Source organism: Chenopodium quinoa, unplaced genomic scaffold (assembly GCF_001683475.1).
Source record: "Chenopodium quinoa cultivar QQ74 unplaced genomic scaffold, ASM168347v1, whole genome shotgun sequence".
NCBI classification, from domain to species: Eukaryota; Viridiplantae; Streptophyta; class Magnoliopsida; order Caryophyllales; family Amaranthaceae; genus Chenopodium; species Chenopodium quinoa.
In genome coordinates, this window is record NW_018743977.1 from 2,100,534 (window position 1) to 2,172,622 (window position 72,089).

At 37.6% G+C, this 72,089-nt stretch overlaps 3 protein-coding genes across 9 annotated transcripts in view; 2 read left to right on the forward strand and 1 right to left on the reverse strand.

Moving 5' to 3' along the window:
* The first annotated feature begins 7,934 nt into the window (after positions 1 to 7,934).
* Positions 7,935 to 9,731, forward strand: LOC110689928 (piriformospora indica-insensitive protein 2-like). Its single transcript, XM_021866753.1, has one exon. The coding sequence runs from the start codon at positions 8,123 to 8,125 to the stop codon at positions 9,545 to 9,547; it is 1,425 nt and encodes a 474-aa protein (XP_021722445.1). The 5' UTR covers positions 7,935 to 8,122; the 3' UTR covers positions 9,548 to 9,731.
* A 1,759-nt stretch (positions 9,732 to 11,490) lies between these two features.
* On the reverse strand, positions 11,491 to 22,226 carry LOC110689753 (vacuolar protein sorting-associated protein 2 homolog 3-like). 2 transcript variants are annotated; one of them, XM_021866547.1, is made up of 12 exons: positions 22,089 to 22,224; positions 21,966 to 22,011; positions 21,728 to 21,772; positions 21,173 to 21,207; positions 21,034 to 21,084; positions 20,677 to 20,781; positions 20,508 to 20,579; positions 20,251 to 20,322; positions 20,073 to 20,153; positions 19,656 to 19,691; positions 19,500 to 19,555; positions 11,491 to 11,888 (listed from the first exon to the last, which is right to left on the reverse strand). In XM_021866547.1, the coding sequence occupies exons 2-12, from the start codon at positions 21,997 to 21,999 to the stop codon at positions 11,837 to 11,839; spliced, it is 639 nt and encodes a 212-aa protein (XP_021722239.1). In that variant the 5' UTR covers positions 22,000 to 22,011; positions 22,089 to 22,224; the 3' UTR covers positions 11,491 to 11,836. The 2 variants fall into 2 exon arrangements, with proteins under 2 accessions (XP_021722239.1, XP_021722237.1); XM_021866545.1 differs by having other exon boundaries at positions 21,966 to 22,226.
* Positions 22,227 to 71,248: 49,022 nt separating this feature from the next.
* The window catches only part of LOC110689754 (TBC1 domain family member 15-like), a 10,026-nt gene continuing 9,185 nt past the window's right edge, over positions 71,249 to 72,089 (forward strand). For 3 of the 6 annotated variants that reach the window (XM_021866548.1, XM_021866552.1, XM_021866553.1), the window contains exon 1: positions 71,249 to 71,558. In XM_021866548.1, the coding sequence (XP_021722240.1) occupies positions 71,544 to 71,558 (15 nt within the window). In that variant the 5' untranslated portion in view covers positions 71,249 to 71,543. Of the gene's footprint in view, positions 71,559 to 71,844; positions 71,922 to 72,089 lie in introns of all 6 variants that reach the window. The other 3 variants (XM_021866549.1, XM_021866550.1, XM_021866551.1) reach the window with 3 other exon arrangements.

Here is a 72,089-nt window from a genome sequence, read left to right on the forward strand (position 1 = left end):
TTGATGTGTTGTAGGAAGGCAAAGTTGCTAAGTGCAAACTCTGAAATAGCTCACATTATTCCAACTCGCTACCATCATATTTAGATTGTGGGACTTGATCCCAATCATTACAAGATGATTGGTTCTTCTTGAGAATTATAATTTATTTAATACATGGATGCTTTGTTGAGTTCAAAGTTATTAAAATCGGGATTCGATTTTGAATTAGAAGGGGCTCTCAGAATCGAATCGTGGAATCATAAGATTCTACCGACATGCATAATCAAGACGTCATTTCTATATTTAATTAAATTTATTTAAATTATGAGTTTGAAACCTAATTATGGATATAAAATAGTTGTTTACCCATTAAGCAACCAATAATTGACAATATATATTTATAAATAACAATATAGGCATGTTTTAAACTTGTAAGGATTTCGCTAGTTAAGAGAATTGTGTAAAATCGGGTAGAATCGTAAATCGAATCGTGTAATATACATGAATCGTAAAATTGTAAGATTCTAAGATTTAAATCGAGAATTTAATAACAATGTGAGTTACTTTGTTTCAAATTGAAATGATGTTTTTTTATAAACGTTTAGCAATAGTAGTTTCTAAAAGAAAAAATACATAGTAAAAAATTTATTAAAAAAAAATACAAAGTAACACAAACTAATACAATGACAGCTATGGAAATCAAAAGTATGATCTTACTCTCTATGCTCAAAGCTATGGAAATCAAAAGTAAGAAACTAAGAATTGAAATTGGATTAGGTTACCTTATCAACACTTTCTACTCCGTATGAGATGACTCTACAAAATACAAAATGGAGTCACTGACTAAAGGGTTTTCGTTAGGTTCGTTTTTAACTGGAATTGATTGGTATATAATCTCATATTTGAAAGGTATTTAAATATCCCATATTAATTAAACTGAAGTTTACTGTTTGATTTTATTGTTATAATTGTTTCTAAATTTTACGGAGTATTAATGAAATTTTTTGTGGATCTTGGGGGTGAAGTGGGTATAAATTTTAGGAGGATAGAGTAGAAATAAAATACTTTCTATACATGGTTTCATAGTTCAAAATAAACAAAAACCTAATTTAATATTAAAATTAACTCTAATTTCATTTCAACCCATTCCATATAAAACGAACCCTAACTACTGACTTAATCACTGATGATGTTGAATTGTCGAAATTATCATTTTTCATCACGCTAACGTCATAATACGTTTGGTCGGATTTGATGTATAACATGTTGCATGAAACCGTCTCATTATTTTAAAAAAGAAGATTAGTAGCTTGCTTAGAGCCCTTAAATAACATTATACCAACCTAAACTCCATAGTTTACCCATACGCAACGAGAACTTTTATTTTATATACATCTGGATGTATGTAAAGGTAAGCGCGTCACAAGGCGTTTATTTGATCATTTGATATAATTTTGCTCATTTTAGATTTTAAAATGAGCAAAAAAATATATAAAATGAGCAAAATACACTTTAATACACCTTACACTCGGGTGTATATTACAATTTTCAAATATGTAACAAGGCACAAGCCAAAAGTAGTGAGCAAAGTAAGATCCATTCTAATTTCCAAAGGATACCTAACTAGCATCATTTATTAAAGTCTCACATCTTCACCACAGAAAAATAGCACCCAAACCATGTAACACTAAACCAAGCTAATTTGCAGAACAACAGCTCTGAGTCCAGTAACTTTTTACAAAAACAAAATACGGAGTAATTAAATTTACTCCATTTAATTAAATATGGTAAAAAATACAAAAATAGAGAAAATAACCAAAAATTACCCGCAGAAGGTAAGACACTGTAAGTCTGTAACCAGTACTCATAACATCCTCATTATTATTCTCTTTTCCACTTTAGTTGATTACTTCCAACATTCACCAAAAAGTTAAAAATAAAATCAGAATTCCCACCAAAATATATACAATAAATAAAATTATAACAGTAAATTATTAAATAAAAATTCCTGAGAATGGGCCCCACTAACCTTGTTTGGTTGGTGAGAATTTTTTTTCAAGTTTTATGTAAAATTGAGAAATTCCAAAGTCACATGCTGTTGAGATTTGGATTAAAAAACAAAAACAGATATCTTTGCCAAAGTGTACGTTGAGATTTTTTTAAACCAGGTGGATAATCAATGAATGAATTACACGTGTTAAAATACATTTTTTTTTCATTGTATTTTCTGTATTTTATTATTTGTGTGTGTGTGTATGTAGTTTGGTCGCTTTCAAGGAGAATAGACAGAGTGACAAACCGGCGGCGATGGAAGTTTTGTGATTGGGGTTAAAGGTGTTGCCTTTTCTTCTATCATAAGGTTGTCTCTCAATATGGTTAATACTTAATATAATAATATAAATATGGTCCTGTTTTTAAATAATTGTACCATTCCTTTTTTTTAACGTATGGTATTACTGTATTAGTAATGTATGGTATTAGTAAGATTTTGTTAAATTATCTCAATATACTTTCTCTATTTTATTTTACGGAGTAGTTGATAAGTTTTGACTTTTAACACTATTTACAATCTCTATTTTGATTAGCTTTTGTAATTTTATAGCGTGGTAAAATATACAAGTCAAGTAAAATCTTATTTAAATTGTTTAGATAACTAACTTTTATTCGGAGTACTTTTTACTTATTAAGGATAATTACAGAGTATTAATAGTTGAACGTGTGTGTTAACAAATGTGATAAAAGGCACGTGTCAACTAAAAATATATGGAGGAAGTATATTTTTTAGAGTCAAATTAATACATTATTGGAACACATCAAATGCAAATCTTTGGTAGACTACGTAAAATGATCTTCTCAACTGATTTAAAACATTTCATAGGTCAACTCGGCCCGAGTTAACCATGGAAATTATACCCCTAAACCTCAAGATTTGAAATTGCGGTTATTTCACCAAATAATCCTGAGTAATTTGCTTATTCACAATATACCCATGAAACTTTCCAAATACACCATATACCTCCGAGTTTAACAAAAATGCCCCATATACCTAAATGACTAACGGACGTCAACTCCATTAGCCATTAAGGGTTAATTGTGCCACGTGGCATCTCTTGATTAGTTATATTTTTAATTTATTTAATTAATTATTTAAAAAATAAAAAAAATCAAAATATTTTTTTTTTTTTAAAAAAAACAGCCCAGCCACCGCCGCCTCCCATGAACCCCACACTGACACCGACGCTAGCACAAATCCCACGTGTTGGCGTTAGCCCGACCCCGACCCCTTGAAACCGGCCCAAACCACCATCCCCACAACACCTAAAACCCCTCCCTCCCCACCTGTCGGCGCTCCAAAACCCCATCCCCCTTACCGGCAAACGCAATTCGCCCCTCCCCCTACCATCTCCGCCCCTTTCCCCAACTTCATCGCCGCCAACTGTCGAAAATCACCACCCCGAAACCCTAATTTTGGTTTTAAGGTCTCGATTTTGGTTTTAATAAGGTTTTAGTTTGCTGGTTTAAGGGGAAAGGGGGCGTTAATGACTTGGGAGTGGCGATTAAGTTCGCCGGCGCAGAAGAGGGGGTTTGGGCGCCGGTGAGTGGTGATGGAGGGTTTTTAGAGGAAGGGAGGTGGTTTTCGGGTAAAGGAAGGATGGTTTAGGCGAAAGGGAGGGGCGTCGACGAGGCAAGAGGTTTTGGGGTGGCGCCGACGCTGTGGTTTAGGGCGGAGCGCCAGCGAGGTGTGGTTAGGGTGAGGGGCAGGTGGCTGGCTAGGGAGTTGTGGGTGGTTGAGTTTATTTTTATTTTTTAATTTTTATAATTATAATTAAATAATTACTTTAATTTTTTATTAATTAAAAGAATATATAGACTAACGGAGTTAACGTCCGTTACTGATTTGGGTATTTAGTGACATTGTTGTTAAACTCAGGTGTACGTGGTGTATTTGAAAAGTTTCATGGGTATATTGTGAATCAACGAATTACTCAGGGGTATTTGGTGAAATAATGGTTGAAATTATATTCCTATTACCAGGCAATATAAGGTCCTTTTTTTGGACTTATTTTTAGCTAGTTCAATTCAGCTCAACTCAACTCAGTCATTATCAATCTACCTGATGAATTCATTCTATTGATTGATCAACCTTTAAAAATTAAACAATGATCATGTAGGCGAAACTATTAGAAATACGGAGTATGTGAGAGCTACTTATTAATCAAACTTTTTTTATTCCCTTCAAGTTTTGTCATTTTTAATTGTCTGATTTGAAAGCAATTTAATTTGTAATAAATCATTATAAAGAAGGTGCTTTAATATGTGAGGATTATGTCATGAAGTCAGTTATGATGTTCTTATAAATTGGAATTGGTGACGTTTAGGAATAAAATTTAGATGTAAAGCCTATAGTATGGGACTTCCATGAGTTCCATCATGTAAAGTGATTACCCCTCACAAATTACAATTTAAATGCACTAGTCACGAAGGAAGGACTTGAAATAGATCAGATCAATTAATGTTTAAAGTAGGTTAAAACACATGGCAACAATTACATGCATGCTCCACTTAATAAACTCATCCACTTCAAAATTTCACTTTATATTAATCGGATATGTAGTTTTTTGTACTAGTAGTTTTTTTTATTTTTTATTTTTTATTTTTTTTAAGTATCTAAACAATTGCTCAAAAAAATAAAAATATGGATCAATCATTACGAGGCAAAGGGGTTGCCAAATAGGTCAAACACGTATGTGTTTATCAACGATTAAAAAAAGTAGTAATGAAACTAAAGTCTTAAATTTTTGAATCAACAGTTACCTAATAATATATCTTCTTTTTTTTGCTTTTAACGAGTACCCAATAATCCTTATTTCTACTACATGCAATATACGTAGTAAATGGTTATAGTTGTACCCTCATTCTCCGTTATAGTTCTTGTATTAGTTTGGTTAAGAGAGCTAAACCCTCTCCTTGTTTTATTTGTAGTATTGAGTCAGTTGGAGCTAGCCTTCTTTTTGTATCGTTGTAAAAAAAAATGGTTAAAGTTTGTATGACTAGACAATTTTCCACAAAGTGGGTAATTCACTATTTGTAAAGAGCTACCAAAAACAAGGACAAGAGAATGGCAACTAATGTATACATCATGCATGCGTGAAATGTGGTAAACAATGCACAAGACATGTAACTACCCTAAGTTTATTACATGATAAATCCAGTAACTAGTTTCTTGGTAACTTGGTAAGAGCTCTAAAAGGAGGAATTGAGGAGACAAGAAGTAACTAGGAGCAATAACTATGCTTGCATCAATGGCCATGCTTAGATTAGCTAGCTTAGGCCTGAATTAGTTTCTCACTTTACCTTGTTTTTCCTCATTGTAACGAGGTAAATGCCTACTTGCATACTGATGATACATTGATGCCCACTTCCTATAAAGTTCTACCGCTTTGTTAAGATGTCAATAAAACGATTGACTCTTTCTGTTTCTTTTTGTTGTTTTGACTTTTGTTGTCTGGCCAACTCGTACAAAGGGGAATGAGGTCGGGAGTTCTAATTAAGAGGAAGTTTGTTTAAGAAAATAAATAGATAAAAAAAAAAAACATATATATATATATATATATATATATATATATATATATATATATATATATATATATATATATATATTAAGAGGGAGTAATTGAATTGGGTAAACCAGATTTAAAATCAACGTAAGAAAGATCGTCCCTTAGAAGAATGAGAGACCATTAAATGTATGTAGGAGGCCTAGTAATTAGGAACAATTTTTTTGTAGAAGTTGAAGTGGTGTGGAAATTAGAAATAAGTTCACTAAATCTAGTCGAAATCCATGTGATAATTATAATTAATTAAACTCCTCTTAGCTAGAAGCTAATTGAGGGAAACAGAGAGATGATTAATTGTAAACATGTCGATACTTGTCAAATTATTATGGGATAATTGAAGAAAAATAAAATACTCAATGGAATATGTTGAAAGAGAATTGAGCCCCACAAGTTCAATAGTAAAGTGGTCATCTATATAAATTAGTTACCCCCCTCCCCCTTATTCTTTAGTATGTAGATCAACCATTTGAACTCACGAAAAACATTGAATTTTGGAGTGCTAGATTATGTAGAATTGAAGAGAGTACCAGAGTAGCAATAAACAAAAGAAACGTATATTAGATTTGATTTCATATCTTGCATTTAACCATTACAAATGGTCTTACCAAACACATTTAGGTTAGATCAAGTAACTTTTTACTCGTAATTTTTACTTTTCACCTCCTCTTTTTACTTATATATGAGTAATTTTAACTCTGAGCATTTAATTTTGACTTTATATTTCGTAATTTTTAAGATGAAATGAAAACATTAATATATACCCATTAATCTATATTTATTACTCACTTTATAAGCAATTAATCATATACTCTGAAAACAGTCTCATTTTTTTTTCTTCCCAAAATTGATGCATATGTCTATTTCTATGATCCTTAAAATTCCTTCCAAAGGTCCCAAACTACACAAACTAGTAAAAAAAAATTTCCTAACCTCATTGATGAGACTAACCAAAAAACCTTCGGACAATCCCCTTCCATCTCATCTTCCTTTCCCTTTTCCCAATAACCTCCAAAACTTAGGTCAAATCATCAACTCAAATCAACATCTCACCCCAACCTTACCTTTTTTTTAAAAAAATTATTTTATTTTTACATCTTATGTAAACTATCAATTGTAACGTACTCCGAATTGAGTTTTTTTTTTTTTTTTTTTTTTTTTTTTTTTTTTTTTTTTTTTGCCGAGACTCCGAATTGATTTTCATATTTGTTAATTTATGTATTTGTTAACTAGTAATTTAAACCCTATGTTAATTTTAATTGTAACGTTTTAATTTCCAAATTTGCTACATACATAATCGAATTTGCTATATACATAAGAAAGTCGGTTCAAAAAAAAATAAAAATAAAAAAGAAGTAAACAAAGAAAGTATAAAAAACAATTACTGTTACGGAAGCATACTCGTATGATCGTATTAATGTTATTCTAAATTCAATCTAAAAATTTGATATTTTAAACATAGACATCCGAGATTAATTCCTTATGCTTCCGTATAAAGTATACTATGTTCAAAATATCAAATTTGAGTAACGTTAAATTCAATCTAAAAATTTGATATTTTAAAAATTCCGTATAAAGTTATACTCACTCTATTCCAGAATAATTGACACGTTTAATTTTTTTTCACTATTTATTTATTAACTTTGACTATATTTTACTAAATTAATAAAAACATATTTGTACAGAGTATCATAAAATATGTTGTTAGAAAGGTATTAATATTAAATTTTATGATATAATTATTTTAATAACTTTTATTAATATTTATTAAAAAAAAGCCTTTATTAATATTTAATTAAATAAAAATAAGGTCAATTAAGTGTATCAACACGTGTAAAGTTAGATTGTCTCAGTTATTTTGGATCAAATAGAGTAAATTGTACTATCTCCGTTCCAGAATAACTAACACGTTGGACTTTTTTTCACTATTCATATATTAACTTTGGCAACGGTTTTTTTTATTAACCTAATAACAAAATATATTACGGAGTATCATAAAATATGTTATTAGATATTCTCTCTGTCCCATAATACACGACACAGTTAAACATTGTACACATGTCAATGCACTAATTTGACTTTATTTTTATATAATTAAATATTAATGAAAATTATTCTAAAAATTATATTATAAAACTTTATATTAATACCTATCTAACAACATATTTTATTATGTTATTAAAAAATTATGGTCAAATTTATTGCATGAATAGTAAAAAAAAGTCTAACGTATCATGTTTATGGGTGGGAGGGAGTAAATATTTTGATATAAAGTTTCATAATACAACTTTTTTTTTAGAAAATTTCATTAAAATTTACTTATGTAAAATTAATATTAAATTAGTGTATCGACATGTGTATAAGGTATAACTGTATCAGTTATTTTGTGATAGCGGGAGTATCTAAATCGAACAAAACCAAAAACCCAACTGTATTACTGTGCACCCTACTCTTCTTCAACAAACCTCCTCTCTTCTTTAAAAACCCTCTCTAAACCCCACTTTCTCTCTCCTTCATTTTCCACAACAATGGCGTTTTCTCTCTCATCTTCTTCTTCAACCCTCTTCTTCACACTCACCCTCTTCTCTCTCCTCCTCCTCTCCCACCACCAACAACAACAATTCCCACCACTCAACTCAGCAGAGCAGGAATCCGTCTACCTCGCTCTCGAATCAATCAACCCAGAAATTCAATGGCGAACTCTCTACCCAGATGACCTCTGTCTCTCCGCCCCACACGGCGTCATTTGCGACTATCTCCCGAACCCCAACTCAAACGACACCGTTTTCACTCCCCACATTGTTGAGCTCAATTTCGGGTATGTTCTAGATTCTTCTGATAATCCTCCTTGTTCTTCCAACTCTTCTTTCCCGCTTTCTCTCTCCTCTTTCTCTCACCTCCGTAAACTCTTCTTCTACCGTTGTTTTACGGGTTCCCCTGTTTTGATTCCTTCTCTCAAAACGGTGTCGTCTGAGCTTGAGGAGCTCGTTTTCATGGAGAATCCCGCGCTTTTTGGGTCACTCAGTGGCATTTTTGGTAATTTTACTTCGTTGAGGAGGTTTATTTTGACTGGTAGTAACGTCTCTGGTGGGGTCCCTGATGAAATTACGAAATTACCCTCGCTTGAACAGCTTACTATTTCTGGTAATAGGAATTTGGGAATGGGAATGATTCCAAATGATTTGGGATGTTTGGAGAAATTAAGGGTACTTGATTTGAGCAGAAATGGGTTAACGGGTACAATCCCAAATTCTTTGGGTAATCTCAAGTTTTTGCTTAAACTTGATTTGAGTTGCAATAATTTTGTGGGTAAAATTCCAGAAGATTTGAAGAATTTGCAAAACCTTGAATTTCTTGATTTAGGGTTCAACAAATTTGGAAATTTTGGGATTCCTTTGTTTTTGGGTAACATGCCCAGATTAAGGGAAGTTTACTTGAGTGGGAATCCACTGGGAGGGGCAATTCCGGAGATATGGAAAAATCTCAGGGGTATTTTAGGAATCGGTCTTTCAGGTGTCGGTCTCGTTGGTAATATACCTTCTTCTATGGGGGTATTTTTGACAAATGTGAGCTACATTGGGCTAGACAATAACAAACTTGAAGGAACAATACCAAAAGAATTGGGGTTGTTGGAACATGTAAATGAGATGAATTTACAAAACAATCAATTAAGTGGTGGAATTCCCTTTTCTGCCCCTTTTGTTGCTAGAATTGGTGGGAAGCTTAAACTTGAGGGTAATTCTGGAATTTGCTTGGATAAGAGTATGAAATGGTCTGTTGATCAAGTTAAGGGTAGTTTGAGGAATTTGAGAATTTGCAGTCCTACAACTGAAAATCCCAATGCTGCCCTTTTCGTCGATGGCAATGGCAATGGCGGTGTCTCTCTCAGTCGCAATTGGTATTTGGTCTTCGTATTAGGGGTATTTTGGTCAATTTATCTTGTGGGAGGTTAGTATACGTGACTGACACATTACTATGTTAGTGCTCACCAAATTTTTGTGAAGAGGGGAAGACTTAGGTCATCTTCTGTTTTAGGCTAACTTTGGGTAGAAATGAAAATGTAGATTTTCAGATTTGCATTTTGCTGTAATTAAAGGGCTAACTAAGCTGCAAATTTTGTAATTATGGATTTTGCAATATTATTAAAGTACTTTTAGTTTGAAAATCATTTGCTACATTTAAATTTCTAATTATTTCAAACGCGATAATAAATTATCGAAAGGTGCTTCATTTTCATATATGCTAGCACTTTGGATGGGTTATGACTTATGAGCTATATAGCCGTACGTACAGATCAATACTACTAGCCGCTAATTGTGGTGTAATTATCGACCATTTATATGATCATAAGAGTTTTTACATGTCTTAATAATTACAAGTACCTAATACTTATGGATATGTCCGAAATTAGTTTATCATAATTAGTATGACTGCACGAGTAGTACTGCATTAACGAATTAACGGTACAAAACTTGTCAATGGAAGGAAATAGGAAATTACATGTCGACAATCTTGTTTGTGCTTGTGCAAATGAAAAAGAAAGGAGATGTAGCATGAATTTCAATTGTCATGAAAATCAGCTAACAGCACTTTAGGTTACCTATGAAGGTATTTAGCCGTAAGAGTAAGTCTGCTATAGGCTGGATTATGTCGATTAAAGTTTGTAAGGCTAGACTAAAGTCCAAAGTTATAAATGTTGGGGGCAAACAGCAAAATGTGTGTTCTTTTCTGCCCGCTTTTTCTTTTTGTTGGGAGTGTGAATAGAGATGACTTTTATTACTACTCTATCCGTTTTTAAATACTTGTTCCATTTTTTATGCACCAGTTCTGTATATGCGGAATTTTAGGAAAAATTGGAGAAAGTAATAAAATATGGAGATAGTGGGGTATGTGGAAGAATAAAAAATTGTAAAAAACAAAAGTAGTAGAGAGAATTGGAGGAGAGAGAATATGAAATTAATAAAATACGAAGTATAATTTATGTTGGGTCTACTAATTGAGAGAAATGGATTAAATATTGTAAAAGCTTTTCAAATAAAAAAATGAAGCAGTATTTAAAAACGGCCGAAAATGAAAAGTGACAAGTATTAAAAACGGAGGGAGTATCAATTTTGCACTTAACATTATTTAATTTTTAGCTTAAATAAAGTGGAAAGGCTACATTTTTATTTTTTTTTTGAAAAAAGAGTGATTATACAACAAATGATTTAGAAAAAGATTTTACCAAATTTTTGGATGATCTACCCTAAAATAAAGGGTTAAAAAAATAAGAATTTCACAAATTTGCATTATCAGACTTATTTTGTCATAAATTAAATTATCTAAACCTACTTTGTCTAAAATTATATTATCTAAACTTGTTTTTATGTAAACATGTTTTCACTAAATACATCAACTTACCTTTGTCTCAACATATTTTATTAGCAGTAATAACTAGGATGGCTAACACGCGCGTCATAGCTAGTAATGTTCGGAAAGCTCTTACGGTTTGACTATACATCACAACTTTAGTTGTTAGTAATATTAATGAGGGAAAATACGTAAACAAATATTTATAGAGGTATAAATGTCTATACACTATTCTTAAAAGTTTAAAAAAATAGCTAATTAGCATTAATGGGGGCAATTAAGTAAATAAACATTTTAAAGAATATACGGAGTAATTGTCCATCACTATTTCTAAGAGTTAACTCATAATTTTTAACAGGTAGGGAAAAGATGAAATGTCAATAAACATAAACCTTGAGCTCTATTGTTGATTCGTCAACTAATACAGCATGGCCTTACAAGTTCTCCCACCTCCGAAGAAGACAGGTTGTTTGACATCTCTAAACCAAATTCAGACAGACTTAACTGTCAATCATAGATGTGGAGTAAAAAAAGTTTAATTAGTCAATTCACGGCACAAACTAATCTCAATTTGAAACTGAATTTTAAAAAGTAAATTCAGCTAGGAACGTAAGCAGTATACACAAAACACTATATACAAAACAATATTACTGGTCCACTGAATACAATTTTTGTTGTTAAATATTAACGAACTCAAATCAGAAAGATGGCTCAGGAAAACAACTGCTTGGTCATTAAAATGCATATGAATTATACAAATGACAACTAACGAGAAGAAAATCAGCTCGCTAAGCTTCCTCCCTCCCTCACCGTAAGGTTTATCTGTAGCACATCGGAGTAAGTACTAGTAAGCATCAATTTGCAATAACCAATGAAGGCTTGCACTGAAAGGTTCATGTACCCCTGAGCGCAGCCAGTCTCTCCTCTAGATCATCAATGCCGGACCTGAAGAAAGAGAGAAGGAAAATGCCACACAATTGATAAATCTAGTTAATCAATCAATGCCGGACCTGAAGAAAGAGAGAAGGAAAATGCCACACAATTGATAAATCTAGTTAATCAATTTCATGTTCCACAGTAAGTTAAATAAGATATAAGAACAGGTCACACAGAACTGGCACCAAAATGCCCCAAATAATAGTGAATCCCCAGCTAGAACTAAAACCATACATTGCTATATAAAATGATGAGAGGGTGATGACTGACAAGAACTAAATATTCAATGCTTGAAATTCACGGGTAATGAAAAGATACTCAGAGACAAATATGGTCTTTTTCTTCCTGGTCATTTCAACATTTCACTATATGTATCAAATATGCATGTCCTACAATAAAACCCTTTTTTCCAGTAATCTCCCACAACATAAATAGTTCAGCCAGCAAATAAAGCAAGCCATAGTTTCGGATCAATTGCTTCCATATACATGAAGATACCCGATTCTTGAACACAGAAGAAATGTCCAAGTAGAGCAAAGTCAGCCATGAAACCCATGACTCATCAGCTACATTAAAAACTAAAAAGCTCAGAGACATGAGGTCATGAGCATACATACACATATAAGAGGAAACTCAAGGGCCAACTTTCAGATGATCAACAATGATTCTACTAAAAAGTTAGGCCCTTAGGCTGACAACCGTCAACATTGCCATCTCATCACTTTCATAATAAAACACTTCAGCTCCTTTGCTACATATATGATTTAGATGACTTTTCTCAATTTCTAAAGTAAAGTACACCAAAGAGAACAGCATTAAAAGGGAAAGGAAAGCCTTGTGAGCAAAGTTGGTATAGCCAATGATCATGGTAGCCCTGTAGCAAGTGGTGATTGTAAAAAGAGCCTAATTGAAAGTGATGAAAATCTTAAGCCAAATGCAGCAAATTATCAAGATGGTCAAGGCTAAAGAGCGGTCGGTCACAAACTCATTGGAGTTGTCCATATATGAGAAGCAATCAAAGACACATAGGATGGCAGTATCAAGTAATATAACAGCATTTGCTTTATACAAGGAGCTAAAAGTTTGTTTGATGCACTACCTAAAGCAGATTTTTCACAAGATATTGTCAAGTCTAACATAACATGCAGGAATTTTTTTGAGGGAGGGGAAAAAAAATGATGTTTTGTATTGCCGGATTGAGGATACAGTTATAAGGGTATTATTACTCTCAATACAGTAATTTTGTTTCCCAGCTCCCCCTCCCCTAAAGAGTAATTTTCCCCTTTAAATAAATTACCCGCTTATCCTTTTTTCCCTATATATCTCACCCCTCCCAACCTTACTCTTCTCCACCCACCACCACCAACACTACCTCTGATTTTGTCTTCCTCTTATTCCATTTATCTCTTGTTCACTCAATTCTTGATAATCTTGCCTCTGCCGTGATTTATGTGGGTTAAATTTTGAGTCTGAGGTGGCATACCCCAAATAAGAAAGATGAATAAAACAAATAGACGTACGCATTTTGAATGATCGAAAGGAACACATTTGCTCTCTATTTTGAAATTTTTTTATCCAGGTAGAGTTATAGTATTATACAATTGACAGAATGTCAGTATATCTAAAAGTTTCATCATGTTAAACCATAATGAAAGCGTGAAATAAAGTCAAGGCAACTCTAGAAATCTAACTGTTGCCCAAAAGTATGAGTCGAAGAGGAATAAATCCAAATGAAAAGCTAAAACATGGGTGAATATTTTGTGAGAATATAATGTACCATAATTTATATACTACCTCCGTTAACAGTTATTTGCAACAAAGGGGGGTAGCACGGACTCCTAGTCAAAACTTTTAAAGCATGATTATTGAAAAATAAGGGCACTTGGTTAAGTATTAATCCTACCTAAATAAAAAAAAAACAATCAAACAAAAACCCATAACCACCGAAACCCCAGAACCACCACCAAAACCACCGACAACGACCAGAACCACCAAACCCACCGACACTCAGAACCCAAAACCACCACCGAAACCCAACCACGAACCCAGCCAAAACCACCGAAACCCAACCACGAACCCAACAAACCACCCACGAACCCAGCAAACCACCACGAACACAACAAACCACCACGAACCAGCCAAAACCACCACGAACCAGCCAAAACCACCACGAACCCAGCAAACCACCACGAAACCCAATTAAATCGGAACCACCACGAATTGAATTACTCCCAATTAAGCCACCACCACGAAACCAGATCTGAAACCCCTAAAACTACCCCATAAAACTCACGCCACCCCCACGAACCAGATCTGAAATCCATCCCCACGAAACTCACGCCACCCCCACGAACCACATCTGAAATCCATCCCCACGAAACTCACGCCACCCCCACAAACCAGATCTGAAACCCCTAAAACCACCCCACGAACTCGAACCCATGAATCAGACGAACCCAAATCCACGAACTCGGACCCACGACGAACTCAAACCCAAATCGCAATAGGAGAGAGAAGGGGGAAGATGAACCAAAATGTAGGATTAGGGTTTAAATTCTGGAGATTTCAATTGAAGAAGGGTTAGGGAGATGAATGATTTTGATGAAGATGAATGCTTTTTGGTGAAAATGATTACAATAATCAGATTCATTAGCTAAAAAGTTAAATTAGGTTAGTGATTTAATTAGATGTCTAAATTGTTTAAGTAAGGGTAATATGGTCATTTTGTTGGCAAAAAGTTACTAAAAGTGAAAAGAAAAAAAATTGTTGCACATAATCAATAGCAACCAAAAATGGCAAATGTTGCAAATAACTTTTAACGGAGGTAGTACATAAAAAAATAGTTGCATTAGGTTGGTGTCCTGCGGTGCAAGAAAAAGTAGGAAGTATATCATGGAGGATGAAATGAGAGAATTTGATTTTAGTACAAGAGTAAGCCCCTAGAGAAAATGGTACATAGTACCAGCCAACTATGGGAGCACACACTTCTATGTCCCATAGTCCCACCAACTTTGCCTAAAGAAGACTATATCTTCCCATCCTCTACAACTACTACGACTCTACGAGACAAGTAGGTTTGACTACTCCACATTACAATTCACGTGATGCTATTCCATCACCACTTTTGGCTTGTTTGTTTGGTAGCTAGTTTTAAATAGCAAAAATGAAATGAATTTAAGAGTAATTTGACAAGCAAAATAACGCCCTAATATCCACAGAAATGCAATCTCATCCCCAAACTTGTGTTTTTCTTCATAAATATCCCTTACTATCCAAACCACCCCCAAATGGTAATGGATGGTAATGCAATTTGGTGAAGAAAAAGTAATATTTTGGGGGTGAAGCATTGGGAATGAGCATTAATTTTCTTACAAATTTATACAAAAAATCCATTTTCTTTACCACTATTATTAACTACGTACCAAACGGACAGTTCTAACTTCTGAAATTTTTAAAGTTTTTAATCTCCCTTTCTGATATCATTATCATTTGCTACCATTAACCACCATCTTACCACAGCCGTCATACAATTCGTATTTGTTGTTTAGCCACGCCGCGACACATGAAACAAACACCCCAGGTCCTCAACTCTTCAGCCAGCCAAAAAATTACACTTCGTACCAATTTTTCGAAAGTAAATAAGGAGCCTATATAAGTAATGTAAGGAAACCCCAGTTTATCATCATGATAAACAACGATCGTTTATCTAGTGACATTTCGGTAAATAAATCAACAAAAAAATCCAAGTTAGCATGGCATTTTCATAAATAAATCAACATTTGAGGCACACATTTAATAAAAAGTTGTTGATTTATTTACAAACATGCCACTAGATAAACGTTTTTTTTGTTTATCATGATGATAAACTTGTATTTTCCCGTAATGTAGTAAGCAGACAAAAGATTCCATATTTCCATCTGAGTGGAAATTGGCAATGTTGATTGCTACATGAAAACCAGTAAAGGGGAAGGATCAAGAGTCTCATAGATAGATTTTTGAAAAGCAGAAAGATAGACACAAGGCTAAAATAGGATAATACTTCTTAGCAATGGCAGTATGTGAAAACAGAAAAAGAGTGACAAGCAAGTTTTGTTTATGTTGCCAGATTGAGCTTGGGTTGCGTGCCGAAAGTTGGGAAACATGACTGAAATTAAATTCAACAATATGAGCACAAAATAAAGAAGTAACCTAAGCAGTTCTTGTAAGGGTGATTGAAAAAGTAAACTGAGTGCGAGTATCTGATCTCAGCTCTATGTAAGGCTAATAGTTAGCAGAAGCTACCCAACTACTAAAATGACTTGTTGAAAGCTAAAGCGAGAAAAGGGAGCACATTTCATCAATCTAACAAAAGTATAGTTGCAATGTGAATTTGATGAACCAGCAGTCATGGTTGATTTACAACTTTTCTAGTTATGTGAAACATGAAGACAGGACTTGTGTTAGAATGTACTAAGGGACGGCAAATTCTTTTCTAAAGATATTATTTTAAATCCTATTCACTTCTAAGTTCTAAGTGGTATTCAATATGTTCAGGCCATTAGTTGATTCTTTATGAGTGCTCTGGACCATTGCTTGCTATTGTTTCAAAGTCTGTAGGGGAGGAGGGTCCAGGGGTGTGTGTGCCAAAATTAGGTTACACAAAAGTACCATCTAAAGTTGGTTGGGTAAAAACCCAATAAGGAAGTTGTTAGGGTATAAATAGTGGGTTTCGATCAAAGAGTTGGACCTGTTAGGCTAGAGGGGAGAATTTTATGGATATGGCAAGCTCAACATAGTTAGTGGGGTGACTGTTGTCAGAAGATACATGGTAGGTTACAAATTCTTTTGCAAAAGAGGTCAAAGAACATAGCAAGTGAAACAAAGAACTGAAGCAAAAGCATTACGAGTACAATCACGGTGCCACAACTGAGACCATAGCCCATGTCCGTGTGTGGAGAAAGCAAGAGGTGATTAAGCAGGTTTTGCTTGTGGAGTAACTTAGTTTCCTTAGCTAGGTTGTTTTAGGATTCTCTAATATTTATGTTCCTATTTCATTATTAGGAAGATAATATTTAGTATCCTAATATCCTTCTAATATTCTAAACGTAGGATAAATTTTTGAATATTGTTTACTTAGTAGAGTAAGAATCTAACTTCTATATAAAGAGGGTTTGGGGTCATTGGATGTATAATAAAGCAGTGAGAGAATTTATAAACACTTTTAGGATACAAAATATAGTCTTGAATGAGGGGTTGTAATGTTTGGGATATGTGTCAAACATTCGAACACGCGTAAGAATCTAGATTAGAGTTCTTGAGATGCGAATGGTTGCAAATTACGGACTTAAGGAGTATTGAGAGGGGGTTACTGATATTCGTTGAAGGATTAGTGACATTGTGTAATGGACTACATAATCTGCTAATTTAACTCACACAAATAATAGGAAAATAGAGAGAAAAAGATTGATTCGTTGAGTGAACTATATAATCTGATTTTTGTAAATTGATTGAATATGAAGAAATAATAAAGATGGAAGCTTGAATATTAATTGACAATGGCAAAAGAGGGTTACAAATGATAGGTTAATAGCTTTAGGATATTACTCTCACAATAGCTTGAGGCTATCACTCTCTAAAAATGGCTTTAGGCCATGACTCTCTAAGGTTTCCCTTCAATACAAATTTCTGCCTATCCTTACCAATATCTCTCTAAAAATATATATTTACATTCTCTATCCCTAGGATGATTCTAGACTAAGTTTTTGTCTCATGCGCACAGGTGGCATCTTTGGGTCATTGCCCATTTTCCCTTATTATGTACTACATTTGATGACTACTAACATACTAAATTACCCGTAATACCCTCCCCTAAGTTAGTTCATTACACATTGGTAGATTTTTCCCTACTAGCCATGGAGGGTTTACCACGTAATGATAGCGTTTTTCATTTTTATCTTTTGCACCTTTGCTTTGCTCATGTTATCTTCTTTACTTATTGTGTTTTGCTTCTATTATGCCTAACAAAGTTTACATTGAAATTATTCTTTGACCATGATTGAAATCAAATTCAAAATCAGGATGGAAAACATATTAAATATTGAGTTAATTAGATACCACGGATCAATCATTGAACCAAAATCAGAAAAGACACTGAGTATTTTTTCAACTATTAGTATTCTATTAGTGATACCTAATACGGAATACTATTAAGACTACTGATATTAATTTTCCTACAACTGTGTACTATGATGATGAACATTAACTTTTAATCTCATCAGGGTAAGACTGGACGTGGGGAACATGTTAGCCTAACCTAGCTTCCAAAAGAATTTTAAGCTCAGAGCCGGGAACATGCCCTAAACTTTTTTTTTTCTTTCATAAGCAATTTTGTCTTCATTTGTAGTTAGGATACAAGGAGAATCTAGCTGAATCTGCAAAAACCCTAAGGGGCAGTTTGGTTCGCGGTAATAATCATTCCCTTTGTTGTTTTTTTTTTTTGCATTTCTATCATTCCCTTTCCCCTTTGATTACCCAAAAAGCTTCTACTCCCATTCCCCACCCCCCTAGCCTTTCCCATTCCCTTTCCCCAACCACCACCGTACCCACATCAACCACCCTCACCCAGGCCACTTCTCGCCGGAACTTCGCTGACCCTCACCGGAATCTCGCCGCCATCCCCCGACCCTCGCCGCCCCTCACCGGAACCTCGCCGCCCCTTCTCTCACCGGAAAATCATTCCCTCACCCACGCATAACCCTCCCCTCCACTTAGATCCGTCGGCCGCCTCTCCCCCACCCCTCGCCGCACCACGGCCAGCGTCGTCATCACTCGCCGCCTCTCCCCGCACCCCTCGCCGCACCTTCCCTCCCTTCGTCGGCCATCCTCACTCTCGAAACCCACCATCGAAAAACCTAACAAACCTAAAAAAAACCCATCCCCCTCACCGTAAAACTCATCGACCGGCCCTCCCCCACCATCGAAACCCTAGGCGCTAGGGTTTCGAGGGTGGGGGAGGGTCGGCCGATGAGTTTTACGGTGAGGGGGTGGGTTTTTGGGTTTTTCTGGGCTAAGGGTGGTTTTTTGGGGGAGGGATGAGCTGTGCAGGGGTGGGGGAGGGGTGGCGTAGGGCGGCGAATGGTGGGGGAGGTGCGGTGAGTGGTTTGGTGGATGGATGGTGGCTGGAAAAGGTGGAATTAGGTGGTGGTGTGGTGGTGGGATTTGTTTCCCTTTGTTATTAAACAAACAACATAGCAAATTTGAAGGGTTTCATTCCATTCTCCTCCATACCCTTTCCCCATTCCATTCCGATTCCACTTTGCGAACCAAACGGCCCCTAAATATTAGAGGATCACATGAGAGTGTATCTGATACCCACATAATCAAGCAAATAAGCAATCTACCAATCAAATAAGGTAGCTAGAGAATCTGTATAAGGTCAGGTTTGAACTACCTACTCAGGTATAAGATACATGCCATTAACAAACCCTTTGCTGGTAGTTACATACTTCGTATATAGTTAAAAGTAACTAATGCTACCAGCTATTGATCTTCTGCTATGCTGGAATTACAAAATAAATAATGCAAGTGACCGATACATAATGAATTATAATATAAAAAGGGGCCAGAGAGAGGTCTACTTACGTGCTGACTTCTTCAGTTTTCTTTCCAGCAATTTTCCCCTTTGGAGCTGCTGACAACTGCAATAAAATCAAGGAAGATAACCATCAATATTGTTTTAACATAGCTTGAAATGTTAAAAAAAAAAAAAAAAAAAAAAAAAATTGGACCAATACCAACCTGTGAAGCAACATCAACTCCAATTTCATCAAGCACCTGAACAGTGATGAACACATTATTAAAATGAGAAGATGAGGCACAGTTAAATCTGTTTCATCCATATATCACTAACTCGAATGAAAATCAACAAAATCAGTGTTCCCATGACAGCAGAATGCAGATTATTTGAAGCATTTTCTAGAACGAATTCTAATTTTTGAAGTTTAAACTCATGTTCCCTTAATATAGCAACTAACATTTACCATACATATCTTGTTTAACAGTGTATTCAAGATGACGGAAGACGAGGCTACTTGAGAAGGTTAAACTATAAACTATAAGCAATCTGATACACTGAAGTAATTATTTCTATGGCACAATATCAAACTGAGTTAACAGAACAAAGCACACTCTCAGTTGTCAGATAATGATATAAACCTGATTTGTTAACTCGTCTGTTTCCTCTTCAGCCTCATCATTGTCTAAAGCATCGTCAATTGCATCAGACATCATTTCAGTCTGCACAGAAGATTGAAAATCAAGGTCCACACTTTCCTGTCAAAAAAAAAAGGATGCATACTTCACAGAGGAATGCGGCAGCATTGGTAAAACTTACTGTCATGTCCATATGGGCGGATTGTTTCTGAAAATCTTGCAATATTTTCATTTGTTTTGCGGGTGCCATTTGCTAACAAAATAGAAAACCATAAATCAATTCTGATGTCAGTGCACTTTTTTTTTTTTGGGTTGGGGGGGGGGGGAATCATAATAAGTACTTATCAGTAATATTTATAAGAATTTAAACAGATAAACCCAATTGAACATGAAAATATATCCACTGTATGTAAAATTGTAAATGGTGTGTGTTCAAACCTTATTCATCGCTGACATTGCTTTGGTGGCACCCTTCAAGCCAGTAGCAACAGAGGATTGGGCATGCATAGCCTGTAGAAGGGCAATACAATGTCAAGGTCAGAGATTTGCATTAATGGAAATTTTAGTTAACGACTCTAAGAAAATAGAAGGGAGTTCGAAGGTGCACCTGCGTGTGTGTCGCTATACCTCTCATTTGTGCTCGACTGCCTTGCAGATTAGCAATTTGTTTTCTAAGTCTAACCAGCTGACGGGCAAGAATCTTAGTTGCAGCCTGCAGATTAGATACTACTTGAGTAAAGTTATCAATTTCAGGGCAAAAAATTGGAACACAGAGATAGATGTATCCTAAGATAAGTGTTAGCAGCCGAAATACAAACACTTCCGACATTCACATATACAATCACCATTGAGGGATTTTTTCCTTCCATTTTTAAGTGTTATCTTTTTTGGGTTTTTTTTTTTTTTTTTTTTTTTTTTTTTTTTTTTTTTTGGGGGGGGGGGGGGTGGTTGGAGTATGCCCTACCTCATTGCCTGTTTTTGCAGTTTTTTTAATTTCAGCTACCAGCCTCTTTTCCTGTCATCATAGCATATTACATCAGGCATACATACTCAAGAAGTCAAGCCTAAATAAAAAGTCAGAACAGATAACATAATTGGCATACTTCCACTTGCAGCGCTGAAATTTCCTTTTCGATGCCTGAAATAAAGGTAAGTACACCATACAAATCAGCATAGATTATTACATGACGACAGCAGCACAATATATTGGGTGATCAAACCTATTAATTGAATTATAATCATTAGCAGTTAACCCCAATAGCTAAATTAAACAAATCAAGTATCAAAATCGTGCAAGTAGTAATTCAAACTTCTAGTCGATCAAATTTCAAAGTCTGTACATAATTAAGAAGTTTTGTCCAATGAAACCCCCAATTCAACAGTTACCCACCTATGAAGACTTCCCTAGGTAAAGTGATGAGCTTCAAATGAAGTTTAAGTAATACAATCGAAAGTCGAAACTAAGAGCTCATAACTTCATAAGAAATGTATGAGCACTAATGTATTCCCATTTCACATACATTAATACATTCAATTGAAGTATAATTACTCTAATGATCACTTAATTTACTAAAAAATAAACTCCAAAGTAGAATATAACATCAATTAATCAACAATTCAAGAAAATCATTTGAGTAAAATTAAAAATCAAACAATACCTCGGGTAGCATTTGCCATTTCTCTCTTACTTTCCCGAAGTGCCTCTGTGATTAAAGATCATGACAACTCCATAAACTTAGTAAAATTAAAATAATTGATCAAATACCAAATTTAAAAGGGTTGAATACTTATAATCAAGCTTAATTAAAATAAAGAACCAGAAATTGCAGTAATTCAAGCTTTAGAAAAGTGAGGAAATCAATCAAAATATAGAAAATTAGGGCGAAAAATAAGTACCTTTGGCAGTAGGTTTCTTCTTAAAGATGTTCATGGTGGCTAAAACCTGTAAAATTGGAAATTTTTGAAATTTGAATACCTTTTAAGGTTTTGGGGAGGAGAGAGAAAGAGAGGAAATCGAACCGTTGGAAGACTTTTTGGTGAGTTTGGGAAGAAGAGGTTTTTTGCTGGGTAAGTTTACACGCTCTTCTCTCTAGTTTTCTTCCTTTCTTCGGATTGTTGCTCCCTCGGTTGTTTTTCTCTTTCCGGTTTCCTTTTTTAACGATTAGTTTTGATTATTTGTACTTTCTCCGTGTTTAAATAAGTGAAGTATTTTGACTTTTCATGTTTTTTATTTGATTTAATTTGACTAATGTATATAATTTATAGTGTCTCCGTTTCAGAATGATGTTCCTGTTTACGTAAATCGATGCAAGTTTTTACTTATCTATGACCGCAAATATCTTTAATCTCACATTATCAAAAATAATAAGGGAAATTCTCAACGGCGACCCCCAACTTCTGCTACGCACCAACGGTAACCCCCTTTTTTGGATTATACAAAATGACACTACTTTTCTTTTTTCTCCTAAAGATGACATTAATGATGGAGTTTTAACATAAAATTAAACCATGGTTAACCAAAATAGTGAAATGACAGAAATGCCCCCTTTTTTTTCACCAACCCAGCTAGCCCCAAAACACCAGTCCACCACCACCACCTCTATCTCCACCCCCTTAACTGCCAGCGCCTAAGGTTCCCCGTTCCCCCCGCCAGCGACGCTATTCCAGCCCACCGTCACCGAGAACCCCAAACCCCGCCGACGACCCTCCCTCGTTCTTCTCTCTCTTAATCTCAAATCTCTACAACTTTCCCTCTTCATCAATTGGTATAACAGTAACATTAGTAAGTACCAATGCCCAAATGAGCCAGACCTAACAAAGCAAGAATCCCGCTGACATTGTACATGGTTTTGAGTAGAGATCGTGTCACCTCCCTGCTTTCGTTTGCGAGAGGATTCATCCTTTTCCACTGTTGGACCTTCAATCTCCTGATGCTTCATATTCGGGCTAGGGTTAGGGTTCGAAGTCGATTCGGATGAGTAGTGAAATCGTTGATTGAGAATTGCAATTTTTGGCGTTTTGTCAAAACTGAAATCAAGATTGAGATGATGGTGATGAGGCAGCTTCTGCTGCTGCAACTGCGCCATTGTAGTATCGATTGGAAGGCATGGACTTTGAAAGTGATTAGCGATTGAGGTTGTGGCGGTGGACTGGAGTGGTGACGTAGAATGACGACAATGCCGGAGAAATGAATGGTTGGGGTTGCCGGCAGTGAAAGGGGAAGGGATATGGCGGTGGCTGGCTGGTGAAGATGGTGGTGTGGATTGATGGTTGTGGTTGTTAATTTTCCTAACTGTTTTTTTTTTCTTTAAAAAAACTAACTATAGTTAATTTTAATTGACTATTTAATGAAATAAGGTTATTAGTGGGATAAATTTTTAAAATAATGTCATTCTGTATAATCCAAAAAAAAGGGGGTCGCCGTTGAGAATTTCCCAAATTATAAAAGTTAGGTATTAATAATGTACTCATCAAGTCGAATTAAGACTAGATCCACATGACTATATTTGTTCTTATAGATTGAGAGAAATTTAGAAGATTCTCACTTATTTTTTTAAAGTCAAAGATTCCAAACAGGAACATCATTGTGAAACGGAGGGAGTACATAATAATATACTTCATCCGTTTCTATTTAATTGACGCATTCAATTTTTTAAGGGGAGGAGAGAGAATGAGAACGAAGGATAAAGCAAGTAGGATAGACTAGTAAATTGCAAAGTATTAAACTTACCCAAATAGAGTTAACTAAAAATAAACTTTCTAAAAAGAATACTCCCTCAGTCCCACATTATAGTTTCTATTTACCTATTTTAGAGACCTAAAATGTTATTCCTGTTTCTATTTTTGGATAATATGTAAAGATCATTATAACCTCATTTTTTTAAAAAATTTATTCATTGAACTTCCTAAATTACCCTTAAATTTTCCACTTGCCTTGTACTTTTTTCCTCTTTCTCTTTCTAACTTTTGTCTATAATAAGACTATAATTGTACATTTTACTTTTTAATGTACTTCATTCATTTTCTCCTCTCATTTCTTAAATACTGTGAAAAAACACAAATAGAAACTATAAATTGGGACGAAGGGAGTACGTGTCAACTAAAAAAACGGAGGTAAGTATATAGTCTTGTGGTACTTGTTGAAATCGTCTTAATGAATAGTTTATTAGTATTCAATTGTTATAATTTTTACTTATTAATAATTTAAGATATAATTAGTTGAAGTTGCACTGACATACGTGTACAAGGGAAACGTCTCACTTATTTAAACACGAAGGGGGTATAATGTACTTCGTTGTTTGGCAAACTTTCTCTATTTCTTTTTATTGGTTATGTTTTCATTTTAAATAATATTCATAATATGAGAGAACCTCTTAATTTTATATACTTGTATAAGACAATAGGCTGAGCAAAAATTCCGGGCACTTGAAATTGGAACCGGTGGGTCCAAAACCAAAATGGACTTGAGAATTCCAATTCCAGGTAATAAATTAAGGAACCGGTTGCAACCGGTTCCAATTTTAATTCTCATTTTTTGGACCCAGAACCAGTAAATATATTAAACTACGAGTAAATATATTTTAAAAAAACAAAAATATGTTGAAGGTATCTAGTTAGTAAATAATAATAAAAAAAAATTATTAAATACCTATCATAAATAAAATAGCGTAATGCATATATACATATATGTATTAGATGCTAACAATGAAAACAAACCAAAATAAGTATTATCATTTGTATTATATTTTAACAATTAACTCCCTCCGTTTGTTTTATTTGCATCACTTGGGAATGCACAAATTGTAGGAAAGTAATGTAATATTGTGAGTGGGTGAATAAATTATTATAGTAAAAGTAAGATGGGGACCAAGAAAGAAAAAGTATGTGAGAGAGGATATATATATTTTTATTATCTAAGTCGGGACCATGGAAGAGAGAGAAATGATAAAATAATTTGAGTGAGGTTTAAAGTAAGAGAGAGAAATGATAAAATATAGTATAAAGTTACAAAATATAAAAGTGATGCATTTATAAAAAAACGTCCATAAAATGAAAGTGATGCAAATAAAAAAAAACGGAGGGAGTATATATAAGTAGGTATCCTGAACCGATAACCAACGGTTCCAATTCTAATTCCTAAATTTTAGGATTGGGTTGAGACAATCCCAATTTCGGTTCCAAATTGTAGAACCCGGTCCCAACCGATTTCGGGTCTGGTTCCTAAAGTTTTGACCGGGTACCCGGTTTGCTTACCCCTATAAGACATATTATAGTAACGTGGAGTCATGTTGGATTCATCTCAACGAGTATATTATTATTTTTCAATTGTTATGAATTTTACAAGTATGGGGTAAAGATATTGATGGTCAAACAAGTACATTAGTAAATGTGCAAAGTCGAAACGTAACCAATAAAAAGGAACGATGGGAGTATCTAGGTGTCGCTCGAAATGCACTTACGTGGAGCATGATGTGAATATGCTTGACAATCATTGGAAGTTGGATTTGACATATAACAATAGAGACAAAAAATTAGGGAGTTGCCAACAAGTTCTTAAGGAACTTATGAACCGTTCATGGATTATTAAAGACAACCACGAAAAGGGACAAAACCGAAGGCAATAACGATTTGACCCATGAAGGTTACACCCTATTCGTAGTCCATGAGATTACTACCTCCATAGTGGTCCTAAACCATAATTGGATATTCGGGGATGATGGTACGGATTGGGTCATGAACCCAATTCCGCCCGTATTGGCCTCTACTCAATTCTTATAGCGACATATAATAATTGCAACCCAAAAGACATACAAACAAGATTCAATTCACTCCAAATTAATTAATATAAGTCGCTTGATGAATATTAATGCAAACATAAATCTAATTATTATCGCGTCATGTCAGCTTTTGCCACACCGCGTGTAATACCCTGGATTTTTATACGTATTTTAATTTTAAATTATTATTTTATAAAGTATTTAAATAATTCAAAATGAATTATTTGTGGTATTTTATTTATTTGAAAAGGTTTATATTTAATTAAAGGTCCACTTTTATTTATTTAATTAGTATGGAAATATTTTATTTTATTATTTAGAAACTTTGGGGATATTATTTTATAAAAGGTAATTTAAAGTCAATGGTATTTAAAGAAAGTCAAATGACTAGTTTGATTAGGAGAATGAATTATTAAGGGTAGAAGTGGAAATTTAAACTAGGAGGGTTTTGAGAGAGGGTATAAATACCCATCATATGAGCAAGTTAGATCTTGCCTAAGGTGGAGAATACCCAAAGGTAAACTCTCTCTCTCTCCTCTTATTTTCTCTCCCTTAATTTTCCCCTCCCCTTAATTTTTACACACCCACATGCACACACAAGGTGGCCTGCCGCCAGCACCACCTCCCACCGGTCGGCCATCGCCGCCAGCAGCAGCAGCCGCCGGGGTGGAGGGCGGCAGCAACCCCCTCCCCGTCGTGCGGTTGTACGGGTTTTTTTTTTTTGAAAAAAAAAACTCTTTTGTTTTTATTCTAATCTAGCCTTAATTCAATTATTATTTTTGGGTTTTGTGATGATTTTTATGATGTTTGATTATGATTATTATGTATATAATTTTCACATTTAGTCTTTGAATTAAAAAGCCCCAAATTGAAAACCCTAAGTTTCTAAATTAATGTATATTGATGGAAATTGATTGTAGTTGGTTGGAATGATTGAAATAAGTGTTTTTAAACATAATTACAACAAATTTACATGTTTTTATAAAGCTGGAATTTTTTATATAAAGGTTAGAATCATGTTTCTTGAAAGGATTTTAATTACCCATTAATTGGGAATAAAGGTAGGGGTTTAAAATTAATTTTCAGCTTGTTTTAGAGAGTTTATAAGTGATTTAAAGTGTGTATATATTGCTGGAAATTTATATTGGATAAGTATTAATGTCTCTTTGTAATTTTGGGTTGTAGGAGATTTCCAAGTGAGTGATTTCGTGTAGTCGTGGCGATTTGAGATCATATTCGAGGTACGTTCGCGTACTCGGTAATTATTTAAGTATATAGAAACATGCTAGGCTTTGTTTAATTAATTTCAAGGTAGTATCATGATAGGTATTTATTAGAATTGTTAATTTGGATTGATGTTGGTGATTGATTTGTAAAGTATGAATTATTTGTGGTGAATTGATGATTGAAATTAATTATGTTGGCATGTTGAATATGAACCACACTTTTATTATTGGCATGATTGAGAGCATGTTTAATTAAACTAAATGTTTAATTTGGTTTGGGATATTTTGGATTTTAACACCTGACAAAAGGCTGAAAATGGTTTTTAACACCCCCCAAAAAAAAACTTTTATTTTAACACCTCCCAAAAATATAAAAGTTGGAAGTTAACACCAGTTAACGATTTCCGTCACGGAAATTTAACGTGGGTCCCACAAATTGGCTTCAACTTCAATTTTCACCCAGCAAAACACGAAACTTCCTCTCTGAACCTTCATTTCATTGATTTTATCCATTACAGATTTTTGGTGCTCATAATTTACAGATTTACAGATTTTTGGTGCTCATAAATCAAACCATACAAAAAATAAATAAAAATTCAACACCGGTTCATCTTCTCCTTCGTTGGAGAACAAAGCGACTGAGAACTTCCATTTTTTTTACCACCAATTCCGCCGCCCATAAAGGGCCCTGTACGGCTACTGACCAAGCCTTCGCAGCCAGCAAACATGTTAACTGGGGACCGGCCACCAAAATTAAATCAACCACCCAAGAAACCAACCTTGCCCCATCCCGTTAGCCACCCAGCTCCCTCCCCCGACCGACGACCGGCGAACCCATCCCACCCCTTTTCCCCACAAACGCAACCCAACCCTCTCCCTTTTCCCCTGCTGCCCCGACCCAAGCCACCACACCGAAACCACAATCAAAGATCTGAATCGCCGCAACCACCACCACTACCACCACTCTTCTGCAACACTTTGCTCCAAACCCTAACGAATCGACCCGCCTTAACCTTTTCGGCCACCCTAACCCCTAAACCACCACACCGTAACTTTTTTCGGCAAACTTAAATTGATTTCTAGACGAGGTTCGATGGATCTGCGATTTGCTCTGATTTCGGGAATTGATGTTGGGAATTGATTTTTTGCGGTTTGAGTGAGGAGGTGGCTGCAGGGGTTGCGATTGTGGGCTGGTATTTGGAGAGGAGCTGATTTGGTTGCGAGAACGGGGAAAGGGAAGGGGGGTGGGTTCGGTTGGCAGCGTAGGGGTGGGGGAAAGGGAGGGGGAGGGAAGGGGTGGCAGTTGAGGGGAGGGTGGGCAAGAACGAAGGAAAGAGTTTGGGATGGCAGCCATGAAGATGAAGGGAGGAAGAAGACGAAGAAAAGATGAAGGGAGGAATAAGAAGAAAAAATGGGATGGCAGCCACGAAGGTGGGTTTCGTAAAAAATTGAAAACGAAGGAGAGTTGAAGCCAATTTATGGGACCCACGTTAAATTTCCGTGACGGAAATCGTTAACTGGTGTTAACTTCCAACTTTTATATTTTTGGGAGGTGTTAAAATAAAAGTTTTTTTTTGGGGGGTGTTAAAAACCATTTTCAGCCTTTTGTCAGGTGTTAAAATCCAAAATATCCTTTGGTTTGGGATATAAAAAGGAAATTTTATGATGGTTCATATAATTTTTATTGATGCTTTAAGCATGAGAATTGAGCTATTAATTGTCTTAGTACACAGGAATAAAAGGTATTGCGGTGCCTAAGTGCACTTAAGGTGTCCTAAACACCAGATAGGATTTGCGGTGCTTTATGCGTTTAAGGTGTTATTTAACGCCGAGGTAGTTTAAAAAGGGTTCAACATTAAATTTATGTGGTCACTAATTATTAAAGAATTAAATTGGTGTGTTTGATTGCTTGAATGATTTATTATGATTGATTGATTGATTATGGTTTGAGAGTCATCAATCAAAAAATATGTAAATCATGTAAAGTGAAAGAGATTACGCACCAAAACTCTTTGAACGTATACACCTTAAGTATGAACATATTGGGGGGGGGGGGGGTTATGCGACTTTATATTTGACCATAACTTCTATTGGGAGTATAGGACGCTGTATTTTCCTTTATTTATTTTATGCGCAGGATATCCAGTCACTTTCATGTGGCATTTGCCTACCCGGTTAGCTCCCGGTGTAGTTTACCTTAATCTATTTGGGGCAGGGAATTGGTGGGAAACCTGTTCAATGCGTAATCAAATTAAATAAGAAATTTATTTAGCTATTTATTGGTTGGTTGTGTTGTATGCTTGTAACAGGTGCAACAAGGTAAGTTGTGTGTTGATAGGATGAAAGCATGTTAGTTTGTACAGTTTACGCTTATGTACTCAGCTTTGCTGATTGTGTGTTTGTATGTTTGTTTGGCCTTGTCTTTATATTGGCCCTACGATGACCCATTTCTAATGGCGAGTAGTGGGGACAAAGTAAAGTGAAACTTTTCAGGTGATGAACCATATTCATGATGGGCATGAGTGAAGAGCGAATCATGCTTAGTTTCTATAAGAATATGATGTGGTTCTTGCTTTGATTATCGTATATTTTGCTTGTGAGACTAACACAAAGGTTTTTAAAATTCGTTTTGGGTTGTTAAGGGCCTACATTTATTCCAAGTTGTAGGTTGACTTTGTTTGACTTTTAAGTAAACATGTTTTGAATGGTTTTGAAGTGAGTCTTCCGCTGTGAGTCTTTGATAATTGCCTTAGCCGTTTTCATAGTGGCGGTAATGTCTTAGAATTTCCTATTTCGTATTTTAAAAGGAGCAAAAACAGATATTTTAAAGTAAAAGAATTTCTAGGGTGTTACAAAGTGGTATCTGGGAGCTTTGGTTGAGATTTTTATTACTACTAAAGCCTAAAACGTGTTTTAAAGTATTTTGTTTTAAACTTGGCCAAGTGTTTATTTAATCAAGTAATTTGAAAAGTGAGTTATTTTATTTTATTTTAACTAAAAGAGGACCGAATTTTTTTTATTTTTATTTTGGGAGAAACCTAATTTTTTTTTTTTTTTTTACTTGAAGTGTATGAATTTTTTTTTATTATGGCCCCGAATATTTTGGCTTTTTTTTTCGGAATTTATTTTCGATTTTTGTTTTTTAAAGAGGAGTAAAAAATATTTTTAGTTTGTTCATTTTGTAGGAAAGCGAAGGATTAAGGTAAGAATTATGTGTTAAAAGTATGTTAGTGAGCTTGGGTAGGAAAGAATTTGGGCATATAAGTTAGAAATAATCATGTTCTTGTATGCATTAATATTTAGGTTGTGATGTTTGACTATGTGAATTGATCGATTGGAAGCATGTAATTATGTGACTAGAAATAAGTGAGATTGTTTGATTAAACATTAAACCTAATTCATGCAAGAACTGTGTTTTTTTATTTTCTTTGGGAAGAGAATTCTTTTCTAAGTCTTTTCCATTACAGGTTGCCGATCTTTCCTAGCAAACACTCTCAAATTGGTACTCTAATTAAGGAAGAATATGAACATCCTTTTGACTATGTCAAGAAAATTCGTTTATACTGTTCTCATAAGAGCGATGTCCTAGGAGACAAGCATTATGACCTTCCTGATCGCGTTTCAGCTATGATAATTCATTGTCTTCCTAACGAACCACCATATCTTGCTGTCAAAGCTAAATTTGTTGATTTCTATTTTCCTGGGGACATTCCCAACTATTCCAAATACAAAGATTATTATGAACAGTGGCACCCTGACTACAAATACTTGATTTCTTATCTCGTTCGAGTAGAAAAGTATCACTGCGAGCGTTTACATACTTATCCAAATTATTACTATGATAACCCAGTAGGGAATAATTCCCCTTCCACTAGCAATCAATCAGGAAATTCTTCTCCACCACAGGGTAATCAAGCAGGAGCGAATGGAGGGCAAGAGGACGGAGAGCTAATGGATGAGATTAACCATATTGTTGATAGTTCTATAATGGAATTTCCAAATCCAAATCCACCCCCAACTCCAATTGTAATTGACTTTTAATATAACGATGAGGAAGATGAAGAGTTCATTCAAGTAGAGCAAAATCAAGAGACACCTGAATCAATGGAGGAGGAAGATGACCTTGAATTCGATCCTGGAAGCTACAAACAATCGAAAGACAAAAAAGGACAATGTTCGAAAGGACTAGATTTTTGTAGTTTCATTTCCTTTAGGATTCTTAGTTTCATTTCCGAAGTTTTAACTAATTCCTTTGTCAGTAAAGTAATAAGTGGCATGGCTACAGTGAGTCAATAAACCTATTGAGTTGCGTAGGTTATTTGAACACATTTCATTACATCTTTCTATTCATTTTCTTACTCAGCAATAAAATTTTTATTCATTTTCTTGCCAAAGAATTCATTTTACAGCAAAATAATTCATTCCATTTCCAAATCATTCATTTCATGTCACTACTTCAATGAGTCATTTCTTACTCAAATATCCCAATAATTCATTTCTAAACTATGGGAAATCATGGGAATTATTTTTATTTATTATTGTGATGCTTTATTAAATGTATGGTTGGTTAGTAATCAAAATTTGGTTGATCAAGCTGCAATTTTGGGAATTGTTATTTTGCAATCTCAATTTGTGAGCTTAAAAAAATTAAATGTGTGTATATGAAAGGTATAAGTTAGTTAGATGGGTGCGTAACTTGAGAGCTAACCATGACCATAATTAATAAAGACCCCTTGTTTTAATTCAGGCGAAGAAAGATGGCAGGAGGAAGTGGGAGCAATAATGAAGGGAATGAGCTAAGTGAGGTTGAAAGGAAGTTAGCAGTGGTCGCCCAACACTTAGCAAGAAATCGACCAACAATGGGGATGCTAAGGGAGAGCTATTTAAGAAGGTGGCGCAAATCAAGCCACCAACCTATCAAGGCAAACCTAATCCAACAGTGCTCGAAAACTAGTTAAGGGAATTTGAGAAACTATTTGGGGTAGTAGGGTGCCCAGAGAATTCGAAAGTAGGCTATGCTACCTATTACCTCAGGGGTGAAGTTGACCTTTGGTGGCAAAAAAATGAGGCTACTATTAAGGCACTACCTTGGTTTGACTGGACTATGTTTTAGGAGAAGGTTAGGGACAAGTTTACCCTAGCTTCCTACAGAAATAGAAAGCTGAGGAATTTTCTAACTTAGCAATGGGAGATATGTCAGTCACTGATTACTATACCAAGTTTATTGAGTTGTGACGATTTGCCAAAGAGTCTGTTGCTACAGAAAAGGCAAAGGCTAGGAAGTTTGAGAGTGGATTGACCACTGATTTGCAGCAAAAGCTGTGTGGACAAGTGTTCAAAACCTTGGGTGAAGTGTAAGGAAGGTCTGCACACCTTTATGCATTGGAGTTGAAGAAAAAGAAAGAGTTAACGGGTGGAAGGGAAGGAAAAGAGAAAAGAGATAGGGCAAAACTCTGGAAACCCACAAGGTAACCAGAACAACTTCAAGAAGCAGAAGTACCACCATAACAACAACAACTTCAACAACAACAATAACTTCTAGGGTAAAAATCGCCAAGGTGGGCGAAACTTTAATGGAGGAGCTAAGAACTCTAACCAGGGAAATAACAAAGGACCAAGGCATTATTACTGCAAAAGATGTAGAAATGACCACCCCGGTAGAGACTGCGATGGTAACTTGGTTACTTGTCGCGCTTGCAACAAGTTGGGACATAGGGAGTACGAGTGCTTCTCCAAAGATTCTAATCGAAACAAGCAGGGCAATAATCAAGGAGGGGTTCAAAGGAATTGTTAGGGGAACAACAACTATTCAGGAAACAAGGGGCACAACAGACTGGGGTGAAAGGCAACAATAATGGGAATAATCAGGTGAAGAGTGGAGCTCCAAGAAACCGAATGTGATCAGTAGGCACGAAGCTGATACTACGAAGGATGTTATTACTGGTACTTTTTCTATTAACTCTATTCCTGTTAAAGTTTTGTTTGATCTGGTGCAACTTTTTCTTTCATTTCATAAACCACTGTTTCAAAGTTATCATACTGTCTGAAAATCGTAGATGACATAGATGTACCCATAGTTATTTCTACGGGAGGGGTAGTACAATGTACCAAAACTTTTAAGAATGTGCCACTAGAAATCAAGGGAAAGGTATTTTTGTCTGACCTCATCTAGTTTGGGTTAAGTGAATTCGATGTCATTTTGGGAATGGATTGGTTGAGCAAGTATAGTGCAGAGATTCGTTGTCGATTGCAGAAAGTACAGATTAGTACAGATGAGGGTGAGTTGGTAACATATTGGAAGCATGGTGAAACAAAGTGCCTAAGGATCATCTATATGATGAAGTTGGCTAAGTTTATTAAGAAGGGGCATCCAGTATATTTTTGTAGTCTGAGGAATTTAGAACATGAAGAGGCAGCTAAGCTTAAGGACATAGAAGTGGTGAACGAGTTTCTGGATGTGTTTCTAGAAGAGATTCCAGGAATGCCAGCTAAGAGAACAATTGATTTCATAATAGAGTTGGTCCTAAGGACAACACCGATTTCTAAGGCAACATATCGAATGGCACCTGCAGAAATGAGTGAATTAAAGGAGCAACTGCAGGATTTGCTTGGAAAAGGGGTACATTAGACCAAGCGCATCGCCTAAGGGAGCTCTAGTGTTGTTTGTTAAGAAAAAGGATGGGAGTATGAGGTTATGTATTGATTATAAGGAGTTGAATAAGGTCACCATAAAGAACAAGTACCCATTACCAAGGATCGATGACCTATTTGACTAGTTGAGGGGTGCGTCTGTATTTTCCAAAATTGATTTAAGGTCTGGATAACATCAGTTGAGGATCACAGACGAAGATATTCCCAAGATTGCATTTAGAACAAGGTATGGGCATTATGAGTTCACAATTATGCCTTTTGGGTTGACGAATGCTCCAGCAATCTTCATGGACTTGATGAATAGGGTGTTCCATCCATTTATGGACAAGTTTGTCGTGGTATTCATAGATTATATACTGGTGTATTCAAAGAATAAGGAGGAACATGTAGAACATTTGAGGGCAATTTTACAAACCTTAAGGGAAAACAAGCTTTATGTGAAGTTTTCCTAGTGTGAGTTTTGGTTGGAGAAAGTAGCATTTCTGGGTCACTTTGTGTCCAAGGATGGGGTAGAAGTAGATCCAGCAGAGATTGAGGCAATGAAAGGGTGGCCTACGCCAAAGACGGTGTCTGACATTAGGAGTTTCTTAGGTTTAACAGGGTATTATAGGCGTTTTGTGAAGGACTTTTCTAAGATTGCTAATCTTATGACCTCTCTAATGAAGAAGGACAAGAAATTAGAGTGGGATAAGAAGTGTGAGGAAGCGTTTCAACTCTTGAAGCAAAAGTTGATTACAACACCAGTACTTACATTGCCAAATGATAGTGGAATCTATGATGTATATAGTGATACATCCAAGAATGGTTTGGGATGTGTGCTTATGCAAAATGGGAAGGTGATTGCATATGTATCAAGACAGTTGAAACCTCATGAAGTAAACTACCCTACTCATGAATTAGAATTAGCCGCAATCATTTTTGCACTAATGATTTGGAGGCATTATTTGTATGGGGTAAAATGTAGGATTTACACAGACCATAAAAGTTTGAAGTACATTTTCACCCAAAGAGATCTAAACTCACGCCAAAGGAGATGGTTAGAATTTGCAACGGACTACGACGTGAACATACAATACCATGAAGGGAATGCAAATGTAGTTGCAGACGCTCTAAGACGTAAGACCAGTCATGGACTGAACACTTTGATAGTGGCTGATGAGTTGTGTAGGGAAATGAGGAAAATGAATTTAGAGATGGGAGAATGGGGAGTACCAGCGAGTATACTTGCGAATCTAAGCATGCAACCAACAATATTTTATGAGATAAGGGAAACTCATGCAGGAGATGTTAAGTTGGATAGGATTCGTGAGAAAATCAAGCGAGGAAAGACTACAAATTTCAAAAATCATGAAGATGGAAGTTTAAGGTACAAAGGTAGATGGTGTGTATCACAAAAATGTGAGGAAGTAAAGAGAAAATTAATGGAAGAATGTCACAATACACCATACTCAGTACACCTAGGAGGGGAAAAGCTATACAAAGACTTGAAAAAGATGTATTGGTGGCCTAGAATGAAGAATGAAGTTGCGGAATTTGTAGCAAAGTGTCTAATTTGTCAAAAGGTGAAGATAGATCACAAGAGACCGCAAGGAATCGTGCAATATTTAGAAATTCCTTGATGGAAGTGGGATTGCATTTCGATGGATTTTGTGACTTGCCTCCCAAAATCAAAGAGTGGAAATGATACCATTTGGGTCGTGGTGGATAGACTTACTAAATCTGTAGTGTTCATACCAATGAATGAGACCTGGAAGATGGAGCAACTTGCAAAAGCTTACATCAAGAATATTGTGAGGTTACATGGAGTTCCAAAGGATATTGTATCTGATAGAGATTCTAGGTTTCTTTCAAGGATGAAGAGAGGAGTAAGAATATGTAAAAAATTTCGAATTTGCATGAGAAATGGAGGAGAGATCTTAGAGAGAGGTTAGAGAAATTTAAGGTTTTAGAGAGAGAAAGTATGGAGGAAAGAGGAAATAAAGAAGAAAGAAAGAAAAAGGAAAGAGAAAGAAGAAAGAAAGAAGAGGAGAAAGACAGAAGAAATAGGCGCGCCCGGTCGGGTGGCCTCTCGCCCGATCGGGCAATCTGACTTTGTAAATTTTGCTTGGCTCGCGCCCGGTCGGGCGATTTTTGCTCTTTTTTTGACCTTCGCTCTTGCGCCCGGTCGGGCGATTTCGACTTGTATTCGGTGCCTTCTCGCGCCCAGTCGGGCGTGCCTACAACACTATAGCTCCGATTTTTCTTCTTCTCTTCGAAATTTGGCTAACTTTTTTTTCTTCAACCTGTACAAAACACTCCAAAACACATTAAATTCCCTCCCCTCTTCTCACAAATGAAAAATATAAAAGAAAACTACTCTATAAAGTAAGTAAATACGGGTTGCCTCCCTAAAAGCGCTGGTTTATCTAGGTCCCGCGCGACCTTCTTACCATATGCAAATCAAGATGGGATGGAACCGATTAGGTGAAGTAATTCAACTGCACCAATCGTAGCCCCGTCATGGTATAATTTCAACCTTTGGCCATTTACCTTAAAATCACCACCCTGTTCATCATATAATTCCACAGAACCAAATTTATTTGCCCTTTTCACCGTGAAACGACCCGACCACCTTGACTTCAACTTTCCTGGGAAAAGTTTTAAGTCTAGAATTGAACAACAAAACCTTATCACCCTCTTTGAATTCTCTTGGAAGGATCATCTTGTCGTGCCATTTCTTGGTCTTCTCCTTGTAGACACGTGCACTATCATAGGCCATCAACCTAAACTCATCTAGTTGGTTAAGTTGTAGAAGCCTCTTCTCTCCCGCTAACTTAGCATCCAAATTGAGCTCTTTGATTTCCCAATTAGCCTTATACTCCAATTCCACTAGGGTGTGACATGCTTTCCTATACATAAGTCTATAGGGGGAAGTACCAATGGGGGTCTTAAATGCGGTTCTATATGCCCAAAGTGTGTTATCCAACTTATCGTTCCAATCCTTCCTAGACTTTGCTACCACCTTTTCTAGAATAGCCTTAATCTCACGGTTAGAAACCTCAGCTTGGCCACTAGTTTGGGGATGGTAGGCTAAACCCGTCCTATGGTAAACACCATACTTCTTGAGAAGGGTATCTAACTTTCGCTCATGAAAGTGAGATCCTTCATCACTAATAACGGCTCGAGGGACACCAAATCTAGGAAAAATGGTTTTCTTGAAAAGCTTATGGACCACCTTGGCATCATTGGTAGGTGTGGCAATGGCTTCAACCCACTTGGATACATAATCAGTGGCGACAAGGATATAGAGATTCCCTTTTGAAGAGGGAAAAGGTCCCATATAATCAACACCCAAGACATCAAAAATCAAAATTTCAACTTCCAAAATACCAGTTTGAGGCATCTCATGCCACCGCGAGATGTTGCCAGTCCTCTGGCAAGAGTTACAAGCTTGAACAAAAGAGTGAGTTTCCTTGAACATGGTAGGCCAAAGAAACCCGATTCATTGATCTTTGCTACTATCTTAGTGGGACCATGATGTCCACCATAGGGTGAGTTGTGGCATCTTGTAAGTACACCGTGAACTTCCCATTCAGGAACACACCTGCGAAATAGTCCATCTGCACACTCACGAAACAAAAAAGGACCATCCAAAAATAGTGTTTAACATCATTAAGGAATATCTTTTTCTGTTGGTAGGACAAATCAGGAGGTAGAGTACCGCTTACCAAATAATCAGCATAGTCGGCATAACCAAGGGTGTTTTATTGAAATTGATAACCAACCTAAAAGAGATTAAACCCGCCCTAATCGGCCTCTACTTAATTCTTATGATATTCGTGTGCTCTTTCTGATCAACATACACACAACAAGTTAATCTTAAACCTGTTTAATCTACATTGGTTGATTATTAATGCACAATCTATTATTAATGATCACTTGATTAAAATCATATTAATCCTAAAATCAAATTATTAATTATCTTATTAGGCGTGATTTCAAGTACAAATTCCCTTTAAACCTACAAAAGAGGGCGTGATCAAGCAATAACAATAAATCATGAATAATCAACCAATGTATAATTATTAACACAACAATCATCATCATCATCATCAATATAATCATAATCTCATCAGTAGTATAATTACTAAGATCCTACGCATGATACTAAACATATTAATAACTGATTCCGTATCCTTTGTGGAGTTAGTGATTAATACCATCATCTCTGAATATCCAGTCATGGTTTTGGACCATTATGGAGTTAGTGATCTTCGTGATCGTGATTGGGGTGATCGTGATCGTGATTGTGATTTGGACGCCATCATGCTTAAATGCATGATCACAATGGGGCTCAAAGTTGATGTTTGAAATATTCCGTATAATTGTTTGGCGACTCCACTGGGGAGGATTTCTAATGTTGATTCCTAAAATTTATTTTGGAAATTGACTTTAGAATGAGTGGATGAGACTTGAAAAATTCTAGATATTAATTGTGCGTAATTTTGATTAACATTGCGACATAAGCATAAAAAGGTTAGCATTGGAAAGACCATCTGAAATGCATCAAAAACATAGGATTTTTACACATAGGAAAAGTCGGAAATATTTTTTACAACTAGAATTGAAAAAATACTATGAAAATCGGAAAATTTGAAGAACATAGAAAACTGCTTCGAAGCGTAGGAACTGTCGCGAGACGACAGGATACACACAAAGCATTATTGTCATCCAATTATTCTCTTTTAAAGCATTATTGTCATCCTATTTAAATTTTTTTCCAATCCATGCCACAACTATCTAGACAAATGAGCATACACACACTAATAATACATTCCCATTTTCTTTTACTTATGAATATTTTACAAGGAATTTAAATATTTCACACCTAATTAAGGATTCACAATATTCAAACTTCATTTTTTACTCGACTCCAACTTACAATTAACCTATCTTAAACAACTGTCAAGATCCTCACGTCTATTTATTCTGTATTTTTTCACAACTAAATAAACAAAGGACCTAAACAAAGGACCAAACACATACAAACATTGCCCTGCCAAATTTCCCGACAATAAAGGTTGACAGAGTACCTTCTACGTATTTCTTGATTAGATTTTAACGATAACCCCTTTTCTCCTTCGCCTCTTCTCCCTTCGTCTTGTCGACCTGGACATAACAATAAACATATCATTTTTCCATCCAAGTATATACCAGTACATAACCTATACTACATTTCCATCTAACAAGCCATACCTTTAGCTTGGCCTTCTTGCCTGTCTGTTTCTCAACAGGACCTCGCTTGCGCTTCCCATTTCCTATTTTTTCCTACAATAACTTGATGAAGAGATCCTTATACCCCTCTTTTGTTGGTTCAGGTTCTTTCTCACTAGCTTCACCCTAATCCACATCCTCATCTACTTCATAATCATCATCATCGGATTCACCATCATCAGCACCAGAATCATCCGAACGAGCATCATAGAAACTAGCATCCTCAGAATCCTGTAGTTCTTCTTGATCAAAAACAGGATCAGGTTTAAGTTTCTTCTTGCCGTTATTGACAACTTTCTTTATAGGCGCCTCTTTCACCCCACTCATTATGGGTTTCAACCTCGCCTAAACAAATACAAAAAGTTAACAAAATCAATCAACTACACCACACAACCATCACTAACCAAACACACATGTTTTTAATTTCCACCAACAAAAACTCACCAATTCTGATCCCCTCTTCTTCCTCGACATTATTTCCTCCTGGCAAGTTCCAATCAACACAACATAAATCGAATTTTTCAACTACAAACATTCATTTCAACCTACCCTTAAATCTTCACATACTACTTAAATTATTCACTCTTAAAACAACTTTATTCACATACAAAACACTAACACTTTGATAATTTCAGAAAAACAAAACTATATACTACAATCATACTTTCAAAATCAAAACTTTGACCAACAAAAACCAAACATTTATACTTTTTCATAATTCACATGCAACAACTCGAACCTTCGCCGTACATTTTACCAATTTACGGGTTTTACGGGAAGCAATCAAACTCTTTCCAATTAAATATCATGAACTAGAAACGAAACCCTAATTCGCTAAATTCAGCGGATTACCCTAAATTACATAACCAAGTACATCAAAAAAACATCCAACATTCCCAAATTCAACAAGTACACATAAATTTCTTAACTAACAACAATTAAATATCATGAACTAGAAACGAAACCCTAATTCGCTAAATTCTGCGAATAACCCTAAATTACATAACCAAATACATCAAAAAAACATCCAACATTCGCAAATACAACAAGTACACATAAATTTCTTAACTAACAACAACTTCGTATTAAACATAATGGTACAAGTGTTTCGTTCCCATACCTTGACTCAAACGAAGCACAAACTCGCAGCGACCTACAATTTTTGCAGCTGCTCATGTTTCCACCGCACCAAGCTTCTGCTGTTGCTCCGGCAAGAACGACCGTCGTCGTTGTCTCTTCGATGGAACAGAGGAGAGAGAGGATAGGAGCTACAGAGGAAATAAAAAAAGAAAACGAGGAGAGAGAATGCAATTTTGACCAAATGAATGAAGTGTTTGAAATATAACCTTTTAATAAGCCGTGTTTTGTGCATAATTGTTAGCCTCTTTTTAGTTGTTCTTATTAGTCTAGTTTAGTATTTTAGTTCATTTGGTTTGATTTGGTTTAGTTTCGATGATTCGATGCTTTTATGGGTAGTTTCATTGTTTTTGATGTATTTCAGGATTAACGAAGCTAATTAGAGATTTTATGAAGTCATGAGACTAAACCGAGGCCCACGAACCTTCACGAAGCTCGTTGGTCGAAGAACGAGTCACTTAGGCCTTTTTGGAGTCAAGCACGGCCATGTTTAAGAGAGGCACGCCCATGCCCAGCTCAGGCACGTCCGTGCCTGAGCCTTAGAAACTGAGGGAAATTCTCTGGAAGTGAGGCACGTCCGTGTCTCTGCTGCTGCCTTCGATTCTGCATATGAGGCACGTCCGTGCCCAATATAGGCACGTCCGTGCCTGGAGTCCAGAAGATAAGAAGAATCTTACTCGAAGTGAGGCACGTTCGTGCCTCTCAGGAGGGTTATACGCTGAATTTTCTTACGTTTTCTTATCTTTTTGTTGAAAGTATAAATACCCCAGACTTTATTATATTTCAGGATCAAGCATTCCTTATTAGACCTAGTTTTCTCTAAAAACTTTTACGTTGCTTTTGTAATTCAAGATTCAAGTTCTACTTTTGCAATCTCCATTTATTTCAAGATTTGGTATTTTCCTTTCATCCCTTATTTCTTAATTATGTTTTCTTTGATTATTTTTTCTATTGCTTATTTCAATATGTGTGAGTAGTTTTTATATTCCAAGATCTAGGGTAGCCCAATTGTGATTGATGCATGAATTGGTTCGTTAAATTCTCTAATGACAATTGCGATTATTTATGCTAAATTGATTGTGATTATGCCAATACTAGATTAGAGATAATTAGTGTTGTCATTATTCCATAGTTTTAATCACAACGAGAGTTGAGTTTTAACGGATTTGAGTAGATCAATTTAGGATTTGAGATTCATCACGAGAGTAGTTGAATTGATAATTGGGAAGCAAAGTAAAGTGTTTAATGTCTCTAATTTGCATGATTCCATGAGAATAGGCTTGATTGTGGTTAGAGAAGCCATTGATACTCGAGAGAGGTCCTTGGTATTGATTAGGGTTTGCTTTTCCCCATGTTAATTGGATTTGTATGCTAGGGGTAGATAGATAATTGCATCGATCGTAATTGTGGTGATACTTGATCTTGGATGTTTTAGTTCATTGATTTATCACATTCTTTAGATTTATTGAGTTCTTTATATATTAGTTCTTAGAATATTTCACCATTGATTGTTACTTGCTAGTGATTATTTGAGTCTATTTAATTAGGTGAACCTTAGTCTCTTGGGATTCGATCCTTACTTGCCCGTCTACATAGTAGTGGTCTTGTTAGGTTATTTTTGTTAGGTACGCGACACGCCTATCAAATTTTGGCGTCGTTGCCGGGGACTAACGGTTTCGTTTGATTATCTGTGATTCGTTTTTGCTAAGATTTATTCGTTGCTTCGGCTATTGTTTCTTGTGTTTTTGATACTCTGCTTTTAGTTCCTTGTTGCATGAAAACTCGACATTCAGGGTCAGACGATTTATCACCTTTTGACTCTGAAATTGAAGCGACTATAAGGAGACGAAGAGGTAGAAGAAGAAGGAGAAATCAAAACAATAGAAACATGGCAGACGACACGAAATCTCTTTTGGAGTACGGTATTCCTGATACGACAATTGGACTCCTCTTAAGCATTGTCAGACCACCTGTCACTGCTCAGCACTTTGAATTGAAACCACAGTTCATTCAATTCATCTCCAATGATTCATTTGCAGGCACATCACATGATTGCCCTATAAGTCATATTGATAGCTTTCTGGAGAAATGTGATACGATGAAAATGAATGGTGTTACAGATGATGCTATCAGACTTTGACTTTTCCCTTTCTCACTACGGGATAGGGCGAAAGAATGGTTGAGAGATGAAGGAACTGACTCGTTTGATACATGGGACAAGCTGGTGAAAGCTTTTCTAGTAAAGTTTTTAGGATAGGAGAAGACTGCAAGGCTGAGAAACGAATTATCTACCTTCCGGCAGTCAGATGATGAGTCCCTTTATGAGGCATGGAGGAGATTTAAGCGATTGCAGAGGCAATGCCCTCACCATTGTATTCCTGAATGGATGTTGATTCAAACCTTCTATAATGGGCTAACCCATGAGTTTCGAATCTACATTGATGCTGCATCGGGGGGTTCTCTCTTGACAAAGAACCCAACTGAGGTAAGGGAGCTGATTGAGAAGATGGCGGCCAATGATAATTATCATCCAGGAGGCCGACATAATGTGAAGAAGGGAAGTAAATTAGATGTTGATGCTCTAACTCTTTTGACTAGTTCTGTGCAGGCATTGACAAGCAAGTTTGATAGACTCCAAGCTGGAACATCTGCTAGCTTACCTGAGACTTGTCAAATGTGTAATGTGCAAGGTCACATTGCACCCAATTGCCCACAAAATTCAAATGACATATCGATTGAAGAAGCCAATGCATTCTACACTTCCAACCCCAAAAGGCCATATGACCCCCCACTCTAACACATATAATGAAGGTTGGAAGAATCACCCAAATTTTTCCTACAAGAATACCCAAGCCCAACAAAATCCACCTCCACCACCACCTCGAAACAACAACTACAATGCACCACCTGGTTTCCAACCAAGGCCACCTCCAGTCCAACAACCTATTCAACCACCTCCTCAAAAGTCCAACCTTGAACTAATGTTGGAAAATTTTATCACCACAACCAACAATTCCATCCAACAACAAAATGGTTCCATACAACAATTACAAGCCAAGAGTAAGCTCATGGAAAATCAGATAAGTTAACTTGCTCATCAAGTTGGCCAATCTTTAAAGACACTGGGCACTTTTCCGGGCCAGACAGAGCAACCACAGAAGGGGCATATGAATGCAGTAACTTTGAGGAGTGGGAAGCAATTGGAAGATCCTCATATAAAGGAGCCATAAAGGGAGGTTGTTGAAGGAGTAAGCGGAAGTGAGAAGGTGATTGATAGTTCTAAGATCGAGGAAGAGCCAAAGGAAGGAACTTCACAACCTCTTGCTCCATATGTGCCAAAGGTTCCTTTTCCACAAAGGTTAGCTCAAGCTAAGCTAGAGAAAAAGTACGATAAATTTCTTGATATCTTGAAAAAGCTTCATATTAATATTCCATTTTTAGATGCTATATCCGAGATGCCTTCTTATGCTAAATTTTTAAAGGATATGCTTTCTAACAAGAAAAATCTAGAAGAGAATGCTATAGTTTCTTTGACTGTAGAGTGTAGTGCTATATTGCAGAATATTCTCCCTAAGAAATTAGGCGATCCGGGTAGCTATTCAATTCCAGTGAAGCTTGGAGATATCGAAATTAACAGGGCATTATGTGATCTTGGTGCAAGTGTGAGCCTTATGCCACTCTTTATCTGTAAGAAGCTGCAAATGGGTGAACTTAAACCCACACGCATATCTCTACAACTTGCGGACAGGTCATTCAAATTTCCTTTGGGTGTACTTGAGGATGTGCCTCTTCGTGTAGGTAAATTCTTTATTCCCTGTGATTTTGTTGTGATGGAAATGGAGGAAGATGCACATGTTCCTATTATTCTTGGTAGGCCTTTCTTAGCTACTGCAGGTGCAATTATTGATATGAAGAATGGTAAGATCACCTTTGAGGTTGGTGACGAGAAAATGGAATACTCACTTTTGAATGCTATGGGTACTCCCTCTATGGGAGAGACTTTTTGTCAGGTAGATGTGCTTGATGATTTGCAGAATGAGCAACTTCCTTTGAGCAAAACAGATGATGCACTTGAAACAGTGCTAGTAAGGAAGGATGATGATGGAGATTGGGAATCAAAGGAGTATATCAGGCTACTTGAAGAAGCAAAGGCCAACCCAGTCACTACTCCAATTAGGGAAGTACTTAGTGCAGTGAGTGTTGGGGAGAGTACTACGCCTCCCGAGGTAGAGTTGAAACCTCTTCCTTCTAATCTAAAATATGCATATCTTGGTCCTAATAATTCATACCCTGTTATTGTTAATGTTGAACTCAAGGACACAAAATTGGAGCAATTGCTCATTGTTTTAAGAAAGTATAAAAGTGTAATTGGGTACACCATTGATGATATTAAGGGTATTAATCCTTCTTTTTGTATGCATAAAATCATTCTTGAGAACGATCATGCTTCCTCTATAGAACCTCAAAGAAGCTTAATCCAAATATGATGGAGGTAGTGAAAAAAGAGGTTCTTAAATTGCTTACTGCAGGAATAATCTACCCTATCTCAGATAGTAAGTGGGTTAGCCCTGTACAAGTAGTACCAAAGAAAGGGGGTATGACCGTTGTCAAGAATGACAAAGGTGAGCCAGTCGCCACTAAGACTGTTACAGGGTGGCGAATGTGTATTGACTATAGAAAATTAAATAAGGCCACCCGGAAGGATCATTTTCCCCTACCCTTTATTGATCAAATGCTTGAAAGTTTGGCTAAGCATTCCTTTTCTTGTTATTTGGATGGATATTCTGGTTTTTTCTAAATTCCTATTCGTCCTTGTGATCAGTTAAAGACTACATTCACATGTCCATATGGCACCTTTGCACATTACAAGATGCCATTTGGATTATGCAATGCTCCAGCCACTTTTCAACGTTGTATGATGGCAATTTTTTCTGGTCTTATAGAAAAAACTATGGAAGTATTTGTTTCGGGGTTTTCTGATGTCCTGCGGGAGAGTTACAATTCCGAGACTGGAACCGGACGCCTGTACCTGCAAAACAAACGGATGCTCCGGATGATTGGAGATCCGCCTCCGACGGTCAAGTTAGTACTTGATTAAGGAGTAATTAATGCGGAAATTAAAGTGATTGGGTCTCTCTAGGTGAGAGTGTTTAATGTGTGTAATCTGCGTTTTTTTCCCTTAATGAGGATTAAGGGAGGTATTTATAACCTCGGGAAACGTGCCAATCTAGGTTTAGGTTAACCTTGGGCTGATTGGGCTTCCCTCGGAAGTTGGGCCTAGGTGACCGGCTTCTCCATTAGGCATGGAGTATGCCACGTGTCATGACATAATAAGTCCAGGGTGGACGAATAGGCGTGTGCCACGTGGCAAGCCCTGAGAGGTCCAACTGGGGGACACTTGGCAGGACCTGATTGGCCCACGTGGCGCATTCCGATTGGTGGGAGCAAAATCCCCTAATCAGTATTTATGGACGATTTTTCTATCTATGGAACATCTTTTGATGTATGTCTTGGAAATCTGAAAAAGATGCTCCATAGATGTAAGGAAGTCAATCTAATTATAAACTGGGAAAAATGCCATTTTATGGTACAGCAGGGAATTGTCTCAGGTCATGTGGTATCGAATAAGGGTATAGAGGTTGATAAGGCTAAAATAAAGGTCATAGAGTGTTTACCCCCTCCGAATTCTGTAAAAGGAGTTCGAAGTTTCCTTGGTCATGCAGGTTTTTACCGTCGCTTTATTAAGGATTTTTCAAAAATAGCTCGACCTCTAACTGAGCTTTTAGCTAAGGATGTTCCTTTTGTCTTCACTGATGCTTGTCTTGAAGCTTTTAATAGGTTGAAGGAAGCTTTGATCTCTGCTCCTGTCATGCAACCCCAAGATTGGAGCTTACAGTTTGAAATCATGTGTGATGCTAGTGACTATGCGGTAGGAGTTGTTTTGGAGCAACAAAAGGATAAAAAGCTTCATGTTATTTATTATGCTAGCAAAACTCTTAGCTCTGCTCAAATGAATTATGCCACAACTGAAAAAGAGATGCTAGCTGTAATTTATGCAATTGACAAGTTTCATTCTTATTTGGTTGGCTCAAAAGTAATAATTCACACAGATCATGCAGCATTGAGATGCTTGATGAGCAAAACCCATGCAAAACCTCGGTTGATTCGGTGGATCCTTCAATTGCAGGATTATGATATAGAGATTAAGGATACAAAAGGGACAGAGAATGTTGTCGCAGACCATCTCTCCCGCCTTCTCCTCGACCCTAAGGATGGGGACGATATCCCTTTTTGATGATTCTTTCCATGCCGAACATCTACTAGCTTTGTTGCAAAATGAATCACCTTGGTATGCTGACTTAGCTAATTTCCTTTCCACAGGTACAATGGCTCATGGCTACTCCTCTTAACAAAGGAAGAAATTCCTTTATGAGGCAAGGAGATATTTCAATGATGATCCTTTCTTGTACAAGCAAGCGCAGATACTATGATTCGACAATGCATTCCAGAAAACGAGGTAAATAATATTATTTCTCATTGCCATGACTTACCATGTGGTGGACATGCAGGCCCTTCGAAGACAACTGCAAAGATCTTGCAATGCGGATTCTATTGGCCAACCATGTTCAAGGATGCATATTCCTATGTCAAGGCATGTGATCGATGTCAACGGGCGGGTAACATTTCTAAGAAGAATGAGATGCCACTCAACAACATACTCGAGGTCGAGTTGTTTGATGTGTGGGGGATAGACTTCATGGGTGTGTTTCCTTCTTCCTATGGTAACCGTTACATCTTGGTAGCCGTTGACTACGTATCAAAGTGGGTGGAAGCTGTAGCTACTCCAACCAACGATGCTCGTGTGGTAAGTAAATTCTTCAAGAAAATTATTTTTCCACAATTTGGTATCCCACGTGTGTTGATTAGTGACAAAGGAACACATTTCTTGGAGCATCGGTTTGAAGCGATGCCAAAGAAGTATGGAGTAAAACACAGGCTTGGAATTGGCTATCACCCTCAAACAAGTGGCCAAGTTGAAGTATCCAACCGAGAGATCAAGTCTATTCTAGAGAAGACGGTTGCAAAGACAAGGAAAGATTGGTCCGCAAAAATTGATGATGCACTATGGGCGTACCGAACGGCCTTCAAAACTCCAATAGGTACAACCCCATATGGACTAGTCTATGGAAAAGCATGCCACTTGCCCGTTGAACTGGAACACCGAGCATTTTGGGCAATAAAGAGCTTGAATTTTGATGCTCAAGCAGCGGGTGAAAAGAGACTACTACAGTTGAATGAGCTAGATGAGCTACGCCTTGAAGCCTACGAAAGTTCAAAACTATACAAGGAAAAGGCAAAGAAATGGCACGATAAGGGTCTCGTGAGAAGAGAGTTCAAGGAAGGAGATCAAGTCCTTTTATTCAACTCGAGGTTGAGGCTATTTCCTGGTAAGCTTCGGTCTAGATGGTCAGGTCCATTTAAGGTTAAGAAGGTGTATCCCTGCGGCACCATTGAGCTAGGAAACGCAAAAGGGGAAACCTTCAAGGTTAATGGCCAAAGAGTGAAGCATTGGTGACCCTATCGATGAAGGAGTGGACATCACACTCTCCACCCCATCGCAGGAAAATTGAGCATAGAGGAGGTCAAGCTTGAGACCTTATAAACAAGCGCTAAATAGGAGGAAACCCATTCTCGATCTTTTACTTGATTTTTATTTTTATTTGTAGATTTATCTATTTATGTTTTCACTTTTTTTTATTTTTCTCTCTTTATGCAGGTAAAAAAATAAAATAAAATAAAATAAAAGAAAAAAAAATAAAAATTTCTGCCAAAGAGGCACGTCCGTGCCTCAAACCCAGAACCCCAGCTGCAGACTCTACCTAAGAGGCACGTCCGTGCCTCAGGCTCAGCTGCAATTCTGCTACAGAGGCACGTCCGTGCCTTCCTTTTTTTTACCAGGCACGCTCGTGCCCCTTATTTTACATCTTTAATCTCTCATCTCCCTCCCCACGCACACCCTTTTCTCTAAACTTCAAATCCCCCATTATCCATTCTCAATTTCATCAATATCTTCATCCTCTCATCCTTTCTACTCCACTTATACAAAACTTTGTCATCAAAAACACAATTATACCCCATACTCATCAAAAATATTCAAACTCTAAGTTTTGAAATCAATTTGGGGGTTTTTACTTGTGGTGAATTTGAAGCAATTGGGTGACCAAGGCAACTTCCTAAGGTGTTTTATGTTGCAATAGCGGGTCATTTGCAGGTATTCAACACCCACCACACCTTGGGTATAAACTTTACATACACTTTCTCTCTCTAAGTTCTTTTATGCTTAATTTGTAAAATCTTTCATATAAACTTGCTAGAGTAAGTTGTTTGTGAGTAAATCTTGCCCATTTTGTTATTGGATGAACTTGTTTGAATAGTGGTGACTAGTGAAGTTTGTGGAGTCATTGTTGAATTTTGTTAAATATTGAGGAAGATTGTGGAGTTCTTACTTTTGTGGTAGTATATTTGGTTGATTCTTGTGCTTGAATTGCATATTTTGTTGTGTTGTTGTGAATCATGGCTTCTTCTTCGAACCCTAGACGAAATCTCCCCAGGAACATATCTACATCGAATCTAAGAAACCAACCCCCACCACAACCAACTGCCCAACTCCCTCCCATAGAAACCTACAGGATAAATTTCGGGAATAATGAAGAGCACATGAAAAACTTTTTACGAATCCGAACACGATCCATCGTCCCTACTAGGTTTTATGACCAAGAAGCCATCGCAACTTTGGGGATGGGTAATGAAGTCACGAGGATTTTTAGGCGTTTGGGGTGGAGTGGATTCCTAACGAAACATGCCCTCATATATTCCAACATCACTTACGAGTTCCTGCTGACCTTAGTTGTCCGACGTAGATCAGATGAACACACACCTAGAGATATTTCATTCAATTGCTTTGGAGAGCGCCACACCCTTACGGTGAGGGAGGTTAATGTATTACTAGGTTTCCCCACACACGGACAGTTAGGCAAACCCAAATACGATAGGTTAGATGGATATAGTGATCTCGATACGTGGAAGAACCTAACCGGGCTAGATAGTTATGATCCCAGTTACTCGAAATCCACCTGTATCATTCACCCAGCCATGCGCCTAATCTGCAGACTCTTCTCATGGACCCTATTTGCTAGATCGAACACAGGGGGAGTCTGTTCGGCTAAGGAACTCTATTTCTTGTGGCATTTGCTAGACCACCCCGACCCTTCTGACTATGAGGAGGCCATTAACCCGGGGGCATGGTTTATCGACCATCTATATCATGTAGCTATGGGGAGCGGGGATACTGCTATTGGAGGTATGATTACTCTGCTTGTTAGTGGTTATATTACTGACTTTGCAGATTTGGAAGAGTACAAGGTAGCCGGCCCCACCCTGCTGAACTTCCAGGGGCTGCAGCAAATGAATTGGGTGAGGAGACGACGTCGTGGTCAAGGCTACGAATGGCTTGTAGGTCGACCCACATTACCCCGGCCCGTACCTTATGCATTTCTCCCACGGGAAGGGATTCCACCGGTCGCTGGAAAAGATACCTGGATCATCCCCTCTGATTTCATGTGGCCCCCTCAACATCTAGAGGGTGTCCCATTACACGTGGGGTAGGGCCAGGGATGCATGGACGAGGATATCCCCGGGCTAGGGCCGCAAGCACCACCTACCTTGGAGGAGCAGGTTGCCTCCATGAGGACTGATTTGGGCCACGTTATGCATGGAATGGGCGAGCTGAGGAGAGATGTTAGTGACACTCAAAGGGCGGTCACAAACTTATCGTTGTCCCATGACATCATGGCGACAACATTTGGTGATTTGAGAGACCAGATCGCCGCCTTTCAGTCTGAGTTCTATGATATTGGGAGCATGATGCGTCAGCATTTTCAGGGCGGTCCTGGCTCCGCACCGAGGTATGATTCTCCCCCTCCCGATCAGTAGACCTGTTTCCCCCTCCCCTTGTCCATTTTCCACTGATTTATGCATACATTGAGGACAATGTATGGTTTAGTGTAATACCCCGTATTTTTTCAAAGGTATTTTCTAAATTAAAGAGTATTTTAGTCTCGTATTTTGACGTATTTTGCTAAATTAATTATTTTTCTAAAGAGTATTTTAGTTTTGGAGCCAAAATGATATTTAAATTTTGGCGCCTAAATCATTTGTCTTATTATTTTACAAAAATAATTAAAATGGATAATCCAATAAATGAAACTATTTTATACCTATGTTATAAATAGTATTTTTGATTTCTCAAAAATTAAATAGATAAACCGAAATTATATTAATTCGGTTAAAATAAATTAATTAAATTAATTTCCTTAAACTAATTAAATTGTATTTTCGGATTTCATATAAAAAAAAATCTTAATTGTTTTAATACCTTTCCAAATTAATTATTTTTAGGAAATATACCTATAAATTAATTAATAAAATTAATTTCCTAAACTAATGATATTTTCGGATTTTTCATAATGAAAATCTAATTTTATTTATTTTCAAAATAAGTGTTATTTTCGGATTTTTACAAAATAAAAATCTGATTTTATTTAATATCCTTCTAAGTAAATTATTTTCATGAAATAAATTAATTTTCTAAACTAATTAAATGTTATTTTCGGATTTTTCATAATAAAAATCTGATTTTTATTTAATATCTTGCTAAACTAATTATTTTTATGAAATAAAATAATTTCCTAAACTAATCAAATGGTATTTTGATTTTACATAATAAAAATCTGATTTAATTAATTATTATAGGCCATATTTTCGGCCACCCCAATAATTTAGTAAGAAAATTGATTTTTATTCTTCCAAATATTATAAACTTTATTGAATCATTAATTTTAGACAAATAACTTATTTTACAAAATCCCTAAACTAACATAAGAGGACCGAAAATATTGAAAAATATTTAGCTCAATATTTTCAGCCACTCATGAATTTTCTAAAGGATTTTTAATTTATTTTATTAAAAATAAAATCCTTTAAATTTCCTTATTTCTATTCTTAAATCTAAAAATTATTTGATCCTATTCTATACTTGCACTCCAAGCTCAAAACCTACCAAATTAAATTTCATGATCAAATAAAACAAATATCCTTCCATACATTTAAAACCCTAGTTTCTATTCTTCAAAACTTCCATAAATCATAAACCCTAAATTGTCATAAACCCATCACCTAAACACCTATAAATACCCCCTCATAACTCTCATATTCTTCACACTAAAAACTCGATTCCCTTCTTTTCTTTTACTCTTCTTTTCCCTCAAACTTTTCCTATTTTTCTTTTCCTCTTTTCTAAAAGAAAATTTGCCCGTATATCTTTGGAGCCAATTTTCGGGCACTTCTGGTCAGTTTGTGGATTTTTATATTTCACAGAAAATTATTCCTCTCGAAAACTCCTTGAGGTTAGGCTCAATAATCACCCAATTCGGAGTTATAATAAAGGAGTTATGACCTCTGCAAATTCTGTCTATCCTTTCCAACGCAAATTCAATTTCCTTTAATCTTATTCCTTTATTTTCTTCATGGTTAGTTTTCTAAAATATAATTACCTATTTCACAGTTATAATTTTATATTAAAGTATTATTTTTAAAAGAGTTTTATAGTCCATGCACATTAGATTTGGGTTTATGTCTAAAGATGTTGTGATAACCGTATGGTTATGTTAATTGCAAGGTGTATTCGTGATTGAACTTTGAAAGTGCAAAGTGTTGATTGATATTCGGAATTAAGGTACGTTATGTGGTTTGATACCTTCGAAAGTTGACTATGAAATTATGTTTTAATATAGTTCTTATGAAATTATGTGCCGTATGAAATTATGTTTTACTATATGAAATTGTGTTTTATGATAGTTTGAAATTAATGATTTTGGTTAATCAAAGAGGCTTTGAATTGCGATTAAAATTATTAAAAGGATTGGATTAAAAATGATTTACAAGTTTATTGATGTCCAAGTATAACGGATTTTTTTTTAAAAGGTGCTTTTAAGCAATCAATCGATATGGTTATGAATCCCACTTAGGGAATGGATTAGAGAAGGCTATGGACTTTGCATGACCTAGCGTTTCCTCAAGATTGGACTTTGTTCATAAAGTAAACCACTTGGGGGGTGTGTACACTTAGTGAGGAAATGGTTTTGGAACGTAATCGATTGAGTTTTAAACTTGTCTTGAAAGCATTGAATTGGAGAAGCTCTTACATGAGTATGGCATTGGAATTCTTTGAATTAAAATTAAATGATTTAAATTATGTTTTACTTATCTTACACATAATCTACTTAGCATAATTTGCTAATACGTGCTTTTGTTTTGGCTTTGCCCTGTTTACCATTTATGGTAAGTAGGTGAATGTTTCAGGTGGAAGTTGATTGATGCATACGGGAGTCCACGGGAATTTCATCTAGCTTAGGAAAAGTTGGAGTCGTTTTTGTGTCACAAATTATGAACAAGTTTTATTAATAAGAATAAAGAATTTTCCGCTGCAAAAGTATTTTTAAAGTATAAGCCTTGCGTTATCACGCGGCGATAATACGCCCAAGTCTATCTCTACGGTATTTATACGTATTTCCTACATATTCCGTAGAGGGAGATTTGGGGGTGTTACATTTAGCTTGGGGGAGGGTTCATTTTTCACCATGCATATATTAGTTTTTTTTAGTGTTTGGTTAGTTTTTCTTTCTTATTAGTGTCTTTGATATGCCATTACACGCTTATGCTTCTATGATGATGATCATACATGTGTGCTTTGTGAAAAGTTTTTTTTCGAAAACCCATTTACCAATTTGCTTGGAATTGAGTAGGTTTGTGGCTAGGATGGTCTCCCCGCTCTACTTATGTGAATAGTTTGTGTACTTGGTGAGATTTTTGAGCCATATTTGACTGATTTTATTCTAACTCAGTCGTACTTTTTCATGTGTGATTAGTTGTCCTTCATGTAATTGAATTCTTGGCTTAACTCTTTGACTATTTGAGACTTGAATGATGCATGTTGCGGAAAAGTGATTGAAATTTCCCTTGTAGAGAATAGAGCCTCAACATTCTAGGTCCGCATAAATTTTATTTTTATTTTTGCATTCACCCGTAGGTTGAGCCACTTTGAGCCGTGTTTTCCCTTTCTTGATACCCTACATTTAAAGCCATAAAGCCGTTTTTGTAGGTTTCTTTTGAAGGAGCATTACACTTGTTTAAGCCCTATGAGTGAATTGAAAAAAAAAAAAAAAGAAGTTGAGTGTTATTGAAAAGAAAAAAAAAAGAACTGAAAAGAAAGAAAAGGAAGAGGAAGAAAAAAAAAAGTTTTAAAATTCCATATATCCATACCTCAAAATAAAGAGTAGTTCTAAAAGTCTTCCTAAATCATGAAATGCTATAAATCCCTTCTTTTTTCAAGTTTATAAAAGAGAGAAAGAAAAAATGTGTGATTGAAAAAAAAAAAAAAAGGGCTATGCTTATATTGTATGAAGTTGGAGGAAATAAGGTTGGTTTGAACCCGATATTTGAATGTGTAGTGGGATTAGGATTTGTTATACTTTTGAGCACCACATTCCCAAATAACGTCGTCCAACCCTCTATTAACCAAGCTTACCCTTTTTGGATTTCATGATTTTCGCAACTGCATCAATCTTTGAAAGTGGAGAAAGTCACATTGCAAGTCTAAAGAGGACAATTCATGTGAAGCTTGATTAGGGGATTTTGCTCCCACCAATCGGAATGCGCCACGTGGGCCAATCAGGTCCTGCCAAGTGTCCCCCAGTTGGAACTATCAGGGTTTGCCACGTGGCACACGCCTATTCGTCCACCCTGGACCTATTATGTCATGACACGTGGCATCCTCCATGCCTAATGGAGAAACCGGCCACCTAGGCCCAACTTCCAAGGGAAGCCCAATCAGCCCTAGGTTAACCTAAACCTAGGATTGGCACGTTTCCCAAGGTTATAAATACCTCCCTTAATCCTCATTAAGGGGGATTACGCACACTCTCACCTAGAGAGACCCAATCACTTTTATTTCCGCATTAATTACTCCTTAATCAAGTACTAACTTGACCGTCGGAGGCGGATCTCCAATCATCCGGAGCATCCGTTTGTTTTGCAGGTACAGGCGTCCGGTTCCAGTCTCGGAATTGTAACTCTCCCGCAGGACATCAGAAAACCCCGAAACATTTTGGCGCCGTCTGTGGGGAGAGTACTTCTGAGATGGCATCCACGTCTGTACCGACTCCTGAAGAAAGGCGTCCCCTGGACGACCCTCAAGTTCAGTCGGACCATTATACTGAGGAAGAATTTGAAGTTGAAGCCCACACAGCTTCAGACGGGACCCTAAGGGCCCGACGCACCCGCCATACCGAAAGGAGGGAACGGGAACATCTTCAAACTGGACTCAGTGATCCAGCAGGCACTCCGCCTGTTCAGCAGCAGTCGGCTGATGGGTCTGCTCCCATTACAAGGAACGAACTCATGACCTTCATGAGGGGCTTCAAGGGAGAGATTCAAGAGTTGCTCAATAAGAAGCCTGCCCTGGCCAAGGAGCAGTCGACTAAGAAACCTTCCACTTCAGGGAAGAGGAAGCCAGTTCAAGGGCGAGAGGCGACCCCTCATCCTAACTCTAGGAAGTGGGAGCCGCCTGCCCTTGATTTCACAAAGTATCACTTTCCTACTCCAGGAAAGAGGAAACCTGTTCGTCATATTCAGGCGGACAGTTCGAAGAAAACATACACAGATGCTCGGCTATTGCTAGAACAGAAGAAGAATGACCGATTGTTAGAGTCGGCCTCTACTTCAAACTTCCAAGACAGTCTACGCAATACCTCGATGAAGTATACTCAGTCGTATCATGAGAGTCAGTCAGGCGGCACCTCCCGTCAGTCCGGCTTTCATAGTGACCAGGCGGTACCAAACTTACCATTTGTACCGCAACAACAATATTTTTTGCAGCCACCTCTGTTTGGTGGGCATGCAACAAAGAATGTCCAACCTATGGACTGGTAGCTACGGTTGCTTAGACTTGGGGAACAGCCGTCGGCCTTCTCCAAGGAAATTGCTGAAGCCGCTCAGCCGGCCAAAGTGAAAAATGTATTAGTAGGCGCCTATGACGGCACTACTAACCCAGAAGACCATTTGATGGCATTCACCAACCTGATGTACCTTCAAGGGTTGGATGATCCCACTTGGTGCAAGTGTTTTCCTGCGACTCTCAAAGGAATCGCACAACAATGGTTCGGCAACCTGCCGACTGGTTGTGTGAATAACTTTAGGACGCTTGCTTACTTATTCACCTCCAACTTTGCCATGAACATACCTGCGAAGAAGACGACCCTTGATTTAGGAACGATTCAGCAGGGCGAGAAGGAGGGGCTTCGTTCTTACATCAGGCGGTTTAACCTGATGAGAATACAGATCCAAGGGTTACTGGATGAGGTAGCCTATACTGACTTTTTCAGAGGCCTCAAAGACGGATCGACATTCAAATTTGATTTGGTCCGAAAGAGGGTGGCGACTCTTCAAGAGGCCTTGATTGAAGCGGAAGCCTATATACAGGCGACTGATCTTTGTAGTACAAAACAGTCGGACGGGAAAAGGTTCGACAAAAAAGAAGGGCGACAGAAACAGTTGTCGAACAAAGATGAGAAGAAAAGAAAAGAGGTCTGGGCGGCTGATTCCTCTAAACAGCCGGCCCAGAAGAAGAAAAAAGAATTCAAACCATACTCCCCAAAGTATGCGTTTAACAAGGATAGCCAAGCTATCCTAAAGGAAATCAAGGGACGGATCTCAATTGAGAAGTCGGTCCCCATGAAGGGTTCTGCAAGCAACCGGAACCAAGAAAAATTCTGTGATTATCGTGAAGATGTTGGTCATCACACCAACGAATGTATCAGTCTCATGCGGTATTAGGACCGCCTGGCTGAGCAGGGTAATCTTGACACTTATGTCAAGAAATCTACGGGGAACACTTCCTCGAAAAAGCAGTCGGCCAAAAAGAGTCAACAAGCCGACAGCTCTGATACAGATGATGCAGTCGTCTACACCATTGCAGGCGGCTTCTCAGGAGGCGGCCCCACTATTAGGGGCAACAAAGACAATATCAGGCGGCTAGACGTAAATTTCGTTCACCAAGAACGGCCCTCCAAATATTCATTTCCTGAGATTGTCATCACTGAAGAAGATCTAGGAGGGGTAAGGGGGCCGCATGACGAACCTATCGTTATTGAGTGTAAAGTGGCCAACCAGAGAGTTGGCCGAATCCTTATAGATACTGGAAGCTCCTCAGATCTTATCAGTAGCAAATGTCTGTCAAAATTAAAATATCAGACTGATTGTATACATCCGGCATCCTACCCTTTAGTAGGGTTTAGAGGAGGAGTCGTCCACCCAGTGGGACGAGTGGATTTACCCATCCGCCTGGGTGAAAAAGGGGAAGGACGACACATGGTAGTCCGGTTCCTGGTAGTAGAAGAACTCTCGGCCTACAACATGATTCTGGGACGACCAACCCTGAATAATTCCAAAGCTGTTATAATCCCATCTCTTATGTTGCTCAAGTTTGAGAGGGATAATGGAACAGTCGGATCCCTAAGGGGAGATCAGAGGATGGCCCGAGAGTGCTATCTCTCGGATATCAAGCCCACTGTTATGACCGCTGGGTCAAGTGGTGGAAAAACAGACCTTGACAATGTCAAGGAGAGTGCGCCTGTTCAAGAAGCAGGCAGCAAGAAGAGAAAGGCAGCCCAGACGGGGGCCACAAGAAAAGACAGAAAATAACAATCATTGGCAGAGGAGCGGTCGGACGAATTCCGCCCTCAGCCGGCCGGTGAGCATACGGACCTGATCTTAGACGACTCACGTCCTGATCGAACAGTCAAAGTTGGGACGACTGCTCTAAGAGTCCTGGGTGACGATTTGCACAAACTATTGAAAGAATACAAGGACATCTTTGCATTCGAAGTCCACGAAATGCCAGGATTAGTCCTGACCTGGCGGTACATAAACTGGCTATGGATCCGAAAAAGAAGCCGGTAAGGCAGAAAAACGGAACCATGGCGAAGAAAGAAGCCAGGCGGCAGCCGCCGAAGTTAAAAAACTACTTGATGCAGGGTTCATTCGGCAATGTTACTTCCCAGACTGGGTTGCAAATGTGGTGCTTGTTAAAAAGCCGAATGGCACCTGGCGAATGTGTGTAGACTACACAGACTTAAACAAGGTGTGCCCCAAAGACAGTTACCCTCTGCCTAAAATTGATAACCTGGTCGACTCAACAGCAGGCCATGCTTTAATGAGCTTTATGGACGTCTACTCTGGTTTCCATCAAATTCCTTTATGGAAGAAAGATCAGGAGAAGACGGCCTTCGTCACTGATCAAGGGTTATACTGTTACACGGTCATGCCGTTCGGTCTTAAGAATGCCCCGGCTACCTTCCAGCGAATGATAAACACTGTGTTCTTTGATCAGATTGGGAGAAACGTCGAGGCATACATTGATGATATGATTGTCAAGTCTAAGCTTCAGACAGATCATCTGTCGGACCTCCGAGAAACTTTCGCCACACTCAGGCGGCACTATGTCATGCTCAATCCCAAGAAATGTGTATTTGGAGTTGAGTCTGGGAAATTTCTCGGATTCTTTATCAATCAGAGAGGAATAGAGGCGAACCCTGAGAAGGTGCAGGCGGTCATCGATATGCAGTCGCCTCGTACCGTCCGAGAGGTTCAGAAGTTAACAGGTTGTCTGGCGGCCTTGGGAAGATTTCTAAGCCGATCAGGCGAAAAATGCTTATACTTCTTCCAAGCCATTAAGAAGAAGGCAAGGTTTGAATGGGGGCCGGATGCTGAGGCGGCCTTCCAGAAATTGAAAGTTCACTTGCATTCCTTGCCAAGGCTGGTTAGCCCTTTGCCCAAAGAAGTACTCTACATGTACCTGGCCGTCTCTGATCATGCGTTAAGCGCTGTTCTTCTTGCTGAAAGAGACGGCTGTCAGCTCCCGGTCTACTTTGTCAGTCATGTATTGAAAAATGCCGAGTTGAGGTATCCCTTAGTGGAGAAATTTGGTCTTGCACTCTTCATGGCTGTTAAAAAATTGAAGCCCTACTTTTTGGCACATGCAGTCGTCGTGTATACAGATCAACCTATCAAGCGGCCACTGACCACCATGGAGTCGTCAGGCCAGATGATCAAATGGGCCATAGAAATACAGAGCCTCGAAGTTACCTTCGAGCCTAGAAAAGCAGTGAAGGGGCAAGCCTTTGCTGACTTTATTGTTGAGATGACTCGTCTCCCTGATTCTCGAGATCCAGACCAAGTCTGGAAGGTATATGTGGATGGAAGCTCTACTTCAAATGGTTGTGGAGCAGGCGTCATATGTCAGTTTCCAGAGGGCGACAGGTACGAGTATGCTCTACGCTTCAGTTTTCAGGCCTCAAACAATGAGGCAGAATATGAAGCTTTACTAGCCGGAATCCGCATGTGCAAGGCGGCAGGGGCACGAAAGATAAACGCCTGTTCCGATTCACAATTGATAGTAAGTCAGTATAATGGCGAATACGAAGCAACCCATCCGGCCATGATCAAGTATTTACAGGCGGTACGACAGGCAGTCGGATCCCTTGAAGGTTTTCATCTGACTCAAGTGCCGAGATCAGAAAACAACTAGGCGGATGCACTTTCAAAATTAGCATCGTCCTCCTCTTGTGATACTCCTCGAACTGTTTTTAAGGAGGTAATGGAGAAGAGAAGCATCGAGGAAGACCCTATTGGAATCTTAGACAGAAGCTCAACCTGGATGGATCCAATCAGGGCATATCTGACAGACGGTACCCTGCCGGATGATCATCACCAGGCGGCAGCGCTGAAAAAACGGGCAGCCAGTTTTGAAATGATAAAGGGAGAACTTCACAAAAGAGGGTACCTTCAACCCTACTTAAAGTGTGTTACTCCAGAAAAGGGGCGAGAGATACTAGACGATCTTCACTCTGGTTACTGCGCTTCCCATATAGGCGGTAGGTCGCTTGCTCAAAGGACAAGGCGGCAGGGCTACTTTTGGCCTACTTTAGAAGAAGATGCAATGGAGATGGTGAAAAAATGTGACAAGTGCCAAAGGTTTGGCAAACTAATTCACCGTCCGGCTACTGACCTCACTACCATTCATAGCCCACTACCGTTTGCTAAATGGGGCATGGATATTCTGGGTCCATATACGCCTGCTACAGGCGGAAGGAGGTACATACTTGTTGCAGTCGACTACTTCACTAAATGGGTAGAGGCGGAGGCTGTAAAGGGAATCAAGACGAAGGATGTAATTTCATTCATCTGGAAAAATGTCATCACTCGGTTCGGGGTTCCCATGTCTATGGTTTTTGATAATGGTCCCCAATTTGAGACTCCTGCTCTCAAAAGCTGGTTGGGTGACCAAGGAATTGCACACCACTTTGCATCAGTCGGCCGTCCACAAGCAAACGGCCAGGTAGAAGCCTTTAATAAAATCATCTCAGACGGTCTCAAGAAAAAGATTGAACGAGCAGGCGGCCTATGGGCGGATGAATTACCACATGTTCTCTGGGCCATTAGGACGACTGAAAAAGGGGCGACTGGAGAAACTCCATTCCTCCTAACTTATGGTGCGGAAGCTGTTCTTCCAATAGAACACTACGAGCCGACTCTTCGAGTAATGCTATATGACGAAGAGGCAAACTGGGAAGCCATGCGCCTGGCATTAGACTCACTCCCAGAAAGGAGGGGCAATGCTGTCTTGCGCCATGAAATTTACCGCCTGAGAATGACTAGATCATACAACAAAAAAGTACACAGGCGTCCACTCAAAGTGGGAGACTTTGTACTTAGAAAAATGGAAGCAGTTGGTAGGGCTAATGAGTCTGGCAAATTAACTCCCAATTGGGAAGGACCCTACCGAATCTATGAAGAGGTCAGGGACGGTACCTACCGTCTGGAAACACCAGACGGCCAACTGTTTCCTCGAACCTGGAATGTAGATAATCTTAAGAAATATTTCTTTTGAATGATGTAAATAGTCGAGGGCTACTTAATAAAAGTTTGATGTTTCATTCAATTTTGTACTAAGAGGGGCATGCCTACTGACAAACAATCGGCTACTCTCCTGTTTAATTTTTATTCTTACTTAAGAGGGGCACGCCGCTTGTTCCACACAACCGGTTACTCTCCCATAACACAGTTCACCAAGAACTATCAAATACTCATGGCTAAAATGATCAGACCAGGCGCCAAGCCAACTGATCCAAATATAAATTCAATTCGACCTGTCCCAACATTATAGCAAGCGTCCGACGGCATCCATCCGGATGAAATTCGTCGCAGAGAGCAGCTCCCTTTTGGGTGGAACATTGTTCTATAAAATCATTACACGGCACCTATACGACTGTCTAACCAAGACAACCACGTCGCCGTTTCCCGGACAAGGATACCTCTCACTTAACTGACTAATCAGGTCAAACAAGTGTTCGCAGTAACCATCCGTGTCAACCAACTGACTGAACTACTTGGGATAAGAACAGTCGGTCTCTTAAGAGTTAATAGCCAACAAACATTGGCGAATAAAGGGGAACAACCGGTACCCACCGCTTGATACCTCTACTACTCAGTCACTTGGCGACTAGATAACAATTATGTTTACTTGGTCACTCCTTAAAAATTTAGTATGAAACTAAAAAGATGCTCATACAGCGCCTGTTCACACTAGATTAAATGTGGTAGGGAACAGTCGGCCTGGACCGACTAGAGTCTCTAGCTTAAAAAAACAAAAAAAACAAACAAGGCAGGTAGGAAACCACCTTCCTACTTGGTTGAAGGAAATCCATTCTTTAAAGTGGCCGACTGATCGCTTAGCCTGAAAACAGACAACCAGTCGTCCAGGGGCATAGGTGGCGTGACTAACTATCTCGTACCTGTCCGCAACTATCGGCCATGCAAAACAGTCGGTATAGTGTGCAATTGGATATCAGAGTATTCGATACTTAAACAAATTTGAAACAAAACAAAAACGAAATATTTTGGCATAAAAAGAAGCCGGTCATTAAAGACCGGCCAAATATTCAGAACCCCGACCCCCTGGCCGGGTAAATAGAAACAAACGGCACGCAGGCCGTGAAAAGAAGACATAAAGCTTAGGAAGGGGGCAGATCTTCAATAATAGCAGCTGCCGCCTGGTCAGCACTCTTTTTGCTGGACTCGGCTTTAGCTGCATCCTTCTTCGATGCATCACCCCCAAGCGGCACAAGCGCCACTACCGGCTCCTCCTCCTCCAACGCCTCGTCCTAAGCAGCCGCCAGGATCTCTTGATTATATCTATCAGAACACTGGCGGTACGTTTTTTCCCAGGAGGAAAAGTCGGCATTGGGGAAGAGGCGGCCCCAGGTCATGCGCTGGATTTGAGCAGAGTCTTCCATCATCTCCCGGACCAGCTCCTTCTTTTCTTGCTCGGCCTTTTCCGAGAGCTCCTGAGTAAGACTCTTCTCCTGGGTCACCAGGCGTTCCTTAACGTGCGCCAAGGATTTCTCCAAGGTGTCGTATGAGGACATTTTTTGGCGAAGAGGTCTCAGCTCGGCCTTGAGATTGTTGATGGTCGCCTCCAGCTCGCTATTTTTCTTCTGGGCCGCCTCTAACTGAGCCCGGATAGCAGAAGTAGCCTGCGCCTGATAATAAAGAATGTCAATTGTCAGAACCTCATTTTGGGCAATTTGAAACATTGCCTTATCACAGTCAGAGGCGGCCATAGCTTTTGCAGCCTTTACCTCTTTGTTCTTCCTGTCAAGTGGCTTGCGAAGGCCGTTCACTCAGAGCAGGGCCTAAGTAAAAGGAAACAGGCGTCAGTTTTCAAACAAAAAACAGGCGTCCTGGAATTTAAATAACCAAAAATATGCTAAGTATACCTCAGCAAGGACCCCTGCAATCCCGTCTAGGTCAAGGGTGCCGACACCCCTGACCGCCTCCCTCTCAGCCGGAGGGACGACTTTGATCATAGACTTGGCCACCTCGACCAATTCTGGCTCCTGAGGGTCGGCTGCATCAAGCATAAACAAACGAGTTAGACCTAGTAAAGAAGGGAGCAAGTCTAAATTCACAAGGACAACTTCATACTTCTAGGTGGCCCGACTGGAGTTTTAGAAGGAATGGACGGCTGTTTCTCAGCCGCCGCATGTTTCCTGGCAGAACCAGGAGAGCTCGCAACAGTCGTCCTCCGGGTTTTGGAGTCCGGCTGTTGGGAAGAAGATGCTCTTGGAGTGCCCGTCTAAAAAAAAAAAAACCAAAAACAAAACAACACTCGGTCAGTATATGCATAAACTCAACTCCAAAAAGAGAGTGAAAGGTTTGAAGCTCACCAAGGGCGCCCCCTTTTTGGGGGAGTCGGTTGATGACTGTTGCATGATGGAGGCCCGCAACATGGCCGCCGCAGTTTTGGAGGCGGTAATTTTGCTCATGGCGTCCGCTGCAAAAACAAATAGCAAAGTTAATAAAAAGTCATAATAGTAATGCATGGAAAAACAAAGTATTCGACAGGCCGGCTACCTCTTGAGCACCGACTGCTGAGGCCACAGGCGGCCAAAAAGTACTCGTCGTAGAGCCATTTGAAGCTCGGGACGCAGTGCAGGGGTAGTTGCTCTCGTACCCCTGTAGTAGAGTCGACCCTTGACTCAACTTTAAAGAGTCCTTTATCCAGGATCTCTTTCTTAGCCTTGGGGGGAACAGGCGGCATGCTGCGGCCGCCTGCAAGAAGAGGCGGATTCCTGTTCCACCTGTTGAAGCGCTTGTTCAGCTCTATGTCTGAACTCTCAATGATAAGGAAGGTGCTTCGCCAGTCCTTCCACTTGTTTGCTTTACCTCTTGTCATGAGGTAGCCTCTGTGGCTCGTCAATTGATACCATCCGGTACCGCCTGCCTTAGGGGTCTGGCTGAGGTAGTTCATGTGGGCGAAAGCCTCGAAGTTTGGCTCCACCCCGTGCAGTTCGCACCCGGCCACATAGCCGAGTACGTTGACCCAGGAGTTTGGGGCTAACTGCCATAACCCCAACTCATACCCATCCAAGATCCGCTGAACAGCCGGATGTAGTGGGAAGCGCAACCCAGCCTTGATGGCCGCCTCGTAGCAGCCAAAGCAGGCGCCATCATAACTAGTACCAGCCAGCCAGACGACTGTGTCTTCTGGATCCGGCACGAAAACTAAAAAGCCGGGGCCCATTGTGTGGTTCGCAATAAAGCTCCCCACTTTCTCTTGCATGGCCGTAATCCGGCCCCGTGGGACAGTGCAGTAGTAGGGGGTATTTTGCTCTCGGTAAGAGGCGGATGGTTCCGCCCAATTGTCCCCCTTCTCAACTGCGTGAGAAAGCCTCGCCTCTTGTAGGCGACTGTTTTTCTCTTCCGTGTCCAGAGAAGTATGACCAGAAGAGCTAGATTCGGATTCGTCCTCTGACGAGTCCAAAGAGGACGACTCCTCCCCTCTCCCAGAGAGGCCCGCCTCCTCTCCTTTAAAAGGAGCAGGAGAGAATGTAGACTTGTCAACTGTAAAATTGGAAGGGGTCACTTTGACTCCTCCCTCAGAACTGTCGGCTTTCAAGCCGCTTTTGTTCACTTCCACATCTGGCGCCTGGTTAGATGTTTCACTAATCGGCACCCTGTGGGAGGAGCTGTCTGAGTTCGAAATCCTAGCAGTTCTTTTTGTTCTGGCCATCATGTTCTGCATAGACACAGAGACAGTCGGACTTTGTATAAAGGGCAAAGATGGGTCCGGAAAAGGGCAGGCGGCACTCCTAGTCCTAGATTCAGCCGTCCCCGGTGACCGGCTGATCACTAACCTAGGTCGTGTCGTGTGCTTTCGTGGTGCCATTTCAAAAAAGAATAAAATAAAGAGAAAATTAAGAGTAAGAGAATCGACGGTTACCTGAACGAGTGATGTTGATGGAGTTCTGAAAATCCTGTGCAGTCGGCTTGTCAAAGCAGGCGGTAGGCAGAAAGGGTCCAAAATGTCAGAGCAAGTTCAGGGGTCCGAATGTTCTCTCAAAAAGTTCTCAAGTGTGAAAACGACTGAAGTCAACACTCCCTTATATAGGCGAAGTGAGAAGGCGAAGGGTCACTTCCAAAATTCAAAATTTGGGCGGGAGAATCTCTCGGCCTTTCGCCGAGTGACACCTGTAGCAGGCCGTCGCCTGTCACAGTGCGACACCTGTCACAGGTAACACGTGACCAGTCACGTGCCACCTGTGAGGGGCAAATGCATAAGGGATTTTGCTCCCACCAATCGGAATGCGCCACGTGGGCCAATCAGGTCCTGCCAAGTGTCCCCCAGTTGGAACTGTCAGGGCTTGCCACGTGGCACACGCCTATTCGTCCACCCTGGACCTATTATGTCATGACACGTGGCATCCTCCATGCCTAATGGAGAAACCGGCCACCTAGGCCCAACTTCCAAGGGAAGCCCAATCAGCCCTAGGTTAACCTAAACCTAGGATTGGCACGTTTCCCAAGGTTATAAATACCTCCCTTAATCCTCATTAAGGGGGATTACGCACACTCTCACCTAGAGAGACCCAATCACTTTTATTTCCGCATTAATTACTCCTTAATCAAGTACTAACTTGACCGTCGGAGGCGGATCTCCAATCATCCGGAGCATCCGTTTGTTTTGCAGGTACAGGCGTCCGGTTCCATTCTCGGAATTGTAACTCTCCCGCAAGACATCAGAAAACCCCGAAACAAAGCTGACATGCATTTTATTCCTAGGTTGAGTGATCTCATATTTCACCCCGTAAATACATGAGCGTTTATTGCTTTTATTTTTCACAACTAAAGTGAGAGCTATTCATGTTTGTGTGAGTTGGTTTGGGGTGATGTGTGGTAAGATGTTTGTCGATTCCAAGTATGAGAGGTTTATGGTGGTTTTATGCACATTGATTCTAATTTTTGCTTTCCTATTGATTTCAAATGATGGCAAATTATGATGATTTGAGAAGTTGTCTCGCTCTTCCTTTATGATTCATGGTCGAATGCTTGAGGAGAAGCATTAGTTTAGCTTAGGGGAGTTTGATAAGTCGTGTTTTGTGCATAATTGTTAGCCTCTTTTTAGTTGTTCTTATTAGTCTAGCTTAGTATTCTAGTTCATTTTGGTTTGATTTGGTTTAGTTTCGATGATTCGATGCTTTTATGGGTAGTTTCGTTGTTTTTGATGTATTTCAGGATTAACGAAGCTAATTTAGAGATTTTATGAAGTCATGAGACTAAACCGAGGCCCACAGACCTTCACGAAACTCGTTGGTCGAAGAACGAGTCACTTAGGCCTTTTTGGAGTCAAGCACGACCATGTTTAAGAGAGGCACGCCCATGCTCAGCTCAGGCACGTCCGTGCCTGAGCCTCAGAAACTGTGGGAAATTCTCTAGAAGTGAGGCACGTCCGTGTCTCTGCTGCTGCCTTCGATTCTGCATATGAGGCACGTCCGTGCCTGGAGTCCAGAAGATAAGAAGAATCTTACTCGAAGTGAGGCACGTCCGTGCCTCTTACGAGGGTTATACGCTGAATTTTCTTACATTTTCTTATCTTTTTGTTGGGAGTATAAATACCCCAGACTTTATTATATTTCAAGATCAAGCATTCCTTATTAGACCTAGTTTTCTCTAAAAACTTTTACGTTGCTTTTGTAATTCAAGATTCAAGTTCTACTTTTGCAATCTCCATTTATTTCAAGATTTGGTATTTTCCTTTCATCCCTTATTTCTTAATTATGTTTTCTTTGATTATTTTTTCTATTGCTTATTTCTATATGTGTGAGTAGTTTTTATATTCCAAAATCTAGGGTAGCCCAATTGTGATTGATGCATGAATTGATTCTTTAAATTCTCTAATGACAATTGCGATTATTTATGCCAAATTGATTGTGATTATGCCAATACTAGATTAGAGATAATTAGTGTTGTCATTATTCCATAGTTTTAATCACAACGAGAGTTGGGTTTTAACGGATTTGAGTAGATCAATTTAGGATTTGAGATTCATCACGAGAGTAGTTGAATTGATAATTGGGAAGCGAAGTAAAGTGTTTAATGTCTCTAATTTGCATGATTCCATGAGAATAGACTTGATTGTGGTTAGAGAAGCCATTGATACTCGAGAGAGGTCCTTGGTATTGATTAGAGTTTGATTTTCCCCATGTTAATTGGATTTGTATGCTAGGGGTAGATAGTTAATTGCATCGATCGTAATTGTGGTGATACTTGATCTTGGATGTTTTAATTCATTGATTTATCATATTATTTAGATTTATTGAGTTCTTTATATATTAGTTCTTAGAATATTTCACCATTGATTGTTACTTGCTAGTGATTATTTGAGTCTATTTAATTAGGTGAACCTTAGTCTCTTGGGATTCGATCCTTACTTGCCCGTCTACATAGTAGTGGTCTTGTTAGGTTATTTTTGTTAGGTACGCGACACGCCTATCACCTTTTCATATTCAGCAAAAAGAGGCATTGTTACAATTTAAAATATAACGGGATGCCAAAGGTCAGACTTTTCTTTTAATTTTTTTTCCCTGCTAAATTACAACATTGCTCTCCTATATGCTTTCTAAGCACATAGGTGCTATGCGCTGATAAGCACTCATTTTTTGTAACTATAAATAAGCTATTTGTTTCTAGAAGCGATAGCTTAGCTGCTAGAATGAAACAAATAGGCTCTAATTAAACAAGTGACGCAAATGAACATTTTTTTTGCACTATTGACCATTCTCTTGATTGAGTAGCTTTGATCACCCCATCTTAATAGCCCACAACCACAGACCAACCTATCTAACCACCCACAACCCCAACCCAACCCTTCGAAAACCATTGACCAACTCACTAACCCAACATCACACGTTAAAGTTGTCTTTTTAAGTTATTTGAAAGTCATTTATTGCAAAGTTTACTGTAACATGATTCGAAGTGACATTAAAATAATGTGGAGTGATACTTTAATGAGATTTGAGGTGAGTTTATACATTGCAGATATGGTTTGTACTTCCTCTGTTTCTTAATACTTGCAACACTTCTTTTATCACACTTGTCAATGTACTATTTCAATCGTTAATATCTTTAATTACCAATGTGTAAAATTATAAAAATTTGATATTATGAAAATATGAATCGAGACGAATAAAACAAGATCCCTCATGACTATATTTTTCATACCCTATAAATCACCACATCTAGTCAAAGTGAGATATGTGAATAGTGTAAAAGTCAAACTGTTGCAAGTAAAAAAATGGAGGAAATATAGGAATGTTTCCATGATCATTTTATAGAAGAACTAGGAGATCGGATGGGAGAAAAGCTGCAAACCTATTGTTTTTTTAATGTAAAATATTATCTCTTATAATGTTATTATATTTTATACCATGTCTCGATCAATGTTTAGAATGTTTTACCCATTCAATCCTAAGATACTAGCTTAGAATGTGATAATTTTTTACATTCTGGAAACTCTTATAATAATTTTACGAAAATAATAAAACGATTTATCAGACTTTACTATGTCATAGAAAATCCACGATTTTCAGGGCTCATAAATAATAAAAATTATTTATCTTCTAGTAATTTTGCATATATATTTACAATTTTTTATTAAATGTAGGTCCCAACTCCCAAGTGCCCTGTTGATTGGGATTTGTTGTTTATTTATTAACCAATTTGCCACAAAATAAACGTTTTTTTTTTTTTTTTGTAGATAAAATGGGCTTTCTCTATCTTAGGAGTGTAGAAATTTCTCTCTCTAGAAAAACAAATCCCTATGATAATCGCTCCGCCCATCGCTCCACCACCACTCCGTCTGAATTTTCAAGTCTTAACATGGTCTTTCTTTTGTTTCTCCTCCCTCCTTAGAAGGGGTTGTACATCAAAAGCAATGGGGGTCTTTTGACGTCGCCACCACTATATATACTATGGTCACATCCTTTCTTAGCTTCTAGCTCCTCCCTTCGATTTGAACAAAAATAAAAGAACAAGTGGTTTGGGGTCTTATTATATAATAAGATATTAATAAAGACTTTCATATCTTCTTTCTTGGCCATGCTTGTCCCCTATGAGCTTGCCTTTGAATCTCTGTGACAGCCTTTCGTCTCCATCGCCCTTGTTAGATTACCACCTTCAAAAACCGATGATATTCCTTGCTCAGGCATGGTTGAAGTTCATGTTGCTTATTCATCATTCTTGGAGATAGAACTTCTTGTGGTTTTGGTCTACCTCTTTAGATCTACCTTCTTTGTGAAGCTATACTTAGCTTCCTTTAGAAGCTTAAATCTAGTATTAGTTTAGTTTTTTATTTTTTATTTATTAGTTTATGTCATTTTATTTTACTTTTGGTCTATTAGTCTTTCACTGAGATATGGAGCTAGACTTTTAGATCTAGTGATCCTTCCTTGAGATAGGGGGATTGTTACGTTAGATTATCTTTTTAATTAAAAAAAAACACAAAAAGGGTATTGCTACCTTTTAATATAACGTTAGTTAGATTTTTTGTACCAAAATGTCAAATAATATGCATGACTCATTATAAATTTCTGGTTCACAAAAAAGGAAAAAAAAATGATTTAACCATGCATTTTGATTTTAATTTGATCAATAAAGTAAACAAATCAAATATGAATTGAAATATAGATTCGGGACCAAACCCTCAGAACTATTAACCTTTCACATCGAGGTTGAAGGCAACGTCGAGGATGGGTAGGAGTATTCAAATCTCGTGAATGAGGTATGATGTTTGATTAGGGAGAGTATCAAGGATGTATTTAGGCTAGGCTAAGAACATGAAAATCGAGAGAGAGAGAGAGAGAGAGAGAGAGAGAGAATATTAGAGAGGGTATTGACGATGACTGTTGGTGATTGAAAACGGGGGAAAACGACCTCTATTTATTAGGAAAAAAGAGGGTCGAAGGATCAGAAAAGAGTCAGAATTCATATCGGAGTAAAACAAGCTATGGATCTGTCATGGCGCGATGGTTCTGTCGTTAAGCGATGGTTTTGGAAAGATAAGAATCCGCACGGAGTTTGATTCCCAATAGGATTGGGTTAACCAAATATCCGTACATATTCTATTTTGACCGGGATTATGATTATTAAAAAAGATATGTTTTATTCAATATCAAATTCTTAGATTTTTATCTTTCGAAAATAGGATAAATTAGAACCTTCTAGAGGATTGTGGAAGCTCATAATAAATCCTAATGGATTTAGGATTGAAAACAACCTTCTAGAGGAGCTCATAACAAATCCTAACTGGTTTAGGAATGGGATTAAGGTAATTGGACCCTCCACATGATCATCGGGCCGTAGATAAGGCTTGCTCCGGCTCAGTTTAGTATTTTGGCCATAACTTTACAAACTTTTACCTACACCCACATGCAAGTAGCACTACCTGCACCTCCTCTCTTCAATAATGACGTCATCGATCTTTTAGTTCTTCGATTTATGTGATCACGTATAAAATGTTCAATCTTGTTAATACGACGTGTTATATTCAAATTATTATATTTGTTTCCAATTTAGTTTTTAAACAATTGTTCTCTTAATTTGTCTTATTATTCAGTTACTTTAATCGTCTTGGTTTGGAAAAATATCTTTTAATATAGAATAAAAGTAATCCAATTACAATTATAATATCATTTTAAATTATTACATACTTATTATTTCTTAAGCATAAAAGGGAATTCTTTTTAACTTTTCAAATGTACATATGTTTAAATTAATTTAATAAAAAGTGGAAATTTTAAACTTTGAAAATATACATATCATATATGTGTCTTACAAATTGAATATCGTCTTTTAATTTGATATATTTTGATATATTAAGGTACATGCATGAAGTCATTGTATTTGTTGTATGGTTGTACCTCTTCTACTCTTATGATTGATGTTTGTGTGCTTTCCTTAATATATATCGATCACTTTCTCAATATATACATCATTGTCATCAACTTTATTTTATTTCATTGTCCTGAGTAATAAGAAATCAAATTTATTTTAAAAAAATGTTAGTAACAATACAAACACACTATAAATGAAACAAGATAAGTAAATAAACCTTTACAAATAATAAAAAACACTATAAACAAAATAGGATAGTTAGATGAACATTTACAAATACAAATTTGAACACATTGCTAGATAATTAAAAAAATTCAATGTGAAAATTAACATGTATTAAAATCAAATAAACATCTTTCAACATGAAATGAACAAGTATTAAAAGTCAAACGAACATCTTATAATATGAGAATGAACAAAAAATATTAAAATTTAATTGAACATTTTTCAATGTGATACTAAACAAATTTTAAAACTCAAACAAATATCTTTTAATGTGAGAATGAACAATTATTAAACTAAATGAACATGTTTTGATATGAGAATAATGAATATTTTATTAGATTGGAAATAAGCATCTTTCAATATAAGAATAAACATATAATGTAAAGAGAATGAGCATGTATCAAATTTAATTGAACATATTACACATCAAAATGATTATAAATGAACATGAATTCTATCTAAATTGAACATTTACAATATATTAAATTTTATAGCCAAAATTGATCAATTACAGTTTTTAGTAACAAAATAAGTAATATTAATTGATAATGATACTTCAATTCCACAAATCAAATTGATAATTTGTCTTTAATTTTAGTTATTATAATTTGAATATTAATCAATCTATAATGGAACATAAAGTTCATCTAAAATAAACATTTACAATAAATTAAATTTACAAGCCAATATTCACCAAATAATAGTTTTAATTGAATTAATTTAAAATTATTAAAAATTTATAAACATAATTCAAGTATTTTTATAAGAATCACTTTCATGCTAAACTATAAAAAATCATGGGTATACCTTAGAAATTCAACAAACTCAAAGGCATAGCTCAAAAAAACTAATAAGTGACCTTTGAAGCCATGGCCCACACACGTTAGACCCCACCCTTACAAACAAACAAAATGGGGGTCTATTAAGTTTATTAATTAATAATCAATAATTTAATTTATAATCAATTTTGATTGTTGTTGATTATTGATAGTTCAAACTGAGGGAAGAAAACCGTTAACAGTACAAACAACAACCTTCTCATTTCATCTTCTTTCATCTTCCTCTTTCTCCTTTTCCCTCTCCCTCTCCATTTTCTCTCTCTTCGTGCCTTTTTTCAGATCATACAAAAACCCTATAATTTCCAGTATCCTTCAAATTTATATACTCAAATTCGAAGAAATTGAATTATTCATTGAATCGAGTCGAGGATTATGTCCATTTAATTGAAATCCAGCCTTACATTTAAGGTTTCAATTCATTTTCTCTCTCCTCCCCCTTTTCAATTAAAACCATAATTAATGACATGTTTTGAGGTAAGATAATTTTGTAATTTTTTTCCAAAATTTGTGATTTGATCTGCTGTTTTTTTTTTTATTTTTTTTTTTGGGAATTAATCTTAGTTATTTTGAATTTATATATATTCTTTTATTTTTTATTTTGTGGATTATGAATTATGAAGTTAGGGTTCATAATGTAAACAGTATGTATGTGTTCTTGTGTATAAAGGTTATTATTGTTTGGTTCGTTTGTTGTGTGGTAAATATTATTATCTTGGGTTTGAATTTGAATTGTTCCGTTTATTTGAATTGATTTTTCAAGCTATAGAGTTGATTACTTGTTGCTGGAGCAGTAAGGATCCTTGACTTTAACTCCCAGAAGTTCCTATTCAGTATTCAGTAAGTATGGTGTCGACATTGGTCCATTACCTCGATTTTGACATTGAAATCAATTATCTTAATTTAATTGCCCTCGAATTTACCTGAACATCCGGAGGCAGGAGGAATTTGATGTGTAACAGTGCAAGTGGGGATTATAATAGACCAGTAGTGTACACATTCGGAGGC

Coding starts and splice junctions, on each gene's coding strand:
- LOC110689753 (XM_021866545.1), bottom strand. CDS start 21,999: ATGAACATCTTTAAGAAGAAACCTACTGCCAAAG. Junction 20,782..21,033: donor CTGCAAAAACAGGCAATGAG/GTAGGGCATACT, acceptor TCTAATCTGCAG/GCTGCAACTAAGATTCTTGC. Junction 20,154..20,250: donor CCGCCCATATGGACATGACA/GTAAGTTTTACC, acceptor TCTTCTGTGCAG/ACTGAAATGATGTCTGATGC.
- LOC110689928 (XM_021866753.1), top strand. CDS start 8,123: ATGGCGTTTTCTCTCTCATCTTCTTCTTCAACCCTCTTCTTCACACTC.